This window comes from Nuphar pumila, chromosome 6, assembly GCF_984573655.1.
Source record: "Nuphar pumila chromosome 6, dmNupPumi1.hap1.1, whole genome shotgun sequence".
NCBI lineage: Eukaryota > Viridiplantae > Streptophyta > Magnoliopsida > Nymphaeales > Nymphaeaceae > Nuphar > Nuphar pumila.
The window spans coordinates 51,280,439-51,352,527 of NC_143254.1; the positions used below are offsets into that span (position 1 = coordinate 51,280,439).

General features: G+C 37.9%; 3 protein-coding genes across 3 annotated transcripts; 2 read left to right on the forward strand and 1 right to left on the reverse strand.

Annotated features, from left to right (window-relative positions):
* The first annotated feature begins 34,880 nt into the window (after nt 1–34,880).
* LOC149834827 (putative xyloglucan endotransglucosylase/hydrolase protein 23) lies at nt 34,881–36,318 on the forward strand. The gene is made up of 3 exons (XM_090010312.1): nt 34,881–35,240; nt 35,462–35,655; nt 35,903–36,318. Exons 1-3 carry the CDS (start codon nt 34,980–34,982, stop codon nt 36,279–36,281), a joined length of 834 nt encoding a protein of 277 aa, XP_089866438.1. The 5' UTR covers nt 34,881–34,979; the 3' UTR covers nt 36,282–36,318.
* Nucleotides 36,319–64,256: 27,938 nt separating this feature from the next.
* On the forward strand, nt 64,257–64,775 carry LOC149834828 (uncharacterized). Its single transcript, XM_090009463.1, has one exon. It carries the CDS (start codon nt 64,257–64,259, stop codon nt 64,773–64,775), a length of 519 nt encoding a protein of 172 aa, XP_089865589.1.
* A 1,812-nt stretch (nt 64,776–66,587) lies between these two features.
* LOC149834829 (E3 ubiquitin-protein ligase ATL41-like) lies at nt 66,588–67,130 on the reverse strand. Its single transcript, XM_090009464.1, has one exon. The coding sequence runs from the start codon at nt 67,128–67,130 to the stop codon at nt 66,588–66,590; it is 543 nt and encodes a 180-aa protein (XP_089865590.1).
* Nucleotides 67,131–72,089: the final 4,959 nt, after the last annotated feature.

The window sequence follows — 72,089 nt, forward strand, 5'->3', positions numbered from 1 at the left end:
CCAGAAACTACTGAAACTAAGATTCCAGAAAAAATGTAGGTGGCAACTATATTGAATAGTTTGTCGGCCTCGCTCGATATGGCATCCACAACATTGATAATGAGTGGTTCTGTTCTAAGGGTCACAGATCTGCCAGCTAAGTTAGCAATTGAGCAGGTCATACTAGCCAGAAGAAGAGAACTAAAGGTGAACCTGGAAGAGGCCAACCATGCACACCGGAATCCCATGGCCCAGAAGCGTTCACTTGAAACCAAGAAGCCACAATTCAAAGGAAGATTCCAATCAAGAGGCAAGAAGGTTCCCCAAGGTGCCTATTACAACTGTGGAAAATATGGTCACTTCAAAGTCAATTGTCTCAACAAGCAAGAAAATAAAGGGGGGAATAGACCATAGAATGTCGGTGGAACTGAGAAGAGAGAATTCATTGGAGTGACTGAATGCAATGCCGCATTAGCCAAATCTAATGAATGGTGGATTGATTCATGGGCTACTCGGCACATAGCAAAACCGAAAAAGGGGTTGGTGTCGATGAGAAAGGTCAATGCTGGGGAACAAAGGGTGTATATGGCAAACAACACCTACCTAGATGTGGAAGGTGTTGGTGATTATAGATTGGATCTTGAGGACAACATCATGGTCCTCAAATATGTATTTTATGCATTTAAAATGAGAAGAAATCTGATTTTTGTGCCAGCATTGATGAAGAGAGACCTAGAAGTTAGGTTCTACAACAGAAAAGTGTTAATTGGAAAAGACAAAAAAGTACTTGCCATGGGAAATTTTATCCCAGAACATGATTTATTTTGCATTCCTATAATTGACATTGAAAATAATAATATTGAGGTTTCTGAGTATTCCTTGTGTACTTTGTCAGAATGTGATCTATGGCACTCTAAATTGGGTCATCTTGAAAAATCTAAAATGGAACAAATGGACAAAATGGATTCAATACCAGGTTTAACTAAGCTGGATTTATCACCTTATGAACATTGTTTAGTCAGAAAAATGGCTAAGAAACCCTTTTCAGAAGGAAAAAGATCATAGGAATTATTAGAGATGGTCCACTCAAATATTTGTAGCCTTATAAGTACAAAGATGTATAACAACAATGAATATTTCATAACATTTATAGATGATTTTTTAAGGTTTGCCTATGTCTACTTAATCTCTATTAAATCAGAAGCATTTGACTACTTTAAGAGATACAAGATGAAAGTATAAAGGCAACTTGGAAGGAATATTAAGGTGTTGAGAACAGATAGAGGTGGGGAGTACAACTCAAAGGAATTTGAGTCATATTGTCAAGAACATGGAATCAAAAGGAATTTGACAATGCCTTATACGCCACAACAAAATGGTTTGGCAGAAAAAAAGAATAAAACTCTGATGAATGTTGTAAGATGCATGTTATCAGATTCTGGTCTCCTAAAGAACTTGTTGGGAGAGGCATTGGTAACTGCAAATTATGTTCTGAACAGAATACCCACTAAAGGTGTTGTGAGTACACCTTATGAATTATGGAATGGGAGGAAACCACATTTGAGTCATCTTAGGAAGTGGGGGTCTATAGCCAACTCAGATATAAGTTGGATAATAGAACTCTTAGATGCAGCTTCATAGAATATTGTAAGAAATCATATTGATATAGATTTTTCCATAAAGAGAAAGGAATCATTGAGTATAGGGATGCAACATTTCTAAAAAATGTTGTGGAAGAGAAATCTTTGGAAAAGAAGAAGGAACCTCTACTTGTAATAGGCAATGACTATTACAACGATATCGCTGAAAATGATCCAGAAATTGAGGATGAATCTTAGCCATAAATGGAAAATGAAAATCCTACGAATGCAGAATCATCTAGTACACTTATTATTGGCAACAAAAGATCAAGAACTTCTCCTACGTGGATGAATGATTATCATTTGTATTTGTGTGAGCCTTCATGTTTGTTTGCAGATATAGAAGAGGATAATCACATAGACCCAATAAATTTCAATGATGCGATAAACTTGTAAGAATTTGATTTATGGCTAGAAGCTATGAAGGAAGAAATAGACTCCATGAGAAAGAGTGGAGTGTGAAAAATATGTGATTTACCTAAGAAAAGGAAGGCTATCGGATGCAAATGGGTATTCAAGAGGAAGCTTAAAGCTGATGGGTCGATTGATAAGTTCAAGGCCCAATTGGTTGCCAAAGGTTATTCTCAGAAAGCAGGTATTGATTATCAAAAAACTTATTCTTCAGTAGCTAAGTTTGCATCGATCAGAATTATCTTGGCTATCGTAGCACATCTTGACTTGGAGTTATACCAGATGGATGTCAAGATTGTGTTCCTCAACGGAGAGTTGGAGAAAGATATTTATATGCAACAACCTGAAGGATTTTAGGAAGAAGGCCAAGAGAAAAGGGTATGCAAGTTGAAAAAATTGATATATGGTTTAAAACAGTCTTCTAGACAATGGTATCTCAAGTTCCACGAAATAGTTATTCAACTGGGATTTGTTGCAAATAAAGTTGATAACTGTGTATATATATTGAAGAGTGGGAGCACATATATAATATTATCCTTATATGTGGATAATATTTTGCTCGCTGGAAAAGATATTCAGATGATGAAATACATCAAGTCTGAATTACGTGAAAGGTTTGACATGAAGGACATGGGTGAGGCCTCCTATGTTATTGGTATACAAATTATACGAGATCGAAAGTCTAGAATGCTGAGTATAAACCAAGAAAGGTATTTTTGGTCTATACTCAAGAGATTCAGAATTTATAACTGGAATCTGGCACCTACATCATTGGTCCTTGGGAAAAGAGCAAGGTCCTGGAGAGGGACAAGGTCCGCTCAAGGTGTCGTATGCTGAAGCAGTTGGAAGCCTGATGTATGCTATGATGAGTACGAGACCTGACTTGGCATATCCTATGAGCTTGGTGAGTCGATACCAAGCTAATCCTAGAATAGCACATTAGGAAGTTGTTAAGAGGATAATGAAATATTTGAGAGGAACTTTGCACCACAAGTTGGTTTATCAAGCTGATACGCTTGATGTTATCTGTTATTCTGATGCAGACTTTGAAGGGGACAAAGATGATGGAAAGTCCACTTCGGGACACCTGTTCATCTTTGGTGGTGGTGGTGTTTCTTGGGGTAGCAAGAAACAGGGGTGTGTTGCAAGATACACACAGAAAGCTGAGTATATTGCTTGTAGCATGGCTACTACTCACGCAGTCTGGATAAGACGGTTCTTACAAGATATAGATCTTAACTTGGTAAATGGACCAATTGAGATGTATTATGATAATCAAGCGGCACTTAGCTTGATTAACAACGGAGCGAATAGCTCTCGCGAAAAGCATATAGAAATACAATATCATTATATTCGGGATATTGTACATAAAGAAGAAATGAAATTATCTTATATCTCCACCAGTGACATGATTACTGATCCTTTGACAAAAGGAATACCATAAAAAAAAATCATTAAGCATGTTGGCTTAATGGGGCTTAGGAACATATGAGTAAAGAAGAATGTTTTCACAAATAATAAAAATAAAGATATATCTCATGAATAGTGGGAGTATCAAAATTGAGATGACATACTTCATACGAATAGTGGGAGTATGATGATTTGTTAGCCAAGTGGGAGATGTTGGTAACACATAACCATTACCAGTAATGGCAAAAAAACCAGGGTCATGAATCATGCAAAATCTGCATGAATCATGGAGGAGAAATCTCAAGAAATTCAAAAAAAATAAAAATGCCATAAAGGGACGGTTACGATAAGGATGGAGGGGTTGAGGGGAAGCCCCTATAAATAGATGGAACAAAAAAAAGAAGAGAAAAGCTTACCAGAATCCCTCAATGTCGGAGTCCCCTTCGAACATACCATCAATTACAGCTAGGAATGCAAGTGGGTCCTTGCATATCTAAATCATTATAAAAGTTGTAAAATCAGATCCATGCCAGAGTTGAGTCAGAACTGAATTTATTTGTCTTTTACTCATATAATGATGGTAAAAGCCATGATTAACCCCGATCTATATCACAAAGATCATATATATTAAATATGGTTGTGAACTTTATTTATGATCCGAGCTAGATTTAGATTTAGATTTAGATCATTTTAGATATGATCACTAGGGATTGCTATCCAACAAGGGGCCCCTGCAACTGAGAGTCGGCTGCTGAAACTGCTCGATCCGGTTAGGTTGGATTTGGTTGTGCCAAGATCCAAACAATATCCAACCCATACCCATTCCCAGCCACGGGCCCTCAGCATTCACCTTCACCTAGCCTTGTGAAGTGCTGATTCTGCTGAAAGAAGGCTAATTTCAATGTCATTCCCCAAAGAGTCAACTAAGTATTCCACATTTAAGAATATATACTGCAGAAAAGATGGTAAAAGAGATCACTCGATGTAAAAAAATCTTAGAAAAGTTGTTTCTAGAAGAGTACTGTTTCTCAAATCCCCATAAAACCATGATTTTCATTTTCCTTCCATCGATTTTTCAACCATTAATGTTCATCCCAATTCAATGACCACGCATTTCAAAATGATCAGAAGTTTCTAGGAGCAGCTTGGTCGGAAGACTTTTGTAGATTAAGGCTTGAATTTCCTGTAAGTTGGTAGATCGCATTAAATCATTCCAAACAATCTGAGGTCTATCATTCAAATATGTGTTCGAGGTCAAAGACACAAGTGGTAATTATAGATGACAACTCACAAGGGCACTGGAATTCATGGTGGCTGTCATCATAAATCCTCTTGGCTGAATTACCTGTTCTTTCAGGTCTATCAGATAGAAATCCTTAAGATCATAGGGACACTACATTGGCTTTTCTTTTTTCAAACTGCAATAAATGGCTTCGTAATAGCCTAGTAAGTGTGTCATTGATCAGGTACACTAGCACGATTTTGTTCAACAACTCAAGGAAGTTAAAGATGGAAAACATAAACAGTAGATTACAGCTAAGGAGAAGACTTGTGAATGATTGAATGCATGGGGGTAGGACGAAACGCGACAGCTAACTGGATAGCTAACGTGTTCAAATTTGAGGTTCAAGTTGCGTGGCTGGCCCATTCTCACCTCTCTCTCAGCCAATGTTTCAAGGTAGCCTGTGATTGGGACTACTACATATTACTGTGGGGCCCAAAATGGTATCACATAATTAGGCCGATATATAGAAGAATTAGACTTAATACATAGATGGCCAGTAATACAGGGAATCACATCTCTGGAGAAATTTCTTTTTTATCTCTTTCGGATGAGCAAGCTAGGGCCTGGGGTTAGGGGTTAGGCAGATCCCCACCAGTTACAATAGTATAAGCAATTGATATAGATATACATCATGAAGTGAAGGAAACCAATTTGGAGGTTTATCCTTTCAATATCGACTAGGGGTGTCAACTGTTAGGACCCAGGCTGAACTAGACATGGCTCCGATTTTTGGGTATGATATTGGGTCCAAACCCAGGTTTAATTGGACCCACCATAAAAAAAACATCCTCGGACCAGATAAGAACTACATGAACCAGACTCAGGACATACCCAGGAAAATAATATTTTTTATCATTTTTACATTGAAAATTTATGGGTCTTAATCAAAACTTAGATTGGGCCTGAGTCTTAATCAGGTCTTCTTATTTATCACCATACCCAAACCCTATAGGGTTTGGTACAGGTCGGGTTCGGGTTGTCACAGGCTAAATTTCAAAAGTTTTGGGCATAACACTGGTAAACCCGACCCGTTGACACTCCTAATATGGACTCCCAGTCCCACCCAAATCTTTTAAGGATAGAAAAAGTCTTTTATTAGTGGTGACATTTACTATAATAACTATATCTGGCATTTTCCCATAAGGGCCCTCCACACCTTGCTTGGCTTGTTAGAGAGAAAATCAAGCGTAATGTGATTGCACAATTTTTGTGTATTGTTGCACCTAATCACTTTTCATTTTTTATTAGGTCATCATAGCTGATAGCTTATAATGCATGTTCGTATCCAAAGGTACAGTACTGAATTGCCATTAGTTACATAATTTGTTAGTTATTATCATTGAAGTCAAGTCTTTAAGAATTGAAGAGGCAAAGCAGCTCTATTTTTTTATCGTTTTCATCAAAGTGGAACAATAATGACTTTATTATGCTTGTCTCAGAAAATGTGAATAATAAAGGGTCTCAATTTTACTTTTTCAACATGAAACTCGTTTGAGCATTTATATGATATTTTTCTTTCATTTTTGCAGTATCAGGTTCATTGATTATTGACGATTCTAATAATATCTTCATTTTAGATAAATCCAATTTTTTTGGTTGAAAAAAAATAATGGTATTCGCTCTTTGTTATATAGACCTAGATTTGATTCTTAAAATTAACAAACCGCCTACTCTTATAGAGCAGAGTACAACCGATCAAAAGGTTACCTCTAAAAATTAAGAGCACTCGAATTAACTTAGTTTGTTGCTTTTGCAATCAAGATTAGCTAAAAACATTTGAGGCGTCATCCCTCACTACAGGACAGTGAAAAAATTTCTTGGAGCTATTGAGTCTCGGTTTGTCAGTTCTAACAAAGCTAGGGTTAGTACCCTGATGTCCGACTTGATATCTATAAAATATTCTGGTGATAGTCACATCCAACATCATAACTTGAAAATGAGAAATATTAAATTTCAGTTTAATGGCATAAAGTTCATCATTTTAATTTCTTTTCTAGTCTATTTGATTTTGACCTCATTGTCTACTGAATATTGACCCCTCAAGATCTCTTACAACATAAATAATGATGAGTGATCCTTCAATTACCTCTTGACCAAGTGTGTTAAAGATGAAGAAATATTAAAGAGTTAGAAGACATGGTATCTTGAAAACATAGGTCAGGGGTAAAGAAGAATTCCTTTAAGAAGAAGAATAAGAAGAAAATCTCTAAGGAAAATTCCAACTCTCATGTGAAAGCCAAATCACATGAAAGAGGTTCTTTTATAAAGTGCTCCTTTTGTAAGAAAGGATATAAGAAGGTGAATTGTCTGAAGCATAAGAAATGACTCGATAATGGAGGTAATGAGTCATTCATTTCTCATAAGTACAATTTAATCTATGTTCCATTGTATAGTTGGTAGATTGATTCTGGTATCACGGTGCACATTGCCAACTCTTTACAGACATTTCTAAACAAAAGAGAATCAATAGAGCATGAAAGAAACATCTTCTTAGAAAACAAAATGTGTTTGCATATCTAAAACATTGGGACCTATAGAGTTACGTGGGAGTTAAGATTTATTTTGGATTTGGTTAATACTTTTTATGTTACATTGTATAGTCAGAACCTCATTTCTATTTCAAAACTCAATAAATTTGATTTTGCTTTTAAGTTTAAAAACTCTAAGCTTATTATTGTTAAAATTTTATTCTTTGTTGGTTCTGCATATGTGTATAATGATTTATATCGTTTAAAAACTGAATTCCAAATCTGAAAATCTTATTTTATTGATAATACAATGATTGACAATAAACATGGTTTAAAGGATGATCAATCTTATTTGCTTTGGCATCGAAGAGAGAGTCCAAAGACTTGTAAAAGAAGAAATTCTTGAATCCCTTAATTTTACGGATACAAAATCATGTGTTGATTGTATAGAGGCTAAGCAGTCCAACACATATAAGAAAGATGTCAAATGCTGCAATGAAAAACTAGAGATTGTGCATATGAATATTTGAGGGTCATTTTTATTGTATTACTCAGGTAAAAAATATTTTGTCACATTTATAGACGATTACTTATGGTATATGTATTTCTACTTATTATTTGAGAAATCTGAAGTCTTTCAAGTTTTTAAGGACTTCAAGAAAGAAGTAGAAAGACAGACCAATAAACTTATCAAAGTGGCTAGGTCTGATAGATGTTGATACAACTTTTCTTAAAAGGATTTTCAAAAGAAATGTTCAATGAAAAATTATTAATGTAAATCGTGAATCAAATTATGAATAATCGACTCACACTAATGGTGAAGTCTGAGTCAAACACAATAAAATGGGTCAAAACCTTTTACTCTAAACAAAACACATTTTTTATTGCCTTGAAAATAAACAAATGCACAACCAAACCTATTACAAATTTTTGAGAAAAAAAAAATTATTACAACCCAAAATAAATAATTGGCCTAATGCCCTAATAATAAAAAAAAACAAGTCTTTGTCTGCTCACGAACTCTCTCATATTGTCCTCATGTGTACAAGCATGCCTCGATATGTCCACCACAACCCTAGTTCCACCTAAACTCAATTAGCTCACGGCATAACCTGCAAAACACGAAGCAAACACAAAAAGAACAAAGACAAACTAGACTATCTAATCTAGCTAGAGTTAGTCTCAATAGAGCAAATAAATGAAATAAATTTAATTATGACATATTGTTGCAACTAAATCTAAGAAAAGAAACGACTTTAATTAGGAAAAGACTAGAACACGGTTTTGCCAAAAACCGATTTCAAACATGTAGAACTCGATTTTATGAAAACTGGTCGAAATTAGATTTTTATCATCAAACTCACATGGATCTTTTGCAAAACTGTTACCCTAACATGCTAACCTAATATAAAAATTAGTAAAGTTAATACTCGACCACTAAAACTAACAAAAAAAATCAACACAAAATTAGGTTTGGCCGACCATTTGTGTCTAACCAGACCCGGCCAGCAGATTGGGTTGGACCGACTGGCTGTCAGTTTTCAAAAATAGGTTTTAACTAAAATAAAAATTGATTTTTAATGTTGAAATAAATGTAAAAATCCCTAATCTATATGTAATAAAGAAGAAAGGTAAAAATCCCTAATCTATATGCAGCTAAGCTAAAGAAGAGGTAGGAAAAATCATACTTTTCAGCCTCTTTGAGGAGCTTGGAGGAGAAGAGAGCAGTCTATACTGGTTCACGCACATGGTTGCCTTCCTTCTGAGTTGAAATCTACAAGGTTCACCATTCTCTCAATCACACATCACCTTCTTTACCGAGCAACGAATATGGGAGAAGTGTACGGGAGAAAAGAGGATATCGGCTAGAGAGAAAAAAGGGTTTGGCCAGCATCATGGCAGCATATAGGCTGAAAAGGAGGCTCTAATGGTGCAGAAATCGAGGTATGGCATATCGGCACCTTGGATAAGAAAGGAGAAAGAGGAAGAAGGAGAGGGAAGCAATTTCAAGGAGATAAAGACACTTCTCCCACGTCCCATCATAGCTTAAATAAGCTATTCTAGGGTTAGATAGGTAGTTTTGTAAATTTATTAAAGAAAGGCTTATTTTTTAAAAAATTTACAAAACACCTCAACTCAACAACTAATTTTTAAAACAATGTTAGAACTTACACTAATTCTAAAGAGTGGTTGATGCCCCACTAGGGGTGTTTAGGTATTTTAGGCCCTCTAAAGAATGAATCAAATCTTAAATTTTGGATTCTAATTGGTATTGATCTCGGAATTTGATCCGAATACCTTCAAACTATTTCAGATTGCTCATTTTAGCACCATTTTTTGCAAAATTTGAATCAAAGCTTTTCTACCAGAAAACACACGTAAACAACTAAACATGGACATTTAAACATTAAATATGCATAAGATCATGCATAATAATATATAAAAATATGTGTAAAGTATGCATGATCAAATTTCCCCATGCTTATTGTTTGCTAGTCTTCGAGCAAACTTTATTCCTTAACGAAAAGAAAGAAGAACAAGGCATGCAAGGTAAAGACCTAAATGCAAAAACTAATGTATAATACCTAACTAGTCTAACTCAGTTTCATAGGAATCACAATTACATTTAGCATATGCAACATGCCCTTTAAACCTCGGGGTTATCCTATTGGACAAGTAAGGTCTCGTGAGGGTTTGCAGTGATGCTACCCGCAAACATCTCTATCATGTATGCATTTAATCTTTTTTTAAAAAATAGGCATTCAAGAAAGCTAATTTAGACACATATTTCATGAAATTGCATTCTCATAACAAATTAGAGTCAAATCACACCACCACATCAGTGGAATTTCTCTTTCTATCCTTCTAAAATTTGCAATCATTTATGTCTCACTCTCAAAAAATCATGCATATTCATATTATTGCCCATTTATCCTCACATATATGTTTTTTGCATAGATTTTCACAAGTTTTCCTGAGCAATGAATTTTCATTAGACCCTTCTTTCTCTTTTCTTTTTCTTTTCTTTTTTGAGCACTATGTCAATTTTCAAGCTTTCATGAATCACATAGCAAGTTTTGGGCCAGTGGCACTCAGGCAAGACGACCTTAGGGCACTGGATACAAAGTATCCCTCAGACTTAATTGCTCGAGTCACAAGGCCCTAGATTTTCATAGCTACATATAGTTTTCTCCGTGCCATGTGCAATGCCTATACCTCTTAGGCTTTCTAATGGGTCCATATAGCGAGCTTTGGGATGGTGGCTCCCAAACCAATTGACTTTAGGGCACCAAGTGTAGAACACTCATCAGGCTTAATTGCTCGAACCCAAAGGCCACATGTGTTGATTAGACAAGAAGTCTGACAATCCTAGTTGTCCTATTCACGTTAGCGCAAACAATTTATATTGTGCTCGAACCCAGCTACTAAGGATAAACTAAGACAATCAAAACAAACTACACGTGTGTTTTTTTCTTTCTTATGTATTCATTGCTTTGTTCTTTTTAAAAAAAAAAAAATTTTGCAATGCATACATATGGTTCAAAACAAACTTTAATATTCATATACATTTTTTTTGTTGAACTCCATATAAATAACCACTAGCTCTATATTGGTTTCAAAAAAAAAAATCACATGGAGCTTAAAAATCCTCTAAAATATCAAATCCTGCAAAAATCACTAATATAATGTTGAAACTTGTTTTCTTAAAGCCTAATTTCCATGAGTTTTAACAAAAACAGATACATAGACAGAAAAATTTTTGGGTGTGCATACCATACCCTCCCCCATGCTTAAATGAAACTGGCCTTAGTGGCATACTATAATGCAAAATGCAAAATGCAAATAAAAATGCACACCTAAGAAAGGTAAGGAGAAGAGTTTAAGGGAAAGGATAGATACAACTTGTTCATGCGTTGAAACCCACTTGAGCTAGTTGTCACTGCATCCTTGCACCACCACCATGCACTTTCAGATATGTAGTTTTCTGCTGAGTTGGCTCTGCAATTGCTCCTACGAAGCTCTTTTCTGTCCTATAGCTGCAAACTCATAAACACTGAAAAGCACATAAGATCCATATATGCATGACATTATTCAAACCCGATCTAGAAAAGAAAGAACAAAATACAAACCACACAAATCCTAAACTATGAGTAATATACAAGTTGAATGGTGATGCCCTAGTCTTGGCAATCAATGAGTTCCACAGACTCAATATCCTGCCCCATAGTGAGATCAAAGATGTAGGGCTTCAGTCTCTGCCCATTGACCTTGAATATCCTCCTTGTACGCCGCTCAAACACTGTCACAACACCATATGGGAACACTTCTCTGACAATGTAAGGTCCATTCCATCTTGATCTGAGCTTACCTGGGAAGAGTTGTAACTGGGATTTGAAAAGCCAAACTTTTTTCCCTGGGATGAATGACTTCGGCTGAATATCCTTGTCATGAAAAACTTTCGTTCATTCCTTATAAATTTTGGCATTTTCATACGCCTCGTTATGTAGCTCCTCTAACTCCCTCAACAACAATCGACTCTCTGCTCCTACTTGGGCCATGTCGAAATTAAATTTCTTAATTGCCTAGTATGCTCTATGCTCTAGCTCGACTGGCAAATGACACGACTTCCCAAAGACCAATCGATAGGGTGACATGCCAATGGGAGTTTTGTACGTAGTAGATGTTCTTAAAGTGTTTACCCCTATCGCTAATAATTGCATGAGACACGCTAAACCTGCTAAAAATATTGTGCTTAATGAACTTAAGCACCACTTTGTGGTCATTGGTTTTGGTGGCCATCGCCTCTACCCACTTTGAGACGTAATCCACTGCCAATAAGATATATAAATTGCCAAATGACTTTGGAAATGGGCCTATAAAGTCAATTTCCCATACATCAAATATTTTTACAATCCGAATGAGAACTAATGGCATTATGTCTCACTTGGACAAATTGTCCATTTGTTGGTAGCAGACACATTTTTTACAGAACTCCACTGCATCTTTATGCAGTGTTGGCCAATAAAATTCAGACTGTAAAACCTTGGCAACCATCTTGCGATCACTAAAATGGCCTCCACATGCTACGGAATGGCAAAAACTCAAGATCAATTCCACCTTTTCCTCTGGTACACATCTTCGAATCACTTGGTCTGCATATGCTCTGAATAACTCTGGGTCCTCTCAAAAATAGTAATTTGCTTGAGCCTTGAAGCATTGGATCTCGCTTTTAGACCAATGCTTAAGTACGGATCCAATCGCCAGATAATTTATAATATGTGTGAATCAAGGAACATGTGTGCTCTGAACAACCAACAGTTGCTTATAAGGGAAAGTCTTGCCTATAGGCATACTATCCGCAGTGGACTCAATTGTCAGACGAGATAAGTGATTTGCCACAATATTCTCACTCCCGCTCTTGTCTTGAATCTCGAGATTGAACTTCTGGAGTAGTAGAACCCACCTAATGAGCTGGGGCTTGGTGTCTTTCTTGGATAAGTATTTGAGTGCTACATGATTCAAGAAGACAATGACCTTGGATCCGTGCAGGTAGGACCGAAACTTCTCTAAAGCAAAGACTACAACAAGCAATTTTTTTTTCATAGTGGTGTAGTTCAATTGAGCACCAGAGACAGTCTTGCTCGTGTAGTAGATAACATGGGGTTTTCGGTCTACCTTCTGGCCCAAGATCACCCCTATAGAGTAATTTGATGCATCACACATGATTTCAAAGGGTAGTGACCAATCATGAGGTTGGATAATCGATGCTATGGTCAAGGCCTTCTTCAAATGCTCAAAGGCTGCTAAACACTCTAAGTCAAAGGAAAATGGTTGGTCTTTGCTTAGCAAGTTGCACAACGGTCTAGAAATCTTGCTAAAATCTTTGATGAACCGCCTGTAAAAACCTGCATGCCCTAAAAATGATCTTACTTGCTTCACCGATGTCGGCAGAGACAACTTAGAAATAGCCTCAACTTTCGCGTTGTTTACCTCTATGCCTCTTGTTGACACCACATGCCCCAGTAATATCCCTTGTTGTACCATAAAGTAGCTCTTTCCCCAACTTAACACAAGGTTTGTCTCAACGCATCTCTTTAATATCCTTTTTAACTTTTCAAGACAATCCTCAAATGAAGAGCCATAAATTGAGAAGTCGTCAATGAAGATCTCCAAGTCCTTCTCTACCATGTCAGAGAATATGGCCATTATACAACGCTAAAACATAGCCAGGGCACTGTAAAGCTCAAATGACATACGTCAAAATGCAAAAGTGTCATAGGGACAAGTAAACGTGGTCTTCTCTTGATCCTCTGGGTGCACGGCCACATGATTATATCCTGAATACCCATCTAGGGAGCAATAATGGCTCTATCCTGCGAGTCTCTCCAAGATCTGATCAATGAATGGCAACAGAAAGTGGTCCTTCCTCATAGTAGCATTCAGTTTTCTGTAATCGATACAGACTCGCCACCCAGTGGTTGTCCTTGTGGGGATGCTCTCTCCTTTTTTATTCTAAACCACGGTAAGCCCTGACTTCTTGGGCACTACTTGTGTAGGACTCACCCACTGACTATTGGAGATGGATAAAATAATCCCCGCATATAACTACTTAACCACATCTTTCTTAACAACCTCCTTCATGTTGGGGTTCAAACATCGATGCATTTCTTGCACAGGCTTGACATTCTCATCACAGTATATCCTATGCATGCAGAAAGATGGATCAATACCCTTTAAGTCCACTACAGACCACCCAATTGCTGCCTTATACTTTTTAAGCATGCATAACAGTTGATCTTCTTACGAATGAGGTAGATCTGCTGCAATAATAACTGGCAGCATGTTGTCCTTTCCTAAAAATGCATACTTAAGTGAAGTCGGTAAGGGCTTTAGCTCAAGTTTGGGAGGACTCTCTATAGATGGTTTGGTATGGGACTCAACTAGCTCAAGAAGGGATTCAAATTTTCATGAATATGTTGGTGGTTTGGACGCGATAGAAGACACATTTATCCTATCTAACACATCCCTACCCTCTACACTATCGATGGCATCTATAGTATCATACACATCAGTGGCCATATAGGACTGCCACAAATCTCCAGTAATATACATGGATGTATCTGCCTCTAACATCTCTTGTATCGTGTCAATCTGAAAGCAGGCATCCTCTCCAGCTGGTCCCATAATAGCATTGAAGATGTTTAATCTTACCTTCTTGTTACCAAAGGAGACATCCATCGCTTCTGTATGGCAATTAATGCACGCATTAGCCATTGCTAAGAACGGTCTGCCAAGAATGATTGGAGTTTGTCGATGGACATCAGCTCCCTCCATGTCCAAGATTATGAAGTCAACAAAAAAATAGAACTCATCAACCTTGACTAGAACATCCTCCAAGATCCCTCTCAGAACCTTGATGGACCAATCTGCTAACTGCAGGGTCATCGAAGTTGGCTTCATCTCTCCTAACCTAAATGAATCGTAGAAGAATCCTAGCAAAATGTTCACACTCGCCCTCATATCTAGCAGTGTTCGCTCAATGGTAATGTCTCTTAGAACACATGGAATGATTGAGGCCCTTAGATCCTTGAGCTTTGGTAGTGTTTGGTGTTGTAGCACCATACTCACCTGCTCGAGGAGCATAACTCTGGTAGGAGTCATGGCTTTAGATTTCCTCTTCTATGTACATAACTCCTTGAGGAACTTGGCATAGGCTGGGATATGTTGTATTACATAAAGCAGGAAAAGATTGATATGCACTTGCTTAAACAAATCCAACATCTCCTGTAGCTTCACTCCCTGCTTGCCTAAAGGTTTGGATTCTGAAGTGCTTGAGAAAAGATAGGCTTGGGAGTATAAATTTGAGGATTTGGCTCCCTTGTCCCCTGGACTTTCTCTTTTGGGTCCTCTTGAGCCTTGGGTGTAGTTTGGTCTTGTTTCTGTGGCTCAGAGGACACTAGTGCCTTATGATGGTATTGTTTTACACTCTCAATGACTAGAATTGTCTTTGCCTACTCTAGATGTGAATCAGTCATGTGCAGGCTGACAAACATAGGTTCCTTCCCTTTGGGATTTTCTACAGGTTGGCTAGGTAGGCTACCCTCCCCCCGTCTGTTCAAGGTCTCTGTAATCTGACCCATCTAAAGTTCTAACTTGGAAATGGACTGGGTATGAGAATGTAGGATCTGGTTATACTTATCCATGGCACTTTGGTTACTTGCTTTCATGTCTGCAAGTGCCTGGAAAAGTCTCTCCTCGAATGGTTAAGGTGTGGGCTCTATATGAGGAGGTATGGGTTGGGCATGCCTCGGGTATGCTTGAGGAAACGCAGACCTAGAATACGACTGGTCAAAAGCATTAGGTTTGGCCTAGGATGGAGGTGGGGCAGAAGTAATATGCTAAGAGTTCTTCTAGGAGAAATTTGGGTGATTTCTCTAACCTGGGTTATAAGTATTGGAATATGGGTTTTTTACAGACTTGGGAAATCCTTGAGCAATTTACACTTGCTCTTGGATGAACTCGGGATACTGAGTTGCTGATCGGCACTCAGTCACTGAATGGGTTTGACTAGAGCATAGGGTACACACTAGATGGACTGTAGAGGGTCATGCCAGTCAATTTTCTGAGTAAGAAAGTCTACTTTGTTCTGCAACTTAGCCATTGTGCCAATTTCAAGGATACCTCCTTTCTTGGGGTTGCTTTGTGTGACCCTCTCAAATCATGAGGAAGAAGCATGATGGAGTGAATTTTCACTCAACGTTTCTAACAATCTTCGTGCTTCATCCTCACTCTTAAGTATGAAAGTATCTATGTATGAGGCATTGATCATCTGTTGGTTATGTTCAGATAATCCATCGTAGAAGCACTACATCAACTGCCATTTGGGCACCTGGTGGTGGGGACACTTCCTGAAAAGATCCTTCATTCTTTCTCAAGTTTCATGGAATTGCTTGCCATCGAGCTCAAAAAAACTCATAATAGCTCACTTGAACTAGTTCATACGATCTATGAGAAAGGATTTTCTAAGAAACTTCTTTTACATTTGATCCCATGTGTGTATCTCAACCATGTCCAAAGAATGAAGCCAATGCTTAGCTTTATCTTTGAGTGAAAACAGAAACAAGGTGAGACGTAAGGCATCTTCATTAAAATTTTGGATCTGAACTGTGAAGTAATCTCTAGGAACTCATCAAGGTGCCTATAGGGACCTTCATGATTAAGGCCATAAAATGAAGACAACATTTGAATAACGTTGGCCTTAATCTTGTACTGTGGTGCTCCTACATTAGGTCTTCTTATGCAAGAGGCCAGGGTATATTTCATAGTGATGAAGTACTCCCAAAGAGACTGTGCTGGTGCAATTTGCTGTTGTTGGTCACCCATTGTATTCAGTTTACGAGAAGAATGTAAAATCTTCTCGAGTTCACCTACAAATGGATGTAACGGAGCAAGCTGCAACCTGCGACCTTGCATAAACTGGCACTACACTAGTTGTGCACCTAACCTAATTGAAATCCTATCTAACATACAAACCATGACAGATAATGGGATAAAACAAATAAACAACCACCACTCAAGTGCAGTTAAAGAGATAGAAAGCAAACTAGATGTCCAATTACCTAAAAGGGGTATCCTAGTAGGTGGGTTGGGCAGAACAATTAAATTGTCTCTAGGGATAGCACTCAACGTGGTTCTAATAATCCTAAGTAAGAAACAAAAGCAAACTAAGAAGTTCTAAAATATTTATAAGAAAATAAACTAAGCAATCCTAAAAAAATATGCAAAAGCAAACTAACATTCCTAAATATTCGTGAACAAAGGCATTAAAGTGAGTACTTGGTTTTAAATCATCGTTTCCTCGGCAACGATGCTAAAATTTGATGCAACTTTTCTTTAAAAAAAAATTAAAAGATATTTTTAATAAAAAATTATCAGTGTAAACCGTGCATCAAATTATGAATAATTGGATCACACTAGTGGTGAAGTCTAGGTTAAACACAGAGAAACAGGTCAAAACCTTGTACTCCAAACAAAACACATTCTTTATTGCCTTGAAAATAAACAAATGCACAATCAAGCCTATTACAAATGTTCGAGCGAAAATAAAAATTATTACAATCCAAAATAAATAATTAGCCTAATGTCCTAATAAAAAAAATAAGTCTTCACTTGCTCGTGAACTCTCTTCTGTTGTCCTCGTGTCTACGGGCATGCCTCAATATGTCCACCGCAACCCTGGTTCCACCTAAACTCAATCAGCTCACAACATAACCTGCAAAACACAAAACAAAGACAGACTAGACTATCTAATCTAGCTACAGTTAGTCCCAATAGAGAAAAAAATTGAAACAAATCTAATTATGACAGATTGCTACGACTAAATCTAAGAAAAGAAATGACTTTAATTAGGAAAAGACTAGAACACAGTTTTGCCAAAAACTGATTTCAAACATGTAGAACTCGATTTTATGAAAACTGGTCAAAACCAGATTTTTATCATCAAACTCGCGTGGATCTTTTGTAAAACCATATTCCTAACATGCTAAACTAATATAAAAATTAGTAAAGTTAATATTCGACCACTAAAACTAACCAAAAAAATCAACACAAAATTAGGTATGGCCAACCATTTGTGGCTGACCAGTCTCGGCCGACAGATTGGGTTGGGCTGACTGGTTGCCCTAGCTGTCGGTTTTCAAAAACATGTTTTAATTAAAATAAAATTTGATTTTTAATGCTTAAATAAATGTAAAAATCCCTTATCTATATGCAGCAAAGAAGAAAAGTAAAAATCCCTAATCTATATGCAGCTAAGCTAAAGAAGGGGTAGAAAAGAGTGTACCTTTCGGCCTCTCTAAGGAGCTTGGGTGAGAAGAGAGCAGCCTATACATATTCATGCATGTGGCTGCCTTCCTTCTGAGTCGAAATCCACAAGGTTCACCATTCCCCCGATCGCACATCGCCTTCTTTGCCGAGCAACGGATATGGGATAAGTGTGTGAGAGAAAAGAAGATATTGGCTAGGGAGAAAGAAGGGTTCGGCCAACATCATGGCAACATCTAGGCTAAAGAGGAGGCCCGAATGGTGCAGAAATTGAGGTATGGCATAGCGGCACTTTGGGTAAGAAAGGATAAAGACGAAGGAGGGGACGACAATTCCAAGGAGGCAAATACACCTCTCCCATGTCCCATCATAGCTTAAATAAGCTATTCTAGGGTTAGATAGGTAGTTTTGCAAAATTATTAAAGAAAGTTTTTTTTTTCAAAATTTATAAAACACCTCAACTCAACAACTAATTTTTAAAACAATGTTAGAACTTACATTAATTATAAAGAGTGGTTGACACCCCACTAGAGGTATTTAGGTATTTTAGGCCATCTAAAGAATGGGTCGAATCTCAAATTTTGGAATGTGACTGGTATTTATTGTAGGATTTGATCTGAATACCTTCAAATTGCTCTAGATTGCTCGTTTTAGCTTCGTTTTTCATAAAATTTGAGCCAAAGCTTTCCTACCAGAAAACACACATAAAACAACTAAACATGGCATTTAAACCTTAAATATGCACAAGATCATACATAAGAATGTATAAAAATATGTGTAAAGTATGCATGATCATATGTGACAAATATTATGGTTGTTTCATTAAGATTAGATAAAAGAAATTACCATTAGCATGGTTTCTAAAAAAGGAAGGCATTGTATCTTGATACACCATGCCTGGTAGCATTTACCAGAATGATATAGCTGAAAGGAGAAATCGTACACTTAAAAAATGGTTCAACTGATGTTAAATTAGTCAAACATTCTCTTGACCTTGTTAAGTAAAGATTTTAGGACAATAGTACACATATTAAACAAACTTTCGGTGAAGGCTGTCTAAAAGACTCATTATGAACTATGAACCAGTAAAAATCTTCATTGTCTTATATGCACATATAGGAATGTCCAGCTGAAACTAAATTGTATAACCCACATATAAAAGCCTTTGATCCTAAGATGATTAGTAAAATTTTTATTGGTTATCTAGAAAAATCAAAAGTTTTTAAGTTTTATTGTTCATCTCATACACCATAGATAGTGAAAACAGATAAAGCAAGATTTTTTAAAAATAGTTTTATTGAAATAAACGCATCTTAAAGTTTTAAATTTAATCAATTGCATGATTCGGTCTCTATACCTGCAAAAGAAAAGGACCTAGTTTTTTTTATAATTATCCTTTTAGATCATATTTGAGAAACTTCGATCAATGAATAATCTCAAGTTGAACAAGTTGTTGATGATGATGTACAACAATAACAGGATACAGAGGTTCAATATAAACCACCTGTATGGAGGTCCACGAGGACCAGAAAATCTGTTACCCATCCAGATTATGTGGTGTATTTACAAGAGCCTAATGATTTTATAGATATTGATGATGATCCTTTAACCTTTATAAAAGCCATTGAAAGTGAAAGATCAACACATTTGATCAATGTCATAAAAGAAGAACTTAACTCTATGGCAAAAAACCAAGTGTGAGATCTTATACTTTGACCTGATGGAGTAAGTCATGTTGGTTGTAAGTGGGTCTTTAAGACCAAAACAAACTTTAAAGAGTGAGTAGAGAGATATAAGACTCGGCTCAATGCAAAGGGGTTCACACAGATGGAGGACATTAATTATAATGAGACTATTTCTCATATTTTGACTAAGAAATTGTTGAGAATAATCATAGTCCTTATAACTCATTTTGATTTAGAGCTACATCAAATGGATCTGAACGACTTTCCTTAATGGGGATCTGAAAAAGGAGGTACATATACAACAACTTCTTGGTTTTAGTGTAGATGACTCAGATAATTTAGTTTGCAAATTAAAAAAATCAATCTATAGACTTAAGCAAGCCTTTCGCCAGTGATATAAAAAGTTTAATTAGGTGATTTGAAACTTTGGATTCAGTAAAAACATTGTTGATCAGTGTATATACCTTAAGGCTAGTGGGAGTAAGTTCATAATTCTGATTTTATATGTTGATGATATTCTTCTTGCCACTAATTATTTGAGCATGCTACATGAGACAAACACTACAAGAATTCTGCAGATTAGCGACGGACGCTATCTGACACTAAGCCATCGCAAATCTGTCGCTGAACTATTTAGTGATGGATTGACAATGACTTAGTGATGGGTAGCATCTATCATAATTTCTTGGTTGCTAATTAGTGATAGAACTGATATGTCGCTACTTCAATCGCTAATTCATGACAGATTAGCGAATGTCATGATCCATCATAAAAAATTAATGATGAATATGTATTTGTCTCTAATATTTGTCGCCAATTTAGTGACAGATTAGCGATGAATTACATTCCATCGCAAAACATCGACTAATTCAGTTTTTAAGACAGATAAATATCCATCCCTAATCCGTCGCTAAATTGGTGACAGATATTATTCATCGCCAAATACTGTTGTCATTTTACGACTGAATTTCTTCAGAAAATCCATCACTGAATATTAGCGATGGACAATATCCGTCGCTAATCCATCGCAAAATTTTAAAAAAAATAAAACAATTTTGTTTGAAATATAAATATCGAAAAAAAAAATCTTGTTATATAATTTATATAATCTGTGTATAAAAAATAAAAGTACACATAAAAAATACATATAGAAAGTAGGTGAAACAAATTTAACACAAGTTATAAGTGAAACAAATTTAACAACCCAGTATAATCATCGTCAAGTTCTAATTAATTACAAGTGAACATATACAAAGAGTTTTGTTTGAAACAACAAGTACGTGAAACAAATTCAATACATGAAACTAATCCTTGCCAAGATTCAGAGCATCATCCTCTTAATTGTCTCGATCTGCCCCTCCATCTATGCCTCCATCAGCTCCTCTACGTTAATCATCACCATCATCCTACAAGAGAACCAGAATGTTAGTATTGATAAACATAATATAATAAAATAAATTATATGCAATGCACCTAATCTAAGGCAATCAAAGTAACATGGTTGAATGACACATAGACTAGCAATAAAGTGAAGGGCATTAACAGAATTTAGAGGTTGTCAAAAAAATCCATAGTAATGAAATCATGCTTATATGTGTTTTAAGGTTGTCAAAAAACTTTTATAGTGATTCAATCATGCATATATGTGTTATAAGGCAGTCAAAAAAATCTTATAGTGATTCAATCATGCATATATGTGTTCAAAAGGTGTCAAAAAATTTTATAGTGATTCAATCATGCATATATGTATTCTAAGGTTGTCAAAAAAAATTCATAGTGATTCAATCATGCATATATGTGTTCTAAAGTTGTCAAATAAATTTCATAGTGATTCAATCATGCATATATGTGTTCTAAGGCTGTCATAAAAATTGTATAGTGATTTAATCATGCATATATGTGTTCTAAAATTGTCAAAAAAAATTATAGTGATTCAATCATGCATATATGTGTTCTAAGGTTGTCATAAAAATTGTATAGTGATTCAATCATGCATATATGTATTCTAAAGGTATCAAAAAAAATTATAGTAATTCAATCATGCATATATGTGTTCTAAGGTTGTCAAATAAGATTTATAGTGATTCAATCATACATATATGTGGTGGTCTGAGGTTGTCAAAAAAAATCATAGTGATTCAATCATGCATATATGTGTTCTAAGGTTATAAAAATATATAAATAGTGATTCAATCATGCATATATATGTTCTAATGTTGTCAAAAAAAAAATAGTGATTCAATCATGCATATATATATTCTAAGGTTGTCAAAAAAATTTCATAGTGATGAAATTATGCTTATATATATTCTCAGGTTGTCAAAAAACTTTTATAGTGAATGCATATATGTGTTATAAGGCAGTCAAAAAAATTCATAGTGATTCAATCATGCATATATGTGTTCTAAGGTTGTCAAAAAAAAATCATACTGATTCAATCATTTATGTATGTGTTCTAAGGCTATCAAAAAAATTTATAGTGATTCAATCATGCATATATGTGTTCTAAGGCTGTCAAAATTTTTTTATAATGATTCAATCATGCATACATGTGTTCTAATGCTATTAATAAAATTTTATAGTGATTCAATCATGCATATATGTATTCAATCATGCATATACATACCTGATGGGCACCGAAGCTCATGACATAAAACTTTAGATGTTATACATACCTGATGGGCACCGAAGCTCATGTTGAAGGCAAACAAAGTTCTCCTGTCCCCAAAAAAGTTGTACAGCTCATTATGGACAAGGTTGAGAATGGCTTCATGTAAAAAGTTACGCATTGTGTTCTGAAGAAGCTGGCGGACACCATCTCAAGAAATAGCAGGGTCAATCGGATGCTGGGAGTTGATGCTAACGGAAGAACTCTGAGAGCCCTGGCTGGAGGAGGCAACGACTGGTGTGGTGTTCATATTACTCCCAAACCCGAACACACAACCTTTTTGAGGTTTACCAATTGCAGTCAACCATGCTGCAGGATCAAAAGGTGAATGCTGAGTGAAGTCATTGTCATATCGCTCTACCATCTGTTACTTGTATAACTTTTACAAAGTAATGATTACAGTATGAATTAATAATTAAGAATTACAATATTTATGATAATATAATTCATGGTAACTTGTATATTATAATGTTTATTAGTATAATAAATACATATTGTTGTCGTTGTCGCCTTCTCTGATACGAACTCTTCTATGCTCTTACGTTTATGTGTTTCAACAAACACATTTTTGTAAGGCACATGGCCTCATTTTTTGGCTTCCTGCAAGGTTAAATGATAAAAAAAATCAATTAGAAAATATGCAGAAATACTTATAAATTTAACAATATATATTGATGAGTTACCATTTTCTTCTGGTGGCTCCCAAAAGTCCTAGAACCACCTGTGTGTAGATGGGCACCAGGCATCTTCGCTCGATTTTATGCAGCCTTTGCTGTGCAGTTTTGAAATTCATGGCTCACCCACTTGTCACACAATTCATCCTTATAATTTGACCTGATAGTAGAAGGGTCATGGTCCTTCCACTGCAGTGGATCATCTATCCCACCAGCTGCTTTTATTGTTGTAGTCTTCATATTGTGAAGCATGTCAGCAAATCGACTGGCAGTCACCTTCTGTCACACTAGCCTCGCGTCTTGCTCCTCGTTCGCAATCACGAAGCGATTCAAAGCCTACAAATAATTTCAGAAAGTTAGTACACATGACTATAACAAAAAATTAAATATGAAACACATTAGCTATGATAAATGATTGTATACCATGAATGAGGACCATAATTTGTCCAACACCTCCTTTGGGTACTCTTTTCATTGAGTGACCGGTCCTGAAAGATGTTGAACTAGTGACTTTCTTATTTCTCGAATCACTTCTTGTGGCTCAAACCTCACGCTGCATATGAATTGGAACGCATTAACAATCGACTATCGATATACACTATTTATAAGATAAGTATTGGACAAGTGACAATGAAATACTTATGGTCGACTATCGATATACACTATTTCAATGAGTTATCGTGTGTCAGACTGAGAAGACCCAGCATCCGTACTACTCTCTTGAATTGTAGTACAAAAATAAGAAAATTCATGTACATATTCTATCAACATATTGAGTAAATAACTTTAACCATTATAGAACTATACATACCAACCGGTGTTGTCTCATGATGTGTATGAGTAGCTGGTGTAGGTGGGTCATGTGTAGGCGAAACATCATCTATAAAACAATGAGTTAAAAATTTACACAATACACATTTAAATTAATCATGTATATAATTATTTAAATAATATATCTATCGAACTATTACGTGAAGACGAAGGCTGGCACTGACTATCACTGAGCTAGGATCCTATAAAGATGATTAAAAAGTAATAATTTTTATATCAACATATAAGCAAAAACATAATGAATGCCTATATTTAAATATAACACAAAGACATCTACTTAATGCTGTCCCACGACCTCCACTTGGTCCTCAACCACTGGGTGCTCGACTCCTGTGACCTCCATGAACCATATTCTAACAAATAAAAATGTTATTTAGATCAGTTACATAACTCTTGATTTTAGCATGGACATGACATATGCATGAAATGTAAAGATTTAAATGTCATACATGAATCAGTTTTATAACTATGCATGTACATGCTAAGTATGCATAGAATGTAACATGATATGCAAAATATAATGTTAAAATAGATGGTGCATGTGAGAAAGTGATATGGTATGTATTACAAGATGTATTTCAATAACTCGAGTATTTTTTCTCATCACTTGTTTGACTTTCATATTCTTCTTCTTCCTCCTCCTCCTCTTCGTCCTATTTGTCTTCTTCTTCATTGGGCAGTCATCCACTTGGTATAACATTTGGATCACATTCTTCCATATGTGTGTCATCGGACAATGAAGATGTAACATGCAAACCATGTGTGACATCATTACCATAAAAGAAGTCATACATATCATCTGTTTGATAGTAATCACCCTCTTCAATAATCTTGTCTTCTTGTAACTGATCATACTTGGGGGTATAGTTTAGACTTTATCTTGCAAACCGCCCACCATTCATTTATATCTGACTTCTTTGTATTCGGATATGAAGTATAGTGAACTTGTTGAGATTACGATGCTAATATGAATGGTTCATGTGTTTCAAACCTTGATTTATGATTCACCTCCACAATGCCTGAGGCTTTGTCGACTCTTGTTGTTGTGAAATCAAACCAATGACACTTGAATAAAGTTATTGTGTTATTTATGCCTAAGTAAGTCAACTCAATTATTTTTTCAATAATACTGTAGTAGTCAAATTCATTTTCACCGTAACTGCTACCCTTGACAAACACACCACTATTCATTGTTGACTTGTTTACATCATAGTCTTTTGTATAAAATAGATAATCATTTACGATGTACCCATTGTAACGTTGCACAACTTTGGTTAGATCATTTTGTAAATCACATATTCCTTGGTCATTAACATCATCACGGCAGACCTACAAGCATAAACAATGACTGTAAATATAACCAATTAAGTAACATATTATTGTTTACACGGAAAAAATGCATATTATCGTTCTTACCAACTCTTTCAATCATGCCCCAAACTTATTTTCACATTCTTTATGTACTTCTGAATCAGTGAGATGTGGAAGTTCTCTTCGCAACTCCAGATTAAATTGTTTGCATTTAATAAATAATTATATTACCGAACCATGTACGCAGAGAACTTAGTATAATATATTATGTATACTTACTCGATGTAGGGGTCAATCTCTGATCAATTAAAAGGGATATAGATTTGTGTTGCGTCTTGCTCTCGAGCTTTCAAGAGTCTTGGCTGATAACTGCCAAAGGCATTCTCAAGTGGTTTAAATATTGATAGTTTGTCAGCCGCAATAACTTTTTCTCCATCATCATTACGAGGTGAGCAAGTATAACATGTTAGAATATGAGGCTCAAAGTACATAGATGAGAAATTTGAAATCTCTTCTAAAGTGTACGCCTCACAAATTAAACCCTCCACTCTTGTTTTACTACGAACCTTTTTTTTGAGGTCAAACATGCATCTGTCAAAAATATACATCTCATAATACAATAAATTTCCAATAGCATTAGAGAGAAAAATATAAATAAAAATATACCTTTCAAATGGGTACATTCACAGATATTGCACAAGACCACCAACCCTAAGTTCATATGACAAGTGTATGATCAAATGTTCCATAACGTCAAAAAATGTTGGCAGAAATATCTTCTCTAGCTGACAAATAGTAGTGACGACAGAATCTTTAAAATTCTTTACCTCAGCTACTACAACTTCTGATGCACACAATGTTCTAAAAAATCGACTCAACTCGGATAATACTCCCCCCCCCCCATATTGGTTTGTCTAACATCTCATGGAATGCTAGAAAAATCAACTGTTGCATGATGACATGACAATCTTGGCTCTTTAACCCATATAATTGTCTTTTGTCTATCTTCACAGTCCGAGCAATGTTAGAGACATATCCATCTAGAAATCTCAAATTGTCTCAACCACTGACATACTTGCTTTACTTGATCTGGTTCAAGCACGTACCTTGCATTTGGTTTCAGTACTTTACCATTGTACGCTTGGAGTTCCAATTCTGATCTTTTACATATTACTTTTAAATTCATACGGGCCTTCGGATTATCCTTCATTTTCCCTTTGACATTCATTACCGTATTGAACACATTATCAAACATATTTTTTTCCGCATGCATCACATCCAAATTATGTCGTATCAATAAGGTCATCCAAAATGGTAGTTCCCAAAATATAGTTTTTTTGTCCAATTGTGATCCTTCCCAAATCCAAGGAAGGGCATTGCACTACGGTCATCTGTCAGTCCATATGGAAAGTATCACAATCGTCTTAAAATCTCTATGCCAGACAACCGTGTATGTGGACCTTCTATTTCAGTTGTGCTTATTCAAAATGCATTCTTTTGTCGTCAGAACGGATGGTCGCTGGGTAGAAATCGACGGTGACAATCAAACCAATACGACATTCTTTTATGCATCAATCTAAAAGATTTTGTATCCTCCATGTAGTACGGACATGCCAACCTCCCATGTGTGCTCCAACTAGATAACATATTATATGTAGGAAAGTCACTAATTGTCCATAGAATAACAGCCTTTATATTGAAGTTTTATTTTTTGTGGGCATCGTACGTGAGAACACCGTCATCCCACAGTATTTTTAGTTCATCAATCAATGGCCTTAAATATACATCAAGATTTTGGCCCGAAGACGTCGAACCAGGGATCAATAGAGACAAAAAAAAGAATTTGATGCTTTATACACAAGCTTGGAGGAAGGTTGTATGGGGTGACAAATACCGGTCAACACGTGTATGTGGTTGATCTACCTCCAAATGGATTAAATCCATATGTACATAAACCTAACCTAACATTTTTTACTTCTATTGTGAAGGTCTAATGAGTACAATCAAAGTGCTTCCAAGCTTTCGCGTCAACAGAATGTGTGATCTTGTCTTTATCATGTCGAACTTTATTTGCATGTCATCTCATGTGTTTAGTTGTCCTCAAAGACATATACAGTCATTGCAATCTAGGGGTAAGAGGGAAGTAGCGAAGTGACTTGTATAACATTTCTTTTGACCTCATGCTAGCATTGTCCCTTGTCTTTGGCTTGAACCGAGGATGCCCAGATGACTAACATGATCTGCTATTTTCTTGATCTTTGAAATACAACATGTAGTGATTTGTACAAGCATCTATCTTTTGATACCTCATACCTAAAGCATTGACCATAACCTTCGTACGGTAGAAATTTTATGGGAATTTCTCATCTTTTGGTAACATACTTTTTATAATAGAGCACAAACGCTCAAAACATGATTGACTCAAATTATACTCTGACTTCAAATTTAGTAGTTGAAGAATTGCAAACAAGATAGTATGACTCTCGCAACCATTTCATAGTAGTTCATCAACATCTTTAAGTAAGTCATAAAATCTACTAGTTGCATCATTTGTTGCTTCTTCCTCTACCTCAGTTGGTACATCACTAGGACCTATAGCAGATTCCAGTTCTGGTCCTGCGACATCAAATATCAAATCCACATATGGATTAACGTATACCACATTCACCCATGCATCAAAATTGTTTCGAAATTCTTCACCATGAAGCATCAAATTCTGATAACCACTGACAAAACCCTTCATGTATAGGTGATGTCTAACGTCATGAGGTTCTATAAATCGATTGTTCTTACACATCGTGCAGGGGCACCTGATCCGACTGGTGGGATCCACTGTACTGACACTTGCCATTGCAAATTCAATAAAACTGTCAACACCATCCATATATTTAAGCGACACCTCATTATCAACTATCCTACGATACATCCATTCACGGTTTGCAGCTATTTTGTCTTATAATATTACAGATATTATTTTAACCAGTTAAAAGAGAATCGTAATAATGTTATGATGAAGAAAATATCTAATTTATCATGCATTGATGGTGGATGTAATGATTATATATATACATATATACATATATACATATATATATATATATGATGTCATTCACCTCTAAGAAAACTACTGTCAAGCAAAAATAGTTTTCCACACATTCAGATGAAATTACAAAGTAGGTTCCATTTTTTCAATTTAATAGGAATGAAATGATTGATTTTTCCTTGTTGGTTTGCTATAATTTGCATATTGTAGGTCATAAAGTCTTTATTTTGCTTGTTGCTTGTGCTGAGTTGGTTGACACTTTGTTGTGGTTTACAAATCTGTTAGAAATTCTTATTTGATGATTGTTGGTGAGCAATTTTTTTGTTTCAGTTAATGCATAAATTTTATTCCCCTCTCTACCACAAACATGCTTAACATAAAATGTAATTTCATGAACTATTATGCATGCATTGATAATTTAATATTTTTGTGTGTAATACAATCACATCATATTCACACACATCACAAGAATATTTAGAAAGATGAAATCATATTCACAAACATGATACATTCATTTTAAGCATATTTTCATGATACAATTTCACATGGAATACATAATCAAATCGAAAATAACTTCATGCAAGCATGGATAGTCATGTCAAACATTGCAATACATTCAATCATTCATATCACAATAATGTCAAACATATATCTGCAGCAAACACACTCTAATATTCTGCTAACTACAATCATGACTAGCATGGTCTTCGAACTATAAAAATAAGAGCACTTTTATTCTCATACATTCAAATCATGTTCATCATGGTCTCCAAACTTCAGCAAAATAGTCTTACATATCCACAACTAAGTGAGTGTGTGAACAAGAAAGTGTTGCATCTAAGAAAGTAAATAACATGTGATGTGCTTGCATCACTTACTCACCACGGGTATTTACCCAATTTGCATGCTTTTGCATTTGCATTTTTCTTGTTTTTTTTTCTATGACATTTTAAGCCACATGCAATGCTTAGCATTAAGCATCACACATTTTTCTCTGCTACGCACCTGCAATGCATATTACTCTTGTTGACCAAAGACAAAGACACAAGGAGAAGTAGAAGAAAACAGGTTGCCGGCCAAAGACAAAGACACAGGCAGGGAGCTTCGCCCCGCCTTGACTGACCAAAGGGAAACACGACAGGGGTAGAGCCCCCTCTCTTTATCGATTGAAGAACCACTCAGGTAGGGGCTTCACCCTCCTTGTCTGACGAGAAAAGACAACAGCAAGGAGGCAGAGCCTGTGTCGGTCGAAAAAACAAAGTGGACAGGGGGCGAAGGGGCCCCGCCCCTGCGGACCGAATAAAAACAAATATAAGGGCTCAACCCTCCACCGAGAAGCAATGGCAGGGGGCGGAGTCCCCCTGCCAACCAAAAGAGAACAAAGGCAGAGGCTGAACCCTCGGTCGACCGAACAAAAACAAAGGCAGGGGGCGGATCCCTCTGTTGTTGTTGCTTAAACAAGGGTCGCCCCCTGCCAGAAAGGACCAGCAGCAGAGGAAGGGGCCCCCTACCGACAAGTTGGAAAGAGGGATAGGGGGGAGGCATAAGGGTATGGGAGGTAGTGAACAAGCGAGCTCACCGGCGTGGTCATTGTTGGACTTTGGCCGAGTTGCCAGAGTGGGAGGAACAGGCGGCGGGTCACCAGCGGGGTCGCTGAGGGAACAAGGAGAGATAGCGACGATCGAAGAGGGTGTGGCCGATGGTCGGTGGTCATCGGTGGCAGAAAGGAAGGAGACAATGGTGGTGTTCGGAGGGGTGGCTGGAAGCTTCGATCGCCAGCGTCTACACGAAGGATGGGAGGCGACAGAGGGGGATCGAGAGAGAGAGGAGAAAGGGAGGTGGATCGGCAGAAGACGAGAGAAAACAGAGAGAGAATTTCGTGCCCTAGATGGGCCATTTTAGATCAAAAAGTAGCAACAGCTTAGCGACGGATAAATTTTGTCTCAAATTCCATCGCTAATTAGCGACAAAAAAATATGTCGCTCATTCATCGCAAAGTTGTGACCAAATTTTTTTGTCGTTAATCCATCGTTAATTAGCGATGGAGTTTGAGATAGATTTTTTTCGTCGTTAATTCGTTGTTAATTAGCGATGGATTTTGAGACAATTTTTTTGACGCTAATTTTGCAACTAATTCTAATTTTAGAGACAACTAGTTTTCTCTAGCTAATTCATCATAAATTTGTGACAAATTATTTTTGTCACAAATTTCCGTTGCTAATTAACATTTTTTTTATAGTAAAAATATTTTATTTCCTCTCATTTTGATATAAAGGGCATGGGTGAAGCTGCATATGTCATTGAAATTGAGATCCATCATGATATAACTATAAGTTCCTTGACCTCTTTAAATAATCATACATCTTTAAAGTTCTTAAAAGACATGAGATGAATAGTTGTTCTCTTGAATTTGCACCCATAGTAAAAAGGGATAAATTGAGCCTAAAGGACTCTCTTTAGAATGATAAAGAAAAGACTCTGATATCAACTGTCTTGTACGATTTAACAGTTGCAAGTTTGCAATGCATGCATATCTACACATGATTAGACATCACATTTGCTGTGAAGATGCTTGATAGATATCAGTTTAATGATCTAGGCATTGCGCATATGAAGGCAACAAAGAAAGTCATGCATTATTTGTAAAGAACGAATGACTATATATTGATCTACAAAAATTTTGACCACCTAGAGGTCATTTGATACTCTGATACGGACTTAGAAGGATGCCTCAACAGTAGGAAGTTCATTACTGGAGTCGTCTTCCTACTGAATGGTGATGGTATCTCATGGAGAAGTGAAAAATAGTCCACAACTGTAGCTCATACCATGGAGGCAAAATTTATTGCTCTATAAGAGACTTTATCTTAGGCAATTTAGATAAAAAGTGTCATTATGATTCTTAGTATTATGGACTCTATTGAGAGACCACTAAAAATCTTTTGTAATAATGAAGTTAATGTGTCCTTGTCGAATAACAACAAGAGCTTTACCTCATGTCAACACATGGAGTTAAAATACTTTGTTGTTAAAGAAATCATTGTGAATCATTTAGTGTGTATTGATATAATTGATACAAAGAAAATAACTGTGGATCTTTTTACTAAAAAATTAGCATCGGGATTATATTTCTAACATGTAATAGGGATGAGTTTGTTTGATTCTTTATGATGTATGACAATACATTATGATTATATGTGATCACATTTATGAAACTAAATTGATCCTCTGTGATTTTGTGCATTGTTGATTCTGTGTAAAGTATCTCTCATTTGGGTATAGAAAATAACATAATAACAATATTAAAAATTATCAATAGAATGGGTTAGAAACCAACTCATTCATAAAGGTAATCTTAACATGCTAAAACATTGAAAATGAATAATATTATAGTGCATGAAAATATGACATCTCATATAGAAGTGTTCATCTCCATGACACATATGATTAATTCTTGTGATACAGGATAGTATGTGAACCCACATGAAAATTGAATCAAGAAAATGGTAAAGAACCTCAATTATATAATTTTTCACATCAATGGGTAAAGTGAAAGAATGTTGAACTTTTTAGAATGGGTCCAATCGGAGGCCCGTTTGACACAAGACACACCAAAAAACAAAAGAGAGTGGGGAGGGTTGCTACGTGAATGTGAAGAGCACATATTCAATATGGGATCACATTTATGAAACTAAATTGATCTTTTGTGGTTTTGTGCATTGTTGATTCTGTGTAAAGTATCTCTCATATTGGGTTCAAAGGTCATGCTCACCTTTCAACCCAATGGCTTGGGCTCATCTAAGCATCGCTAGGCTGAGGAGAACGTCCACCACCTATGTCAATGCAAGCTTCGACCGGACTGACGATGGCAGTTTTCAGTAGTAGCATTTTTCATATTGTTTACGCCAACAACCGCCCCCAAAGTAAGTGACCTGGTCATGCTGGGCTATGTCTATCAAAAACTATGGTAGCTTTTCTAATGGCATAAAACCATAGCCCTTTGCCCTCGGGGAGATGGCTTTTTTCGGCTATTGTGCAAGGGGGCTGACATCCTCAGGGTTTGAACCTAGTGCCCGTCTAACAGCCTAGGCCCCATTCCACTACACTAGACTTCACCCCTTTGGGGCCTGGCAGGGTCGACTTCAACGTTATAACACACAAACTCATTAACTTATTTTTTCCTTTTTTTTTTTTTTTGGTTGGGTGCGTCTAGATAACCTATGTGAGAACTCAGCCAATTTTGTAAGAATCATTGTAAATTGGCTTGAATCCGATTAGCATCGAACATGGGCCCCCAAATCGATTATATAGGACAAATCAGCCCTGATTAATTCGTCTCAAATCTGGCAGAATTGGTATGATCTGGGCTGAATCGGGGATTGAATTGGCCATTTTTTTTCAATACTTTAATATCTGTCTGATTTTTAAAATTAAAATAATTAAAATGATGGATTCAAGTCTGATTCGGCCGATTACAGGGTCCGAAACCGACTTTGACAATAATGGTAAAATACTCTTGTCATGAGGCCCAGTTTCTCGAAAGCTGCATAGAACTACCTACAGAGGTGGTAATTCAATTTCCTGACGATTCGCATGTCCTAGATTTCTTGACACCCTCATGATGAGAATTACTTTTTACTGCCAATTCCCTGCTTATCCAAACACACCATTTATTTATCCGAGCTGGGAGATAGATAAGCATCAGTAGGGTTCAAATCCAGGACCCATTAGGAGAGTGAATCCCTTCTCATCCAGATATGGCATTGGACTGAACCCGAGTTTTTAACTGGAGAATTTTCAAATTATCCATGCAGGCATAGTCAATGACTTGGAGCCTACTCAAACAAGGATTCATTGAGCTAGCTTAGCCAAGACCCTAGCTAGGTCATTGACCGGAAATACATTAGTCTACTTTGAACCGAATTGCATGGTCCATTTTGCAACTCAAGATACGATAGGTCTGAGTCCCATGGCAAAATAGTAAACCCAGGCCCAGCTACATGTTGGAAAGGATCGACAAGTGGTCCTGCAACTGCAACTGCAATGCAATGGGAAAATAGGAAGTTTCCTGATAGCGTGGGCTTTTGATACGAAAAACGACTTTTCTTATGGAGTCTGGGTCCGTTCAAAAACCACCTAACTGTGTTCCATTACCCCTGGTATGGCTTTAGAAATTATATGTGACCAAAGGCTTTCCTTGTGGGTTCCTCTTATAAGAGTATATATCCTAACAAAAAAAAAAGGAAAATCCTATGAACCAGTGTAGCATAATTATCACATTAATCATAAATGGGACTTTATCATAAGTCCATGAAGAATCTTATCATACATGGTCGCATAAGATATAGGCGTGCAGTGATATATTGTTTCAATTCTCTATTCGAATCCAATGGTAACACACTGTAATACTTTTTATCTGAATACACAGCATCATAATAGCCCTTTAATAATGTGATTACCAAAACCAAGAGTGGTTCATGTTTAGCTCACCTACCCACCACCACATCATACAGCGGCGGGCGTTTGTCCTGATGAAAAAGATGATGACAACATCCCTTCCCACTTAATAAAGACATCGATTCAGGCACATATGGGCAGACTTAATTATATTGAACTTTTCAAAGTCAAAACACGTATAATTCCAAGTTAAATGTCTCATTCAGTACAACAACAAAAATATTAAAAGTAAATTCATTAGCAAAACACCCAAAAAGGGCAAAAAAAAAGGATTATTTACAAAAACATGTCAAAAAAAATTTATAATTCATATCCATACCCATTCAAATGCATATATACTTCATAATGAGGTTCTCATTAATTTCATGGTTAACCAAAAAGAATACCGGTGGTCCATTCCTTCCTAAGTAGGGATGGCAGTGGGGCGGGGCGGGGCGGGGGACAAGGTCTCCACCCCCGCCCCGCCTCAAAATTTTATCCTCCACCCTGCCTTCATCCCCGTTTCATGTCCTCCGTCCCTGGTTCAAACGGGGATGAGGTGGGGATCGTGGCGGGGACTGGGCGGAGCGGGGAAAAGTGCACGTCCATCCCCGCCTCCACCCCCGGACGGGGATGGATTTTAACCTTCGTCCCCGCCTCCACCCCCGTTTCATACCCTTCATACCCGGTCCAAACGGGGCGGGGCCCCGCTTTCCCCCGGTCCACTGCCATCCCTATTCCTACGTTGGCCTTTCCTTTTTTCACTCAACTATCGGTAATTAATTAAGTCAATTTTACCCTTTTGTATGAGAGATTAATAAGTATGAAATGGGTAAAATGAAGCATATTTAGCAAGGGTAAAACTAGCGTAATTTTGGATGTATTAGCTATTAACAATGGTTACCATGGGCACCGATTTGAAAAAATTGAAGGCCATGAGTTATTTTGATATCCAAGTTTCGTTAGTTATAAATTTGAATTATCCAAAAAGAGTCTGCTATGCTTTTGAAAATAACCCTGAAGAGCGTGTGGGGTCCCATGACAACCCACGCTTAGCTGGCTCCTCAAGCTTGCTACGGCCGGCGTTTCATCTTAGCACAATATGGCGTTCTAATTGCAATGGGTAGCTATAAATACTTGTCCGAGTTGAACCACTCCTCTCACACCAAAACCAAACACCCTTTTTCCTTTAGCACACCTATTACCACCACCACCACCACCACCAATCGCTGCCAAAAGAATTGCATTTGAGAAGTCTGTTGTTATACTTCTCATAACATTCTTAGTTGAGTTTATTTTTTCTCCCTCAAAAACATGTCCTCCTTTCATTCTCTTGCAGCTGTTTTGCTGCTGAGCTTATTCAGTGCATCCATGGCGAACTTCTGGACCGACGTCGACATCACATGGGGAGGACAGAGAGCCATGATCACCAACAACGGCCAGCAGCTCAGCCTTTCCATGGACAAGTCGTCCGGCTCGGGTTTCCAATCAAAACAGGAATATCTCTTTGGCAGGTTCGACATGAAAATAAAACTAGTCCCTGGCAACTCAGCGGGCACAGTCACTGCTTATTATGTAAGTACATCATCACTTTTACGCACATCATATAACAATTGAGAGCAAGGCATATAATATGGTCTATATCCTAGACAATTAACCATATACTTATGTGGTGTTTTGCTATACGTACGTTAATAAGTGGAGATTGTGGAAGGAACATAATGTTGTCTTGGTTTATTGGTTTGTTTGTCCTACATGTGTGTGCTTATGTGACGTGACTTACAATTTTGGAACAGTTATCCTCCCAAGGATCACTTCACGATGAGATAGACATGGAGTTCCTGGGCAACGCCAGTGGACAACCTTACACCCTGCACACAAACGTTTACACTCAGGGCAAAGGCAACCGCGAGCAACAATTTCGATTGTGGTTCGACCCAACTGCTGACTTCCACACCTACACCATTCTTTGGAACCCTCAACAAGTAATGTAAGTGAATGAATCCCATTAATTTTAAGATGAGTGTTTTGGTTCTAGTGCCACACACAAACAAAGCCAAATGGATATTATTGTGTTTTAATCAATCCATCTCCCATGCAAATGGATGGCTTTGTTTGGTTGTGCAAAGTCGTAGGCAAAAAATATTGAACCAAAGCAGCTAAAATTAATGGCACCTTGTTTTAAGTGCTAATTAGCCACCACTACACTGACGTATATATTTGGTTGATAAATGAAGGTTTTACGTGGATGGAGCTCTCATAAGGGTGTTTAGGAACCACGACTCATCAGGAATAGCTTACCCAAGCAAGCAAGCAACGAGGATGTACTCAAGCCTATGGGATGCAGAGGATTGGGCAACACAGGGTGGCCGAGTCAAGACTGACTGGACCCAAGCTCCTTTCACAGCAACCTTCAGTGACGTTAGCATCAATGGTTGTGTGTGGACCGGCTGGAGCTCTTCCTGCAGTGCTTCAAGTTCTTCTTGGATGAACCAAGCTTTGGTCGCCTCGGACCAACAAAAGCTGTCTTGGGTGCAGAAGAACTACATGATCTACAACTATTGTAACGATGCACAGAGGTTCCCACAAGGCCTCCCACCAGAATGCTCTCTCTGACCTGCAAATCCAGTGCTTAACTATTTAGTCTTCTCAATTCTTTCGCTCATCAAGGTCGTGATCGAGTCTGCCTTTCATTCATTTTCCACATTCTTGTTCAACCATATAGTAATAAAAAGATTGTCAAAGATGTAGTCTTCTGATTGCTTCTTGAATACGTTGTATTACATGAACTATAGTTTACATTAATATATGCTTTACGTCTTTGTTTAAATAGTTATGAGGGAGTTATATGGTTTCAAATTTACGGGTCATTATTGTGATAATAATTGATGAGAGGGTGGTGTATGATCCCCCCGATGATTCACTGAATCCCACGTCTGTGTTCGGGGGTCTGAATGAGCACCACGTGTACAAGCATATGGGGCTCGTATTTCCGTGTATGTTGACATCACTTAGCATTGGAGTATAGTGTGGTTGCAAAGACTTCAATACCCTTTCTTGTTATTCTTCTCATAAAGCGATGGTTTGAGAAAATGACAAAAATGCATTCAAAAAAGAAAAAACAAACAGTTCAAAAAAGGGACAAACATGTCCTCCATCCAGAAAGTCGAGGATGATATTGACTCTTCAAAGTCTTCTTCTTCTTTCTTCGTAAAACACTGTAAAAACCCTCTCTCTCTCTCTAGAGAAGAAATCAATGGAGGCAAAGAGTTCTCCCTGGAGAAGGCCATGAATATCAACCCTCTTACTCTCTCTCCCTTCTCTCTCTACTTTTGTGCACATCCAACAGACGATCCTACATTGCTCCATCAAACACTGACTGACCTGCACACTGACTGTAGCATTATTCAACTTGATGAGTTGTGGAGCCTGATTCATAGTTTTTGCCCTTACAGGAGGGGGTTTGGGGGCTCATCCCAACATAGGTAACATCATTCAACTTGATGAGTTGTGGAGCCTGATTTAAAGTTTTTGCCCTTACAGGAGGGGGGTTCGGGGGCTCCCCCCCCGACGCGAATCCCGCTACGCGGTTAGCGGGCGGGGGTCTAGGGGAGCCGCCCCTGGCAGGAGGCTCGGGGGGCAGCGCCCTTCGAACTAATTTTTTTTTGGCCTTCCAACAACAATTTGTAGTATTTTCGGGTCTTCAACGAGCCCCACAACGATTTATAGTGTTATCCGGCTTTTCAACATCAATTTGTAGTGTCTTCCGCAAATCACTATAGCGATTTATAGTGTTTTGGGTCTTCAACGATCCCCACAATGATTTATAGTGTTATTCGGCTTTTCAACAGCGATTTGTAGTGTCTTCCGCAAATCACTATAGTGATTTATAGTATTTTTTGGTCTCCAACGAGCCCCCACAACGATTTATAGTGTTGTTAGATCTCGCTATAGCGATTTGTAGTATCTTTCGTAAATCACTATAGCGATTTGTAGTGTTATTTAGTAAGCAAATCGTTGTAAATCGCTACCCGAATTAGGACCAACTTGTCAAGGTCATATCTCCCTAACCGGAGGTCATATTCCAAATCCGTAAAAAGTGGTGTCTTCGTTATTGAGTATAGTTTATTCTTGTAAATTTTCAGTGATTTCTATTGTCATTTCATTCTCCATTTTAACTAAAAACCAGACCCCTATTATTCTGTGTTATTTGAGTTGCACAACACCATTCTCGCTTGACATCCACATCTTGATTCTGGCATGCTCCTTGCTGGATTTTTCATTGATTTCTTCCAACCTTGCTTGGAACAAACATATGTCTTTTTCACCACGACACTCTGTGCATTTTTTGACCATGACACCTGGGACCCGTGCCGGGGGGAGCCGCCGGACCCCCCTCCTGTAAGGGCCAAAACTCTAAATCAGGCTCCACAACGAATCAAGTTGAACGATGCTACCCACGCTGGGAGGAGCCCCCAAACCCTCCTTTTGTAAGGGCAAAAACTCTGAATCAGGCTCTACAACGAATCAAGTTGAACGATGCTATCCACGCTGGGAGGAGCCCCCAAACTCTCCTCCTATAAGGGCAAAAACTCTAAATCAAGCTCCACAACTAATCAAGTTGAATGATGCTACCCACACTGGGAGGAGCCCTCAGACCCCCCTTCTGTAAGGGTAAAAACTCTGAATCAGACTCCACAACTCTTCAAGTTGAATGATGCTACCCACGCTAGGAGGAGCCTTCAGACCCCCCTTTCTGTCAGGGTAAAAACTCTGAATCAGACTCCACAACTCTTCAAGTTGAATTATGCTACCCACGCTGGGAGGAGCCCCCAAACTCCTCTCCTGTAAGGGTAAAAAATCGAAATCAGGATCTACAACTCATTTAGTTGAATGATGCTACCCACGCTGGGATGAGCCCCCAAACCCTCCTTCTGTAAGGGTAAAAACTCTGAATCAGGCTCCACAATAGTCAATGTGCAGGTTAGTCGGTGCTTGATGGAGCAATGTAGGATCTTCTACTGGATGTGCACAGAAGCAGAAAGAGAAGGAAGAGAGAGAGTGAGAGGGTTGATGTTCATGGCCTCCTCCATGGGGGGGATTTCTTTCTCGGATAATCCTGCAGTGCAGAGACTGGGTCTTAAATAATCATCTTCGGGGCACTTAAGTCTTTACAACCACTTCATTTCAAGAATCATCATTTTTTTTTGCACCAATGGAGGAGAGGATACTTAAGTCTTTGCAATCACATCAAATTCCAACACTAATTAATGCTGACAAACATGGGGATACGAGACGCACATGCTTACATACGTGGTGCTCTTTGGGACTCCCAAACATGAGATGTAGCTAACTTCCCTATTCGGGGGGGAACATATAACCTGCTTTGATAATGAGTGATGGTTGCTAGAAGAATTTTTGTTACTGGTCCTACACCCCTATGCTTTAGGCTAGTGAACTAGGACGGATCAGGTGCAATCACATTGCACACTTTGAGTGTGCCGCTGCACCTGACTGCCCTCCATCTCTGATGTACAGCTTGTCGGGTGCAGTGGCACACAAAAGTGTGCAATGTGATTGCACCTAATCTGTTGTCACATAATCAAGCGTGTTGGCCCTTTCAAGCGATTCCAACAAACATTCTATTGGGGGAATGATCACCTGGATCTCGTGCCAAGTTGTGTTAGAAAAAAGCATCTAGTATGATCCCAATCCGAGCCCAAATCCAAATAAGGTCTGATGATGTAGTTGGATTTCGGATCCAAAAATATATATGGCAATGTTGGATCTAATAAATGAAGAACGAAACCAAGGTAATTTTTACAAGTAAATTATGCAAATGGGTTGGATTAGATCCGAATCCAAACATAGATACGATAACTAAAAAAAAGATCTGATACAAAGAAGCCTTTTTGTTCAAAATTTACACGCATATTTAAGATATTAGACTACCCAATCATTTAAAGTATTTATTACCAAAACAACGTATTTGTTGCAAAAATGCCCCCTATAAGTGCCACGGTATCTCGAACCCTAAAGAAGAAAAATCGCGACCATATCCAGGTCTGGGCTTAACGCAATAGGTCTGATTACATGATCAGGTTGGAGTTTTGGACTCGCAACATATGGACTTGAAGCTGGTTTACAATATTCCATCGACAACCAATGGCAACCGACTCTGGTGATGTAAACGGGTTGAACTCGAGTCAGATTTAAGAAATACCAAGTCCAACCTAATTGGATTTGGATTCCAGTCAGATTTGGTTGCAAAATCCAATACCCAGTCCAGATCCAAATATTAATAGGCTCCTATTTTGACTACTGGATCTGACTAATCAGATTCAGATTCGGGTTAGATGCCCGATAATATTCGACCCGTTGGCATCCCTAAGTGACTTGATGGGGACCCGCTGTGGGTAACCAACCAAGAGTTCCCAGACCTCCTTTGTTGTGTTCCTCATTCTTAGTCCGTTGGGGTGGAGCAAAAATTACACAGAAATTAGGATTCGGTGGATGCATTTCTCGGGTCCGCCACGTCCAACATTCACTACAAGAAAAATGTGTATTGGCGACGGATTCTATCCGTCGCTAGTCCGTCATTAATTCATCGTTGTACATGTTTATGATGGATTTTACGACGAACTAGCGATGGATAGCATCCGTCGCATAACCCTAGTCGCTAAATTGCGACAGAATTTAGTTGTCGCCAATCTGTCGCTATGTTGCGACGTCTTAACGACGGATTATGTACGTCGTGAATTCATCATTAAACAGAGACCAATTTGGTTAAGCGGCGGAATTTAATCTGTCATTATTTCTGTCGCTACCATTTATCGACGGATGAGTGTCCGTCGCTAATTGGAGACGAACATTAGCGATGACTTAAATTCTGCCGCAAATTGACGGTTGCTTCAAATTGGCGATGGAGTAGCGACGAATAATATCTGTCGCTAATTTGTAATAAAAATTAAAAAAAATGAAATATTTTGAAAATAAAAAAAAAATTCTTGTACAATTCATATATCCTGCTTATAAAAAAATAGTATAAATAAAAAATGCATACAAATTAAACAGAAATGCTAAGTTAAGCAAACTTTAACTACCAAGTACAGTCCTTACGAAGTTATAATTAGTTACAAGTTTGTCAAACAAATTAAACAAAAAAATTTAATCCTCGCCAAGATTTTGGGCATCATCTGCTTCATTTTCTTGATTTGTCCCTTCCTCCATGCCTCCACCAGCTCCTCTACGTTGATCATCTCCAGCATCCTACAAAAGAGAACCAAAATGTTAGTATTTGTAAACAAAACATAATGAAATAAATTATATACAATCCACCTAATCTAATGTAACAAAGTAAATGGCTGAATGACACATAGACTAGTAATAAACTGAAGGACATTAACAAAATTATAAGGAAAAATTTATAGCAATTCAATCATGCATACCTGACGGGCACCTGAGCTCATGTTGAATGCAGATGAAGTTCTCCTGTCCTGAAAAAAGTTGCACAATTTATTACAGACAAGGTTGGGAATGGTTTCATTTAAAAAGTGTTGCATTTTGTCCTCAAGACGCTGACAAACACCATCCCAAGACATAGCAAGGTCAATAGGACGTTAGGAGTTGATGTTGTCGGGAGAACACTGTGAGCCCGGGCTGCAGGAGGCAACAACTGGTGTGGTGTTGATGTTACTCTCAAACCCGAACACACGACCCTTTTTGGGTTCACCTGTAGCAGTCACCCATGTTGCAGAATCAAAAGACGGATGCTGAGTGGAGTCATCGCCATATCATTGTATCATTTGCTCCCCGTATGACTCCTACAAAGTAATAATTAGAATATGAATTAATAATTAAGATATGCAATATTTATGATAACATAATTCAAAGTAACTTATATATTACAATGTTTATTAATACAATAAATACATACTGTTGTCGCTCTCGCCTTCTTTGATACAAAATCTCCTGTGCTCTTACGTTTATGTGTTTTAACAAACACATCCTTGTAAAGCACAATGCTTCCTTTTTCTGCTTCCTGCAATGTGACATGATATAAAAAATCGATTAATAAGTATGCAGAAATACTTATAAATTTGATTATATATATATATATATATATATATATATATATATATATATATATATATATATTGATGACTTACCATTTTCTTCTTGTGGCTCCCAAAAAGTCTTAGATCCACCTGTATGTAGATGTGCATCGAGCATCGCTGCTCAGTTTTGTGTAGCCTTTGCTGAGCGGTTTCAAAAATCATTGCTCGCCCACTTGTCGCACATGCCCTCCTAATAATCTCTTCTGACAGTAGCCGACCCACAGCTCTTCCACTGCAGTGGATCATCTATCCCACCAGCTGTTTTTTTTGTTGTAGTCTTCATATTGTGCAGCATGTCGGCAAATCGATTGGCTGCCATTTTCTGCCACACTACCCTCGCGTCCTTCTCCTCGTTTGCACTCGCAAAGTGATGGGAGGCCTACAAATACTTTCAGAACGTTAGCACACATAAATATAAAACACTGTTTGTTATGATAAATGATTTCATACCATGAATGAGGAAATTAAGTTGTCTAACACCTCTCTCGAATAGTCTTTCCATTGCGTTACTGGTCCTAGAAGATGATGCAGTAATGACTTCATAATTCTTCGTATTACTTCTTGCTGCTCAAACCTCGCACTGCATATGAAAAGATACATATTAACAATCGACCGTCAATATACATTTTTTATAAGTTAAATATTGAACAAGTACCAATGAAATACTTATGGTCGACCATCGATATACACTATTTGAATTACTTATCGTGGGTCACATTGAGAAGACTGCATCCGGCGTAGGTTGGTCATTTGTAGGCGAAACAGCACCTACAAAACAATGAGTTAGAAATTCACATAATATAAATTTCAACTAATCAAATATACAATTATTTAAATGATATACCTATCGAAGGTGCTCGTGAAGATGAGGCTCAGACTGGCTTCCACTGGGTGCTCGACGACTGTGTCTTCCATGAACCATATTCTAACAAATAAAAATGTATTGGCAATACATTCAAACATTGTAATACATTTCAATATATTCAAATCAATACAATACATTTCAAATCATTCAGATCAAATTGAAAAAAAAATCATGCAAGACATTTAAACATTGCAATACATTTCAATATATTCAAATCAATATAATACATTTCAATACATTCAAATCATTCAGATCAAATTGAAAAAACCTTCATGCAAGACATTCAAACATTGCAACACATTTTAATATATTCAAATCAATATAATATATTTTAATACATTCAAATCATTCTAATCATTCAGATTAAATTGAAAAAAACTTCATGCAAGACATTCAAATATTGAAATACATTTCAATATATTCAAATCAATACAATACATTTCAATACATTCAAATCATTCATATCAAATTGAAAAAAACTTCATGCAAGACATTCAAACATTGCAACACATTTCAATATATTCAAATCAATACAATACATTTCAATACATTCAAATCATTCAGATCATTCAGATTAAATTGAAAAAAACTTCATGCAAGACATTCAAACATTGCAATACATTTCAATATATTCAAATCAATACAATATATTCAAATCATTCTAATCATTCAGATCAAATTGAAAAAAACTTCATGCAAGACATTCAAACATTGCAATATATTCAAATCAATACATTCAAATCATTCTAATCATTCAGATCAAATTGAAAAACCCTTCATGCAAGATATTCAAACATTGCAACACATTTTAATATATTCAAATCAATACAATACATTTCAATACATTCAAATCATTCAGATCAAATTGAAAAAAACTGCATGCAAGACATTCAAACATTGCAATACATTTCAATATATTCAAATCAATACAATACATTTTAATACATTTAAATCATTCAAATCATTCAGATCAAATTGTATTACAAGTTGTATTTCACTAGCTCGTGAATGACTCATCATCACTTGTCTGACTTTCATAGTCTTCTTCTTCCTCCTCTTCCTCCTCTTCGTCATCATCTTCTTCTTCTTCATTTAGCGTCCATCCACTTCGTATATCATTTGGATCACATTCTTCCATGCATGTGCCATCAGCCAATGGAGATATGACATGCATACCATGTGCAACATCATGACCATAAGAGAAGTCATACATATCATCCGATTGATAGTATTCACCCTCTTCAACAATCTTGTCTTCCTATAACTGATCATACTCGGGGTATAGTTTAGACTTCACCTTACAAACTGTTCACCATTCATTTCTATCTAACTTCCTTGTACTCGGATATGAAGTATAATACACTTGTTGAGCTTGCGAGGCTAATATGAATGGTTCATATGTTTCAAACCTTGACTTACCATTCACCTCTACAATGCCTGAGACTTTGTCGACTCTAGTTGTTGTGGGATCAAACCATTGACACTTGAATAAAGTTAAGCTATTATTTATGCCTAATTAAGACAACTTCATTATTTCTTCTATAACACCGTAGTAGTCATGTTTATTTTCACCATAGCTTTTACCCTTGATGTACACACCACTATTCATCATTGACTTGTTGACACCGTAGTCTTTTGTATGAAAATGATAAACATTTACGATGTACCCATTGTAACAATGCATAACTTTAGATGGACCATTTTGTAAATCACATATTTCTTGATCTTTAACATCACCATGGTGGACCTACAAGCACAAACAAGGACTATGATCATGACAAATTAAGTATCTTATTGTTGTATAAAGGAAAAGAATGTATATAATCATCCTTACCAACTCTTTCAGCCATACCACAAATTTATTTTCATGTTCTTTCTGTACTTCTGCATCAGTGAGTTGTGAAAGGTTTCTTCGCAACTCCAGATCAAATCGTTTACACTTAATATAAACTTATTTTACTGAACCATGTACACATATATAAAACTTAATGTTACGTATTAACTATACTTACTCAATGTATGGGTCGATTGTTGAGCAATTGAAAAGGATATATATTTGTGCTGCGTCTTGCTCTCGATCTTCCAAGAGTCTTAACCGGCAACTGCCAAATGCATGTTCAAGTGGTTGAAATATAGACAATTTGTCAGTTACAGTTAATTATTCTCCATCATCATTACGAGGTGGGCATGTGTAATGTGCTGAAATGTGAGGTTCAAAGTACATAGATGAGAAATTTGAAATCTCTTACAAGGTGTACGCCTTACAAATAGAGTCCTCTACTCTTATTTTATTCCGAACCTTTTTTTTTAGGTCAAACATGCATCTGTCAACAATATACATCTCGAATTACAATAAATTTTTCAATAGTATTGAAAAAAAAAATTAAATAAATATATACCTTTCAAATGGGTACATCAACCGATATTGCACAGGTCCACCAACCCTATGTTCATATGGCAAATGTATGACCACATGTTCCATAACATCAAAAAATGGTGGCAGAAATATCTTCTCTAGCTGACAAATAGTAGTTACGATAGATTCTTCAATATTCTTTACCTCAGATACTACAACTTCTATTGCGCACAATATTCTAAAAAATCTACTCAACTCAGACAATACCCCCCATATAGGTTTGTCTAACACATCATGGAATGCTAGGGGTATCAACCGTTGCATAATGACATGACAATCATGGCTCTTCAACCCATATATTTTTCCATCGTCTATCTTCACAGCCCGAGCAATGTTAGAAATGTAGCCATATGGAAATCTCAACTATCTCAACCATTGACATACCAACTTCATTTGATTTGGACCAAGCATATACCTTGCCTTTGGTTTCAGTACTTTGCCATTGTACTCTTTGAGTTCCAATTCTAGTCTTACATACCACTTTTAAATCCATACGTGCATTCGGATTATCCTTCATTTTTCCTTTCACGTTCATTATTGTACTAAATATATTATCGAACACATTTTTCTCCACATGTATGGCATCCAAATTATGTTGTATCAATAAGGTTGACCAATATGGTAGTTTCCAAAATATAGATTTTTTTGTCTAATTATGATCCTTCTCAAATTCAATAAAGGGCGTTGTCCTACGGGCATCTGTCAGTCTACATGGAAAGTATCACAATTTTCTTAAAATCTCTATGCCAGAAAACCTTGTTGGTGGACCTTCCATTTCAGTTGTGCCTGCTCAAAACACATTCTTTTATCATCGAAACAGATGATCGCTGGGTAGAAATTGACAATGACAATCAAACCATCACAGCTTCCTTATATGCGTCAATCTAAACAATTTTGTATCCTCCATGCAGTACGAACATGCTAACCTCCTATATGTGCTCCAACCAGATAACATACCATATGCAGGGAAGTCACTGATTGTCCATAGAACAACAACCTTCATATTAAAGTTTTGTTTTTTGTGGGCATCGTACGTGAGAACACCGTCATCCCACAGTATTTTCAGTTCATCAATCAATGGCCTCAAATATATCAAGATTTTGGTCAGGAGACGTTAGACCAAGGATCAATAGAGACAAGAAAAGATTTTGACGCTTCATACACAAGCTTGAAGGAAGGTTGTATGAGGTGACAAATACCGGCCAACACGAGTATGAGGTTGATCTACCCCCAAATGGATTAAATTCATCTGTACATAAACCTAGCCTAACATTTCTCACTTCCAAAGTGAAGTTCTGATGAGTACGATCAAAGTGCCTCCAAGCTTCTGCGTCAATAGGATGTGTGATCTTGTCTTTATGATGTCGAACTTTATTTGCATGTCATATCATTTGTTTAGCTATCCTCGAAGACATATAAAGTCGTTGCAATCTAGGGGTGAGAGGAAAGTAGCAGAGTGACTTATACGACACTTCTTTTGACCTTGTGCTACCATTTTCCTTTATCTTTGGCTTGAACTGAGGATGTCCACATGATGGATATGAACTATTTTTTTCTTGATCTTTAAAATACAACATGTAGTGATTGGGACAAGCATCTATCTTTTGGTACCCCATACCTAGAGCATTGATCATAACCTTCGCACGATAGAGATTTTATGGTAATTTCTCATCTTTGGGCAATATACTTTTCACAATAGAGCACAGATGGTCAAAACATGATTGACTCAAATTAAACTCGCACTTTAAATTCAGTAGTTGAAGAACTGCAGACAGGATAGTGTGACTCTCGCAACCATTCCATAGTGGTTCATCAGCATCTCTAAGTAAGTCATAGAATGTGCTAACTGCAATGTTTGTTGTTTCTTCCTCTACCCCAGTTGGTGCATCACTATGTCCCACAACAGAACTCATTTGCGGTCCTACGACATCAAATATCATGTCTACATATGGATTATCGTGCACCACATCCACCCTTGCGTCATAATTATTCTAAAATTCTTCATCGTGAAACACCCAATTTTGATAACCATTAACAAAATCCTTCTTGTATAGGTGATGTCTAACGTCATGAGGTTCTACAAATTGATTGTTCTTACACATCGTGCAGGGGCATCTGATCCGACCGGTGTGATCCACTGTACTGACACTTGCCATTGTGAATTCAATAAAACTGTCAACATCATTCATATATTCATACGACACCTCATTATCAACTATCCTACGATACATCCATTCACAATTTGCAGTTATTTTGTCCTATAATATTACAGATATTCGAATCACCAGTTAAAACAAAATCTTAATAATGCTATGATAAAACAAATATCTAATTTATCTATTAATTCTTATTTGGTGATTGTTTGTGAGCAATTTTTTGTTTAAACTTTCATGTGCAATACACCATCACATCATATTTATACACATCACGAGGATATTTATAAATTTGAAATCAAATTATATAGAACGATATATTCATTTGAACAAAAAATTTATGATACAATTTTACATGGAAGGCATAATCAAATAAAAAATAACTTCATGCAAGCATGGATACAGACACATCAAACATTGCAAGACATTCAAATCATTCGTATCAAAACAATATCAAACATGTACATGCAACAAACACACTCCAATATCCCGCTAACTACTACCATGCCTAGCATGAAATCCGTACTTCAAAATTAAGAACACTTCTATTCTCATACATTAAAATCATGCTCAGCATGATCTTCAAACTGCATCAAAGCAGTCCTAAATATCAACAACTAAGTGAGTGTGTGAATAGTAAAATAAAATGTTGCATCCAATAAATTAAATAACATATGATGCACTTGCATCACTTAATCACCACGGGTATTTACCCGATTTACATTATTTTTGTCACTTATTTACCACGGGTGATGGGGCACAAGCGAGATCCGTTGAGAAATCTACAAGAGACACTGCGTTAAAATGAAGTCACCCTCTACCGAAAAAAAAAATCAATCAACAAGGCACCCACTACCCCATGTCAAAAAACACAAGGCAGGGGGGCACCACCTACTAGAAAACAAGCTAGACAGGGTGGTGCCACCCCCTGCAGGAGAAATCAAGCAAGGCATCGGAGAAACAGTAAGGCAAGGGGGCACCCCCTGCCTAGCTTATTTTCGAGGTGGTGCCCCCTGCCTTGTGTTTTTCAACACGGGGTAGCGGTAATTGACAGGATTTAACAATAATCTATTGCTTTTATTATTGAAACCTGAAATAAATCGATGCTTAATAAAAAAACCAATTGTTTTCATGTGAGGGTGTCCTAACTGCCTGTCCCAAGTATCGAAGTCAACAACTCGTTATCGATTTGCAAAGAACATGGTCTTTGTTTATTGCGGCAAGACATAGAGATCTTCCCAACTAGGTCCCGTTGCCATTAATTTTTGAGTTGTCTTGTCCTTCGTATCAAAATGATCAGCAAAAAAACCCGACTATTAGATTTTTATCTGACTCACTGATATGAGGTTTTTCTTATTGGCCGGTACAACTCATACATTCTCAAGGTCAATGTTGTCGTGCTTAGTTGCAAGAGTAACAAGATTAGTGTGAGTAATATCAAACCTATCGCCATTTTCAACCATGATTTTTTGGGCTTGGGGCAAGAGAGAATACTTGAGTCATTAGTAATATGAGAACTTGAGCCAGTATCTGGAAACCATGCTTCATCTGGACTGTCAGAGACGTTCATGGCTGTCAGAGCTTGAGGAATGTCTGAAGCTTGATACATGTGGTTGAACCTATGATAACACTTTAAAGCAGAATGGTTAGGTTTCATACAAATTTGACAAACGATTTTCTCTCTGTTATCCGACTGTTTGCCCTTTTGATTCTGATTGTGTTGAGGTTGTCGTGTGGGTTGATTGTTCACTTGAGTAAAACCGTGGCCGCAAGATGAGAAATTATAACCTCCTTGTCTATTGTTGTTATATCTTCTACTACCACCTTGTTGTTTCTGGGTGTAGAATGCAGCATGTTGATTCAAATTTTTACACAGCATGTTGATTCAAATTAGAGTTATGTTCACTAGGCTGTAGAGATTTTCCAGTCTCATGTCCTTGAACAAGAGTTATCTGACGAGAATAGATAGGAATCGAAGGTTTTAGCATTAGTGGTCACAAAAGATTCATACTCATTTTCCAGACCATTAAGAAGTGAAAAAACTTTGTGTTCGTCAGATTATGGCTTACCAAAAGGGGCAAGCTCATCGTACATATTTTTAAAGGCTGCAAGATATTCGGTCATAGTGGATGCTTCCTTTTTAAAGGTTTGCATTTTCTGAATGAGAAAACACTCTAGTTCTTGAGAGTCTATAGCAAAGTTATCTTCTAACGTTTTCCGTACCTGAGTAGCTGAATCTATACCAACCAGGAAGCCAAGCACTTCTTCTGAGAGTGTGCCAGTAATTCACCCATGCAAAAGCCGATCAGGATTCATCGTAACAGTATTATCATCTGTAATGATAAAGTGTGGTGGAGTAGCCGTGGAAGTATCAATGAATCCTTGAAGTTCCTGTGATTGAACGAGACCCAACACCTGCGTTCTCCACAGCAGGTAGATCGAGTGTGAGAGCTTGATGGAAACAAAATTTGCTAGATTCAAAGTTGACGGGTAATGCAGGGTATTTGATCATGGAGAATGAGGCTGAAGAGGAGGCCATGAATATGATACCATAAGCGTAAACAGAAAAGGGATATACGTGGTTTGGCTTAATAACCTACATCCGCGAGAAGGAGCTCAGGCTTTTCCCCTTTTATTATTATTTGCATCCTTTACCATATATATAAAGCTCTTTATTGGGCTCTATCTTAAGAAAATTTATTCAGAAAGTTTGTTACAAAAGATATTTCTATGACATGACAATATCCGATAACTCCTTATTATTGTTCTTAGGAGTAGATCGACACTCCTTATTCTCAGGAGGAGGTCTTCTGATAGTCCGTGACCTCGACTATTCCTTCACTCAGGAAGAGCCCAAAGCGGCACTCCGATCGCTATATAGCTCTCGATTGTACCGATCGAAGCCCCGTTGATGACTTATTGAGGAATTTTTCTAGGGTTTGCGTTCTTATTATCGTGCTTAAACAGTTTGCTTCAGGAAAGCCGTCTGTTCTTCTTTTTCCTTTCCCCTTCTTTCTTTCTCTCGTTTTGTGCATTCGCCTGCTAGACGATCGTTTCTTAAGGTCCGATGCCCTGAACGAATTACAACTCGTTGGTGTTGTGCCCGAAACTCTGCTCACGGTCATCGAAATACCGAACTGAATCGAATTTGGCCGTGCCATTGGCGTTTCCGTGGTGATCCACGAAAGAATGAGCATAGAAACCGATGCAATAGGTGTCACGGATGAAGACTGAGGCTTGCGAGTTGTGTTTCCTTCTAGATTTACTGTGTCGGAGTGGGAATCTTGTACCGGCTGGAATCGAACGGTACCGCTCGATTCAGATGATCTGGCTCTACTGATCCGGTTTCCTTCGTCGCTCCTCCGTCTATGTTGGTATTTGCTTGCTTTTCGTTCTTAGTTTGCTTTCTTTTTCTATGAATTGTTCAATACGTCGGTCGATTTCATTTGAATTGTAGGAAAATAGTTTCTTCGTGTGGAATGTCGAACATGAAGGATAAGGATCACAATGTTAGCGTTCACATTGCTATTATTTCGACACAAGTAATGTATAATTATCACAGAACCATATGAGGGCATATACCGGCTGGATTCAAAACGACGGCCTCTCAGTTAGGGAATAAGATATTGTGGATCCATTCATCCTGCTTTCTTCATTCAATTCCTTTGCTATCAGTATTTCTTTTTATGAAGCTGGCTTTTCTAATAAGTCAATACGTTTGATTATTTTTTTTTTTTGAAATGTTGGGAAATTGCATGTAAATCTGTCGCTGTGTTGTGCAACATAAATGGTATTGACTGCACTGTTGACCTTCAAGTAGCAACTACTTTGGAATGATACTTGTGAAATTTATGTTACAAAATTCTTCATACTAAGCAAATTATTGTTAAATCATTGGATTTTAAAGATTTCTGAGTCTGACATTTGAATTATTGTTGCTATTTGGTTTCGCTTTGCGTCGCCTCTTGCTTCTCTTTTGGATGGACTTTTTGTTTTCTTAATTGTTTCTTTTTTGTGCATGATTGTCCCTGTCATTTGTTGATGCTCTTTTCTTAGGTTGTTTTAAATATAAAATTGAATTTTACTGATCGTTGAAAGAACTTCATCCTGATGGATTCAAAGTTACAGGTGTTTTGAAGGCAATTGTTCGTCCTATAATTCAAGCCTATAAGGTATGACCTATCGGTTCCAGAGAGTTTTTTTTTTATTTTTAATATGCTCAGGTTCTGTTGGATCATTTTGCCATGTTTACTGTTTAAGCTAATGCTATTTATCATAGATTTTAGCCTAAAATTAAAATATTTTGTTGTTATTTAAAGGTTGGAATGAGTAAAATTGGAACACTTGCAATTAGACAAGAAATCATATGGAAAGACAGAACAAGGAAACAGTGGAGAATTTGCAAATTTGTATTTCTCTTTTCTGCTGAATATGATACCGTGTGCTTTTTATAATATTTGGAAAGGCAAGCAAAATGTTGGTTGCAAATATTTAAACTGCATTGAGGTTAGGAAAACTTCAGTAAGATATTTTTCTAGCTTTTACCATCTTAATTTCTATTGGGTCCAGCAGATATCTTTTGCATGCATCATGTCAGTAGAAGATCGTTAGAGAAAAGGTGGCATGTTAAAACTGGTAAGTAATTATATATGTAGGTTGCTGCTAGCCTGCTACTAGTTCACACTTATTGCATGTAACAGTGGGTGCTACATGTTCGTCCAACAACTTCAATGCTACATCACAGACGTGGAACAGGTATAGGACACAGTGCAATCAGGCTTTCTAGGAGATGAGATTTTTGTAAAGGTAGGACACAGGCGTGTGTATGTGTGTCTAGTTGTATTATCCAAAATTTTGTATCTAAAGCATGAATTCTATCTTAACTGCATATTCTTTAAAAATAAATCCAGTTGAAAATTGAAATGAAATGTAATCGATGGCAAATTCCAAAAGAAAAATGCAAGTAAATACAAACTAAGTAATCAAATTAAAGAAAAGGATGAAGTTAGGGACACAATGTTGACCATGTATGACACAAGGCTTGATTGTGTCATTCAATTGTCATGATGTGTCTGGTGCTGTATCTGGTGTTATGTCATGTCCTGAGTACACGGATGCTAAGTGTCCGGAGGCAGATTCATATCTAACGCTTCATTGGAATAGTGAAATAAAACTTCCCTTAGCAAAAGTAGCAGACGGATTAAGGTCTTTTCTTTTCAGATATGTTGGCTGGGTTGTGTTTGGTCTCTCTCTCTCTCTCTCATGCACATGCACACACACATATCAAAAGACCAGGAGGCTTTTGGTTTTGGCTGTTTCTGTGCCTGAAATCGATTTGTTTGATCTGGGATGGGCTTGGTTTCTCTTCTTACTCATTGATATCTAATGGGTCCAATCCCATACGTGCTGATGGTGTACTATTATGATCATAACTCTATATGAAAAGAATTATTGCTTTATGTATTTTATCTTTCTATGACTACTTATCCATACATTGACCACGTACATGCACACAGAATAGTGCATGTGCATGTGTGCTTGTGTGAACCTGCACATACACACACATTGAATGTATACTATATGATTACCTTTCTATTGGGAAAAGAGTACTATGTTTCCATATTTATATATGCCTGTGGAAACCTAGAATACACGGACACACATTAAATGTCTACTACATGGTTACCTCTTTCTACTGGGAAAGAGTACTATGTTGCCATATTTATATATGCTTGTGGAAACCTACACACACATTGAACTTGAAGGTATACCCCATACACATGCACATGCCTCTTTGCAACCTTTCTTCTGGAGAACAACTGTTCTATAATACATACCAACACCCAAACCTGTGTGCCATGGCAAAAAGAGCATAAATGTTATGATTCTTCATGTGACGTGTAGTCTTCTATTCTTACTACATAAAAGTCGTTCCTTATTTTATATTCTTCCACTAGATGTTGCTGTTATGTTTCCTATAATTAATCAAGTAATGAGGATGACAACAATGATGATGATGATGATTTTGTCTGGTGTTTCTCAACAGCCTTTTTGTCTCTTGAGTTTCTACTGCATATGTTTGAGGTGGTAGGCAATGCAGTGATACATTTGAAGAAACAGAAATGTGAGTCAATAGATCTTCTTGCTGATGAAACTCATTGTATTAGAAGAGGTAGTTATCTTTTTCTCCTCTGAGGTGAGTGCATTGTTTTGCTTACTCAGCATAAATGTGACATCATTTTCTCTGTGTCAAAAGTTTATTGATGTGACTGGTAGTTTCCCAAGATTGTCAAGACCAGATAATATCAATTGGTGAAGCATAACTTTGTACAGGTTCAATTGTTAAAAAACTGCACCTTGCCTTCACAACTGCTTAATAGCTATATCAGCAACCTACTTACCTATGCCAATGAATCTAGCTTCTGCTTTGAACAGGCTATTTTACATTAATGATGTTAAACAACCAATAGTTTTGTCTGTAGTGTAGATTCATGAAATTTTTTATATGGGTGTTGGAAGTGGTTATGTTCTACTTCAGTACTATATGTAGCATTGTAGCATCATTTTTTTTATGTTTATTGCTATCCACTATTTTATTTTCTCAAATAAAACAAAATAGCTAAATATCAATTTCTCATAAATCTGATCTTTGTTTGTTTGACCCACTCGTGTTAGTTTCCTCCATATCATGTGTCAAGTGTTGAATCACTCCATGTGTATGGAGAAAAAGTGTGATGCTTTATGTACTTTTTTTTCCTCACATGCGACCGTATATTGAACAGTAATGACCTCTAGCACTGCACCGAATAGTCTTTTCAGTTTTATTTTTTGGAAGAACCCAGCAATTATTCATCTAAACTTCAGAGGTTGTACAACTTTTTTACTTTTCTGTATTTTCTCATGCAGTGTTTACCTCCTCCCCCCATATTATGACAAAAAGGTTGCTCAATTCTCTAGGTGAGAATTAGGAACATGCTTTTTCTTTTTCTCTTATCTCATCGTTTTTCCCTCTCTTGTCACACTTTTTCCCTCTCCCTTTTCTCTCCTTTCTGATTACAAAAGAAGTGTTTGTAACTATCTTGCACTTAATATTTTTATGCACATTACATTACAAAAGAAGTGTCTGTAACTGTCTTTCACTTGATATTTTCATGTACATTACATGCACGTGTAAGTATCATTCATACATATATGTTACTATTGAACATTTCTTGGAAGAAACCTGATTTTATGGACTAAGAAGCAAGAAATTGCTGTATGATCAAGTGCAGAGACTAAATATCTATATGGAAAACCATCTGTTGCATTTGAATAACCTATTTTCATCAGATCCTTGCATACTTGATGAATAGGAAGGAAGATGTCTGCATTTTTTGTGATAACACAAGGGCCATCAAGCTCTTCAATTGGATTTTTTTTTTTGAAAGTTATAAGATTGGAAAACAAGAGATCCTTGAAAAAACTTTTTAAAATGAAAAACTAGAGGACTGGGAGGCAGAGCACTGTTTTGATGGTAAGGAGAATTATTCATGGATACCTTTACAAATTGTGCTTGCAAGAGTTGTCACTATAGGACAAGTTGTCAATGGCTAAAATATATGTACAACTTGAAGGAGTCTACCAGCGAACATGGTGGTACTTTTATAAATTGTTTATAGTGTCATGTTTTTTTGCTGTTTATCTCCTTGTAATTTCTGTTACTTAAATGGGCAGTTGATTCTATTTGTTTCCCTAGTAATGCTTACATCTGTACAATGTAACCTACTCTATGGTCAATCTTTGCTGCCCCAACGTGTATTATTTCTTACAGTTTCTAATATTTTATTTGTTTAGATTTGTTGATAGAGCTCAAAAGGAAATCTTTATGTCATGATCAAGATGGCCAAAATCTAAAGGTTTGAAAATGATAGTGAAATTTGGTCAAAATATCATCAACAAATAGGATATGAATTCTTGCACATTTCTGTATGATTAAAATTGTGGCTTCTTTGATTCAAATATGATTCATTCCCAAAATCAAATGTGGTAGGAAGATGTATTTGTCTTTTACACGATTTTCCTGCAGACCATTTCATATTGTGTAATATGATGATTTTATAACACTATTCTGCTCTCTTTGTTATGGTGTTACTAAATTCATTTGTAGTTGGGGATTTTTGCACATAGTTATCATACATAATGAAACTTGAATTGTAAGCTATAAATTAAAAGGTAGTTTTGTTTAATCTTGTCAAGTTTGATAGGTTTCAATTAGGTTGTCTTTACTTGTGTATGGCAGGGTTTTCATCAACTATTGGGATCTTGTCAGAGATAGGCTTTGTGCTTGTTGACATGGGACCGGTAGGTTGAACCCATAGTTACTGGAAGCTTCTTAGGTAAGTGAGAAGCACACTTCCTAGAAATTCGCTTCGGAAGCGCAATACTCTTCGCTTCCGAAACTTCATGGGAATCTCGATTCTCCCATGCCTCTCCTATGCTCCCACAAGCATTGTCCATGCTTTCTATATGATTTTCATACGTTTCTTTTCATGTTTTCCGTGTTTTTCCTCTCACACTTTCACACTTCTCATGTTCTTTCTTTAAATTGGCAACCATCATTGTTAGATTTTAACAAAAAAACATAATTCTTACACTAAAAAATCATGAAATATAAGAATACTCAATTTTATTTTAGTTTTTAGTTTTTTCTTGTTTGATTCCTATTCAGTTTCCATATTGCTTTTTTTTATTCTCATTTCACTTTCAAATTGATACCTCGCTTATCGCTTTCTTTAGATTTTAAAATGCTTCGCTTCTCGCTTCCACTTCCCGTATCGTGTCCCGCTTACGCTTCCTAGTTTGACAACCTTGGTTGAGCCTCATTAGCAGCAGTAATGGGAGAGTGGATCATATGATCTGCCAAATCACAGTGGTTAAATGCTCTAACATGCCCACCACTCATTGATGTGATTAACAACCATTGCCATTGCCGTCATTGATGACGTCCTCAGTCACATGAAATGGTGCAGATTCCAATGCACTCCATGATGATCTCCAAGACTCAAAACATTATACATTTAAACAACAAACTTAAAAAATAAAAGACACATTAAAATATAAATAAATAATTTTATTCATAATGGACACTAAAAGAAATACAAAATAAAATTACATTCAAGCCTCACTACAATGCACTCAAAGAAAAATAATAGACCAACCTTAATACTACCCATCACTCTCTCACTTTACAAAGGCACCCACCCACCCATATTTATAGAGAAAGGTAGAGAAGAGAAGGAGAGAAGAAGTGAAAAAGAGGGAAAGCCTTCATGTGGGAGAGAGCTCCCAACAGCTTAGAATTCTAGCCATTGCCGTTGGGAGCAAGTCAAGCTAGTTTGACTTGTCTCCCATATATTTATGATATATATAATATATATTATTATATTATATATATTATTATATTATATATATTAAACACTATATATATACGTATATATATATACTTATATTACATTAATCTTAACACTCAGTACCTTTATTGTGGGCCCCACCATCAATTGGATGGTGGGGATGTTAGAGCATTCCCCCCCCCCCCCCCCCCCTCCCCTGAGATTTTGGCAGATCACCAATCTGCACTATAACAGTTGGATGAAGAGTGTTAACTATCTTTCTATGTTCATTAAGTTTCCTTTTTCTGCTCTTTCTAGTATTTTCAACTGTGATCCACTTGCAGTGTGCTAGGGCACAATTGTACGCTTTCCCTGAGTTCAAGTCCCCTTGTGCTTGACTTTATTTATAGTCTATACAAAGGGAAGGGTCTAGGTGAGGGGAAAATATGGATTGATAGTCAATCTGTAGGAGGGTATGCATCATTGAGTTGAAGCTTGAGTTCATGAATTTACTGCTATTCAAAGTGGGTTTTCTTGGAATTTTAACCATGGATGACATCAAGAAGGGTATTTGGGTTTGAACTTTGACTATTTGCTGAAGTTGGAATTGCAGTTCCTTTCTATATCTAGTTCATATGTTATTCAGCTATATTTTGATTAGATTGCCATGCCTTAGGCATGATTTGGTATGCTAGGTTCAAGCACTTGTCTCGTGTCCAGCTTGCTTTCCTGCATTTCAGGCCATGGTCATTCTTTCCTGGCAGCTGCACCCAACATAGTGACAAATTCAGTTATTCAGCTGTTTGAACTTTGACTATTTGCTGAAGTTGGAATTGCAGTTCCTTTCTATATCTAGTTCATATGTTATTCACCTGTATTTTGATTAGATTGCCATGCCTTAGGCATGATTTGGTATGCTGGGTTCAAGCACCTGTCTCGTGTCCAGCTTGATTTCCTGCATTTCAGGCCATGGTCATTCTTTCCTGTCAGCTACACCCAGCATAGTGACAAATTCAGTTATTTCCTTCGTAACACGATGTCGAGTAAATGTCCTCCCAGTCAGTGGCGGTTCCAGGATTTTGCTTAATGGGGGGCAAAAAAGTTTTATAATAAAATAAAATAGTCCACAATGAGGTTATTTATGGGCCTCATCCCAAAGAAAGAAGATCATGATGACAATAGGTATAGCTATATAGAATTACATGGCATGCACAAAATCAAGCTATAGCTGCTATACTATACAAAATTACAAAAAATATGTTAATATGCAATGCTAAGCTTTTCACCACCCACAATAATTCAAAACTAGAACTCACTAGAGAAACAACAGGGACAAAGGGAAGAGAACCTACACATTCCATCCCTGACTAACTTAAAATGGTTAATAACGAGTCAATGACTGAATTCCTCCCAACCAGGGAATTTGACATTCTCTTTGAATACTAGATGGAAACCGAACTTGTTTCCACATTCCTTGTCGGCTGCTTTTTGTATAAATATTTACACTCACAGATCCCAGGCTGATGCACTTTTGCTCATTCTGTTTTTCCCTAAGAAATTTGTGTTGAATTATCAATTTTCAATAATTATTGGCCCAATTGATCTGTGCACGTTGTGGTTGCTGATACACTCCTGCTTGTATCCCCACAACTTATACAGCAGGGCCAATGGTCTGTCACTGCTGTAGAAGAGGATGGACTGTTGCTGCTGCCATGGTCTGTGCTGGGTGAAACATCCATGCAAATGCAGCATGGCCTGCTTGTGTAGGACCAAATGTCATGTGTTGCCCCTGAGGAGGCAGGTTGTAAAACAAGCCAGCCTGCAAACTGGAAATATTCCGGTGAGGAGCAGGAACCCAGACACCCAAGCCTTCACTCTGAAACCAAAATAATTAATCACTGTCAACCAAGTCTAATTTAGTTGAATTTCAGAGAAATGGAACAAAAATAAAAAAAACTGATCCATGGCCATGCATTATCTTTGTAACCATGATGCAAAAATTGATTTGTACACAGGACACACACACACACACAGGTTTGGAAGGTAAGTATGAAATGGTGGGGTGTTACTACTCGTTGAAATTTTCAAAACTTTAGGGGGGGCTCCTCGCCCCCTGGATCCGCCCTTGCTCCCAGTGTTGCTTTGTAGCAAGACAATAACATTATGATTGAAGCTATGTAATGAGTACTTCAAAATGCCCAGTGCACCTGAGTCAATGCTGGTTCTGGGCGTTGTTTCCTATATATTACATGCTATGTAATATATGGGAAACAGTGTATGTTTTAATAAATCTTCTACCTACTTCATATTAAAGTGGAACTCTCTACTTGCAATATCTATCATGTATATTGCGGGTGTTGTGTGGCAACATATACAATCTAACTGTACCCTCACGCCCTTCATGTAGGAAACAACCATGTCATATCAGTTATACCCATGTACCATGTACAAGCACCGATACCTATGTGACATGACTGAAGCCGTCTTGAAGATTTTATTGTTCTACATGGAAAAATTGCAATCATGAGCTGCACCATAATTGTACCACGCTTTCCAACAAATGCTACCTTCTGTGAATTAGAAAAACTAAGAATTTGAGGAGTGCACGTACTATATTGTGGAAATAATGGTTGCTCTACTTTGTCCATACATCATGGTTTGAAATCTCCCCTAATAGTGCCTCAAGGTCGGATGATTTTGTTTTTAAGATATATGAATTGTTGGGTATGTATTTAAGCATACCAAAGTACACCTAGGTATATCCTTTTGTATATTCCTTTTCTTTGTATATTTTTTGAATTTCCTTTTAGGTATATCTTTGGTATACTTATCAAGTGTAGTCTAGGTATTGTATAGGTTGAGTATACTTAAGGTATGCCATTAGAGGTAAATAAAATTTTACTTCATTTATTTCTTAGTCATTAATTAAATGACTATTTTTTGTTCTTTATTCTTATTACTTATTTTTTATTGTTTTTGGTCAAAATATGTTGACCAATCTTAGCCGTTGAACGGCTAGTTGGAAGAGGTCCAACTAGCTGTTGCACCTCTCCCAACTAGCCATTGGGCTGGGCCCTCCTTTTTCTCCTTCTTCCTGTCTTATGTATGTGTAGGTGTGTGCCTTGTAAAGTATGAGAGTGACGGGCTATGTCACATGGACTCGGCCAATCGGGTGCCGCACTCGCATCGACGCGACACGATGTGGGTGCGGCACCCGGTGCGGTCAACCTGACCTTGGGTGCGTTGACTGCATCCAGGGTCATTTATGTTCAACTTTTGGAATATATATATATTGTCGCACACCTGCACCCGCACCCATGTGACATAGGTGATGGGTAGTTTAGGTGTGTGTAGGACTGTGTTTGTAGTGAATTTTTTCTTGTATATTTTTGTGTTTATTTCACATCAATGAAATATCTAATTATTTATATCTTGTTTCTTCTCTTGTATTTACATGGCCTATTGTCTCTTGCTAAAGGCATTTGGATTTCATCTGTTATTTTTTTTGTTTCTTGTCTCTCGGGTTTTGTGCCCTTTTGTGGGATTTTTTCCTTTTGATAGTCACTTGAACCTTACCTCCTAACATCAGCTGGCTGTAGATGTGAGGAAAACTAATCTGAAGATTTGAGGACTGCACATAAATATATTATGGAAATAATACAACCAGGGCCTTTTACTTTAGCATGTGTAATATGGGTTGGTTTCCTTTTTCTCAAAAAAAAAAAAAAAAACAGAATAAGAAACCATGTATTAGCCATATGTGAAGCTTATGTGTTAAATGCACAACCGCACATAAAAATAGTGTGGCATCCTTAGAAAAAGTTCCGTGAAATATTTAAGTCAAAAGTTATGAATGGCAGCAGGTATCATGGAATATCAGAGTTTTAAAGCAAGATTTGGAGCCCCAGAACATACTGATAGTGGTTTTTGGTTCACCAACAAGAGATGTACAAATCTTATGGCACAAATGAAAGTTGAAAGAAAAACCTGACATTTCAGATCTGACAGTACATGAAATGGCTTTATCTTCAATTCGGATACTAAGAGGGAACTTTTATCATCTATGTTCTATCAATCATTGAAATTAGTAGGCATTCTTCCTGTTTAACACATATTCTAAAGAGAAAACTAACTCTTCCATTCATGAGATGTTGGTAATAATGGTTGATGTGTCATAATGCTTTCTCAGGAAATCAAAGAAAATAGTACCTTGTTTCTAATTATTTTTCCTTATTGTCTTCTGATCTCGATTGCCAGAGTAGATGCAAGTGGGTTTAATGCATCTCTAGTCTGCTTCACAAAAGCAATACGTTGGAAACACTTCTAACAAGAGGTGTGTGTTCTAGTCAAGGAATTTATAATATCTTCTGAAATGCAGCAGTTGGCATCTAAGGACAGGATCTATGTGGTCTCTGTGCTTTCATAGGTGCTATAAGCTTTGGGGAGAAGTCACCTTCATGGCTGAAACTCCTGTCATCTTTGCTAAGTTTGCTTCTATCCCAAAAGTTTTTGTTTATCATGTACCTTTTTGTTTTGGTATGGAGAGTTTGTTTCGAGTTTGATATGCCTTCCTCTTTCAACTTTTAGGGACGTTTGCTGTGGACTGGATAACTCGAGGACCATGAAATAGGCTAGGATATTGTAGCAACTGATGTAGGTCATGGATCAACTCAGTTTCTTGGGATCGTTGTTGGACTCCGATGAGAATGTTGCTTCAGTACACTTCATGTGTATGGCATGGTGTGTTAGTTATTTGGATTCGGATTGGATCCAGTTTGGATCCAGTTTGGATCCGGATCCATTTACCATAACTAACAGTTATGAACGACAAATGTGCATCGGTTTTGAAATGAGGATAAGTCCCACGATTAATCGTGGGCTCATCGGTAACTGATAGTCAGTTGCGAGAAAGCCATTTAATAAATATATGCGTGGTTGAGAGCAGGGGTACGGTGAAGTGGTTTTCCAAAAGATTGGATCTTCCATACGGTAAGGGTCCCTGCTCTATTCTTCTCCTTTTGTGCTGTGACTCACCTGAGGTAGAGAAGAAACTAGAAGAGAAGACTCTCCCGTTTTGTTCAGTTGACAGAGTCACCTCGTCCTACAATGGCAGGGACATCAGGTACATGCTCCTTCTATTTTGTTCTGTACAATAAGCATGTACTGTTTTGTTTTGTTTTTTGAGTTCGTTTTGACACCCAACAATTGGTTTCAAAGCAGGGAGGTTTATTGGACCTCTGTGGCTTGATTCTCCATCTCTGTATAAGGGATGAACAGAGATGGGAAATCAGGCAGATCTGTTAGCCCAGAAAGATCGATTCTGTTCTTGAAACAGAATCAGTTTTTTTATTCAGTCAAGCTAAATCGGGATTCTGGAATTTGAACCGGTCCCATACATTTTCCTATCCGGTTCAAGAAACTGTATTGGACCAGACCCATTTCGGATTCGGTAGTAAACCGAACCGGGTCAAAGTTCTGAACCGGGCTGGTTTAAGGAACGAATCCAGACCCCTATCGTGTCCAGTCGATTCCCTGCGATCGACACGACTCGTGTCGAGTCTTGGAGAGTCATTGCGACTGACACGACCCGTGTCGGGTCTGGATGGACTCCCATGACCGACACGACCCCATGTCAGGTCACTGCTTTTCCTCTTTTCCGGCAAAATCCCTTTGAACAGGGATTTCGCCAGCGGCCGGTGCAAAATCCGTTCTTGGCATTTTTTTTGTCGAAAATACTGTGGGTTTCGGTTTGGGTGAAACCCAAACCCTTCTGATATCGAGACGACATCGGATGCGTCAGTCGTCCTGCCGAAAAACCCTAATATAAAATATATATATATATATATACTTACAGGAGGGGGTTTTTCACCGGATTTCTGTCTCTGTCACCGTGTGGTGACTGGAGCAGGAAAGTTCTGGCTCGATCTCCATCCGCACCACCGCGGATGACAGAAGAATCGGGGTCGAAAGATCTGGGCTGTGCGACGATGCCAGACCCCGGCCTCACCGTTGATGTTCCCGACGGGCGTCGATGTCGGAAGATGCCGGTGACGCCATGGCCTTCAGTCCTGCCGAACGTCACCGTCATTTTTTGCCAGATCCATCGGCCTTTTCGCCAGATAGGATGGGGTTTTGGGTGTTGTCGGCTGACTCCACCGGCTCCGCCGCTGCGTCATCGTCGTCGTCCATCTCGTCGGATCCACCGGCCGCGTCGTCGGACTCTTCAGAGCAACGATGTCGGCGGTTAGGGTTTTCTTGACGAAAAACATCGTAACGATGTTTTTATACTCAGGAAACCGGATCGGGTCCGAACCTGATCCGGAATATCAGATATGACCAGATCCAGAAACGATGACCAGATCGGGTCTGGACCTGATCCGAAATTCTCGTTTCAACCCGAACCCGAATTTCAAGTCGGTGCTACAGTAACGGGTCCAGGTCTGGACTCGGGTCGGCTTATTTTCGGATCCATAGATCCGAAGTCCATGTGTCTCGACTTCTGTCTGTCCCGAACAAGTTTCTCTGGGACAGACAAAACATTCCGGACATCAGGAACTTTTGTCACGGTCATCCTATTCATCTGTCCCGGAACATAGTGTTCTGGAACAAACAAGAACGTTCAAAACAACTATTTCAAAATAGACCGTTCTGTCCGGACATGAACAAATTTGTTCTGGGACAGACAGAATGACCCGAAACAAACTATATCGGTCCATATGGCTTCTAAGACCGATACGGGGCATTCAGGGACCGATTTTGAGTGAATTTAAACCGGTTCCTAGGGTTTTGGAGTCAATTCTTTCACTTGGCATAACTGGTTTTTCGTTTTGAGACTGTTCTGAGGGTGTTTCTTTTATGGTTCATCAAGTTTCGAACCGATACATCTATTTCTGGGACTATTCACCAAGTTTTGGATTAGTTCTTGGGTTCTAGGGCTGACATACATGTTTTAGAGCATGCATATCATAGTTTATGAGGCATTTTAAAGCATATTAAGTTATATTACTGATTCATTATGTTCTGAAGTCGGTTTTAATGCTTATGTACATGCTTCTATTGATATTATGCTTATTTTCATACATATGTACACATATTTTGAATGCATAAAGATATGTGTAGTATTGTTTTTAGTATGCATGATTGTTTAAGCGTTCACATCAATATTGATATGGAGATTAACATGGAATTTGCATTTGTATGTATTTGTTTTCACCAAAGTGAATTGATGCATACTTTGTAAATGTCTAGTTAAAAATTTATTTAACATTGAAATTGTATTGGCTTCATAGAAATAATATGTCATCCAAAGATGGTATTATTATGTTCAGAAGCTAGTATGATAAAATGAAGGAAGTGTCTCCCAGTACATGAGATGTGTAGTACCCAAAGGTACCATATCGATTGTCTCTGGGTACATGTTCCCTTAGTTTTATCGAATAGTGGGAGGCGGAGTGCATTTGCGTATTATGGGTACTCACCAAAGTGGGACCATAATGACCCCTGACACTTGCCTAGGAAAGAGTAAATAATTAAGGGCCTTATTCATATATTTATTTTTTCATACATGTCTCATCATGTGCCTAATACAATCTTTGGCTCGTCTAGTATCCCTTTCCTCGATGGTTCTAACTTCTCAGAATGGAAAGAAACAATTTTATTTACTTTAGGGTACATGGATTTAGACCTAGCCCTTAGGAAGGAAGAACCTGCTGAACTGACACCTACTAGCACTCCGGAACAAAAATTCGACTTTGAGAAGTGGGAGCGTTCTAACCGCCTCAGTCTGCTTTTGTTGCAGTCTAGGGTGGCTAAGAACATAAGGAATGTCATCCCCACATGTAAGACTGTAAAAGATTTTCTGGCTGCTATAGAGGCACAGTTCGTAAGTTCCAACAAGACTAGGGCTAGTACCCTTATGTCTAAGTTAACATCTATGAGATACATGAATGGGGAAAACATCCGGCAACACATACTAGAGATGAGAAACATAGTCACACAGCTTAATGACATGAAGCTGACTATCTCGGACTCCTTCCTTGTCCACCTCATTATTGCATCATTGCAAGCTGAGTACAGTCCCTTCAAAATGACGAATGACGAATGGACTTTTAATGATCTCTTGTCCAAGTGTGTTGAGGAAGAGGAGAGATTGAAGAGTGAGAAGGTGCACAGTGCACATGACTTCTCATAAGGTTCAATAGAAGAGTGGACCGAAAAGGAAATCTTTTAAGAAGAAGCTCAAGAAAAAGTCAGCCTCCCAACCCAACCAAGCACCTGTTAAGTCTGATGTTCCCGCAGTAAAGTGTTTCCTTTGCAAAAAGAAGGGACATAAAAAGGCAGAGTGTGTTAAGTACCAGCTCTGGTTGAGCAAGAAAGATTTTTCAAAAAGTATGGGATAGAGAATTGTTCTCCTACTACGGCACCCATACTTAAAGGAGATAAAATGAGCCTCAAGGATTGTCTTCAAACTGAAGAAGACAAGACACTCATGAACCAAATACCATATGCTTCAGTTGTTGGTAGCTTGCAATATGCACAGACCTGCACCCGACCTGACATATCCTATGCAGTTGGGGTTCTTGGTAGATTTCAGTCTGATCCAGGGCATGTCCACTGAACAACTGCAAAGAAGGTCATGTGATATTTGCAAGGGACAAAAGATTATATGTTGACCTACAAGAGATTGAAGCACCTTGAAGTGGTTGGCTATTCGGATGCTGATCTTGGAGGATGTCCTGATAGCAGAAAGTCTACAACAGGATATATTTTCATTCTTGCTGGTGGTGCCATTTCTTGGAGGAGTGCAAAGCAATCCACTGCTGTTGCCCACACCATGGAGTCTGAATTCATTGCACTTTTTTAGACAACGTCACATGCTATCTAGTTGCGGAACTTCATATCTGGACTCAAAGTGGTTGAATCCATTGAGAGACCACTTAGGGTATATTGTGACAATGAAGTCGTTGTGTCATTTTTCAATAACAACAGGAGTACTACATCATACAAGCATATGGAATTGAAGTACTTTATTGTCAAGGAAATGACTGAGAATCAACATGTGTGTATTGATAACATTGGTACCAAAGAAATGGTTGCAGATCCTCTTACTAAGGGTTTGGCCCCGGGATTATATGCTGAACATGTAAAGATGATGGGTTTATCCATTTCGTTGTAATCAGATACACAATTTTGTACATGTGATCGCATGCTATAATAAAGGTTGATTCTTTTAATTTATATTCCATAAAGTTATCTATGTAAATAGAAATTTGTTGAAGCAATATAAATTGGACCCGAATAGAATTAAAGGCCAATCTATTTAAATTTGTAATTTCAAACCATTTGGGAATAGCGCATTTTTGTCCAAGTGGGAGATTGTTAGTTATTTGGATTCGGATTGGATCTATTTGGATCCAATTTGAATTCAGATCCATTTACCATAACTAGCAGTTATGGACGACAAATGTGTGTCGGTTTTGAAATGAGGATAAGTCCCATGATTAGTCGTGGGCTCATCGGTAACTGATCAGTTACGGAAAAGCCATTTAATAAATACCTGCGTGGTTGAGAGTAGGGGTACGGTGAAGTGGCTTTCCAAAAGATTGGATCTTCCATACGGTAAGGGTCCCTGCTCTATTCTTCTCCTTTTGTGTTGTGACTCACCTGAGGCTAGAGGAGAAGACTCTCCGTTTCGTTCGGTCAACAAAGTTACCTCGTCCTACAATGGCAGGGACATCAGGTACATGCTCCTTCTATTTTGTTCTGTACCTGTTTTGGTTTGTTTTTGGGGTTCGTTTTGACACCCAACATGGTGATGTAAGGTAAATACATCGAAGGAAGCTTCCATTAGATACATTAATCTACTCATTTCTTCTTTTTTGTTCTATACAACAAGCATAACACTCATTGAGACTTAAAGGATCTACTCTTATCTCTTTCTTTCATCTTTGTGGTAAATGCCCAGATGGAAAAACCTGAAAAGAAGATAAGAGAACAAAATCTCTCAATCCCCTTCGTTACTGATAGTCTTGGTCAAAATCACATCCTCTGGATCAACTTCAAAGCGGCAGATTGGGCAAGTGGAGTGCCAAGCCAGCCACTTCTTGATGCATTCAGCATGGAAAACGTGACCACAATTGGGAAGAAGTCTTAGTAATTCCATCTCTCTTAATGAACTCAAGCAGACTGCACACTCTGTGCTGCCTTCTCCCCATGCAGGGGCAAACTCTACCATCCTTACTGTTTCATTCTTCAAGTTATCTTTGGAAGGTTGGGGCGTCGAGTGATCTCTAAAGATCGGCATGGTGCTGCTCTTCCAAAGTCTGATGTAGAACCAAGCAAGAAAACCAAATGAAAAGATAATTGTTATCAAACCAATTCCAAGTGCTACAATTGGACGGATGGGGTTGATATCTGATAGCTCTGTTGCAGGTAATAGACTTCCATGGCTGCTAGAGTTGCTTCTGTACTCACGGCTACCCAGCGCTTGCACTACAATCGGGGAAGAAGGGGAGAGAACCATGTGGTTAAAGTCGAGGAGCTCCATGATGGGTAGGCTTCTTTTACCCCTTGAACGATGGAACTGGTGGATGTATGTTGTTGGGTCCAATTGTTTTCCAGCAATGGTTTCTGCTTTTTGGGTTCACTACGAATGAGTACTCTGTTTCCTTTTTGGCGTATTCTTTCTCTTCTCTACTTAGCGCACAGATGGTGGCTTTTATAAGATAAGGGTTTTCATCTTCACCTGTGGAGTGCTTTTCGTGGTAAAGAGGCCATCTTTCTTCACGGTAAGGAACGCAGATGACAATTATTGAGGCAAGTGCATGCTCTCCTCCTTGATCTCTGTTTCTCACTCGATTCTGATTTTCTTTTTGTGGGTCTAGCACTCTAGCTTTATTTGGCTGCATTCCAACCCATGCCACTTTGTGGTCGGCTTATGGCAAATGCTTGTCTCATCTGAAAATCAAGCCATCAACAGATTGTTGTTGGAGGGTACAGTCAGCTGGCATTTCTGGAATTAAGGAAAGAATGCAGCACACAATGAGCAAGAACGTTTCACTGTTGGGACCTGACAACGCAAACAATGGTGGCTTTATGTGAGGATGATTGAGGATGTGAATTGGATTTATCGACTCCTGCGAGAAGTCATTATCATTTATCATGTCATCAGCGAAAGCGTTTACCATGGCAGATGAGCGCAAGTAGAATGTTGTTATGAGTAGGTTTTCATCATTTAATTCGTGTCTTAAGTGTTGCAGGTGGGATTGTCTGTGAGTGGGCCCACGCCCTGCCAAACCTGGATGCCTAGAAATCACGTAACTGGGCGGGCCCAGGCTGTGAAACAAGACGAGCTTCGGCTCTACTCATGTTCAGCTTGTAAACAACTCGTTTGAACCCTAAAATAGGGTCACCCAGCCAAACAGGAACGGCAAGTGTTAACCTCATCTTAATTTGTATAGGTTCGTTAACTTGTAATAAATATATTTTACATGTACTTTATATCATAAGTGTAATGGTTTAAGTGTTTGGCTTAAAAGCAATAAGTAGAATTCAAATTTTATTGCTTTCAGCCTTGAAACAATGTATTTATTTTGTAAACGAGTCGGTTTGAGCTTGGGTCAATAGGTTTAGAGCACAAATTCTATTATTTTTAGCTCTGAAAAAATATGTTATTTTTTCTAAATAAAGACACCTCGAGCTCGGCTCGTCTTGCCATAAGAATTGAGTCAATCTTAAACGTCCTGTTTGGCTTGATATGCTCGTTCACCAGCCGTACCTGGGCCCGGACCGACCACCAAAACCAATTTCCGTTTATCTAAGTGAGTCAAATTTGTCGATTCTCAAAGTTTGGCAGCCTGTACACACAAGTCATTTTGCTAGGTAATCGTGGCCTTGCACGCAGAATGCCCAAAAGGAAGACAAAATCAAGCCAAGGGCAGATTAGGTGCAACCACATTGCACACTTTGAGTGTGCCGCTACACCTGGTGGCCTTTCATCTTTAGCTGACAGCCTGTCAGATGTCGAGCCTAACAGCACATCTAGGTGCAGCGGTACACTGACAGTGTGCAGTGTAATTGCACCTGCTACTCACCAAAATTTCACATCCTCAGACGTTTTAGGCGTCTCCATGAGCACTGCCAAGCCTCTACAGACTGTGAATTGATGTTGCCAAGTACCAACCCCTCAGCGGCTGGATTTGGCGGCATTGATTTTGGCATTTTCGGCGGTGGATTTAGGCCCATGTTTTGCATGGCATTGGCGTGCTGCATTGTTAGGTAAACTCGGCTGTAACTCATTTGTTAAGGCTCTACTTGTTGATTGAAAAAGTAGCATGTCCTGTCTCAGCGTTTCTTCCTTGTCGATGCAATCATAGTTTGTATTTTCTACTCATTTTTGCTATGCCTTATAAAAAGAATTTGGACATATGATGCTAAGTGTCCAACATCAAACTATATTTATTTTAGTATATTGCAAGTTGGGACCTATTGTGTAGACCAAGATTGGAAGGGAGAGTTGGCCTAAAACACCTTGACATAAACAAAGCCAAGTTAGAAGTATTTGGTCCCACCCAACAATCAGAGGAATCTTATCTCTCATCAGTTGATTTGAAAGGTGGGCAATGAATAATATGTTAAGTTCAGGTGGGACCCTTGGTGTGAACATCCTCTAGAAGATCTCTCTACCAGCACGTAAGTATCTCGGCTGATGCTTATAAGCTCGCTCAAAATAATAATATTTTTTTACGTTCATTTCCTTCTTCTTGTCAATTTCAAGGATTACATCTATCCCAAACTCAATTCAAGCTTATATGGAAGAATCATCCTTCTCAGTTGATATCATCACATCCTGCCCTTTGCCTGCAGATCAGGCAAAGATACCCCCAAAAATCATGGCATAAAATACTTTGGCAAAAGGATCATGTGCCACACGCAGTTTGGACGACCTATTTGACCTGTGAAAATTGTCTGCCTACCCAAGATAGACTTATGTCTATGGGAATTCCCTGGGTTAACCATTGTTACTTATGTAACTCTAGAGAGAGAGACAATTGATCATCTCTTCATCTCCCGTCCTGTAGCTTCTATGCTATGGAGTTTTGTCTCTTCTAAATTTGCAGTAACAAGAATCTTCTTTAGACAATTGGTAGTGGTAGTTCTCTAAGTCTTTTGAGTTTTACTGGTTAAGAAGATGTTGGCTCCAAGTCTTTCATTAGTTGTGTGGAAACTGTGGCAGTTCAAGATTCACTTTATACACAATGATAGCATTCTTACTAAGGCACAAATGGAATTCAGCTTATGGTCTTTATGTTGTGAGAATTTTTATAAGTTGAAATGGTCTATAAAAGAAGTCTTGTCTAGCCATTTGATTAAAATTTGGGATAGTGCCACGTCCTTGGCCAACATTGAATATACAAGGTATTCATATTCAGATTGCCTCATCCAATTCCTCATCAGCAGTTGCTCTTGCCTTTGTGATTCAGAAGACCAATCGAGAGTTTATTGTGGCAGGGGCTCAGCGTATATCTCCAGATCGCCTCTTACCTGAAATTCAGCTGTTGGATGATGCTCTAAATCTTGCCTTTCCTTGGGACGCTAATATCTCTAGCAATAATAAGCTTTTTCGAACTTGGCTTCGCCAACTCAAGTGTGGGGAGAAGATATGTTGGTAACTTCTCAACTCTCACAGGTGTTATGTCACTTATTGTAATCCTTGTTTGGAGGTTTGTAAACCTTTGAAATCTGTTCTTCAGATGGGGGATCGTGTGGTTTGACACCAACGGCCTCTAAATTTTGTCTGACTGACCCTCTTGTGAAGGAAGGGAGCTTAATTCCCCCAGTTCTAATATGGGAAAAAATGTATTATTTGGCGAGGCAGTGGGAGAAAGATGGCAGTTGAAGCCATGTACCAGAAAAGCTCAAGGGTAGCTCAACAAAGATGAAATGTAATAAAAGATGTGATTTAAGATTGTAAAATGAATATAGGCCAAAGGATGCTACAAGAAAGTGATTTATCCAACTTGAAAGAACTGAGGCTAGGAAAGAAAGACCAACATGGCTAAGATGGCCCGTCAGACGACAAATGATGGGACCCAGTGGCGTAGCTAGGATTGATGTGAGGGGTGGGCAAACAGGGGTGTAGCAAAAAAAAATTGGTGTGATAGTCGGGGGTTCGGGGGCAGCCCCCCGAAAAAAAAAATTGAGATAAAATAAAAAATGGCTACAATTATTAATAAAAATCTATTTTATATGGACAAATCAAACTATTTGCTGCAGTCAGGGCTGAGCTGGGCTTTTAAAAAAAAAAAAATTTAACTGTTTCGGGAGGCAGGACTGGGCTACAGCCCAGTCCTGCCCCCGCCCCCCAGCTCTGCCTCTGACCACCAAGATTGGCCGTAGAACCCAGAAAAAGCTTTAAGCTAAAAAATGAATACATTTTTTATGACACCGATAATGACCAACATGCACCATATGCAGAATTCAAGCAAAAAGAGTATAAAAATGCTTGTTAGACAAAAAATACAGACGCCCAATTATTAAAATCTGTCAATGGCCATAGTTACTCACTACAAGAATCCTAGACAATCGAGAACAAGCAATTCACTCACACCAACTATCTGGTAGATAAAGATACACTATACGTTGCCTTCATTACATTGATAGACATCCATACCTTGTTTTAGCAGCAGGCACAAAAAGAGAGTCCTATGCATGCACGATGACCAAGAAAGGATCGCAAGATTGGCTCTTCCAATGAGGTTGCGCCCAAAAAGGAGGAAAGAAACTAGACACACGTTCAGTTGTGCCCCAAAAAGAAAGGACCAAGAACCAAATTGAAGGGTTGGCCTGTATTGCTCCTGTAGAATGGATAACTGGATACTGTATCACCAGAGCCACTGAACATGAACAAAACCCACCCTCAAATTTAGGAGATAAGAGGGTCTTCTTCAAACTGCTAGCGATGGTCGTCGGAGATTGGCGAAGGTCCGACTGACTGCGACACCGGTGCCTCGCGTCGCCTGAGATTGCAGCAGAGAGGGAGAAGCTCGGAGGGGGGCACCGCCACTGCGAGTTCACCGAAGAGAGGCCGGCGGCACTGCAGAGCACAAGGGTTGCCGGCGAATGGGGTTGCCGCCTTGCCTGTGACAGAAGGGGAACGCCGGAACAGAGGGGCAGAGCTTTAGAAAACTGGCGAGGGTTTTACCCCTCGCCCCTTTTGGCAGGCTCTAGACTCATTGAGAGCCCGGGTCCCGTCGACTCGGTTCACGAGTCTCGATTCGACTCGGTTTCACGAGTCTCGATTCGACTTGGTTTCCCGAGTCATGAGTCGACTCAGTTTTAAATTTTAAGGTGGGCGGCCGCCCACCCCTGGCTCCGCCACTGATGGGACCCATCCTATGTTGATCCTAGCTCATGCAAACAATGGCTAGGATTAGTCTACATTCTCATGTGGAACATGAACTAATCCTCGCTGTACAGATGGATAGGTCAGACGACTAAGATCGAG

What these genes read in the sequence shown, in the direction of transcription:
- LOC149834828 (XM_090009463.1), top strand. Translation starts at nt 64,257, where the DNA reads ATGGATTTAGACCTAGCCCTTAGGAAGGAAGAACCTGCTGAACTGACA.
- LOC149834829 (XM_090009464.1), bottom strand. Translation starts at nt 67,130, where the DNA reads ATGGAGCTCCTCGACTTTAACCACATGGTTCTCTCCCCTTCTTCCCCG.
- LOC149834827 (XM_090010312.1), top strand. Translation starts at nt 34,980, where the DNA reads ATGTCCTCCTTTCATTCTCTTGCAGCTGTTTTGCTGCTGAGCTTATTC. An exon ending in GCACAGTCACTGCTTATTAT is followed by an intron (nt 35,241 to 35,461) that starts GTAAGTACATCA and finishes ATTTTGGAACAG; the next exon opens with TTATCCTCCCAAGGATCACT. An exon ending in TGGAACCCTCAACAAGTAAT is followed by an intron (nt 35,656 to 35,902) that starts GTAAGTGAATGA and finishes TGATAAATGAAG; the next exon opens with GTTTTACGTGGATGGAGCTC.